Source organism: Phocoena phocoena, chromosome X, assembly GCF_963924675.1.
Source record: "Phocoena phocoena chromosome X, mPhoPho1.1, whole genome shotgun sequence".
NCBI lineage: Eukaryota > Metazoa > Chordata > Mammalia > Artiodactyla > Phocoenidae > Phocoena > Phocoena phocoena.
This window is the reverse complement of record NC_089240.1, coordinates 31,430,767-31,502,855: the sequence shown is the minus strand read 5'-3', so window position 1 is coordinate 31,502,855 and position 72,089 is coordinate 31,430,767. Positions and strand designations below refer to the sequence as shown.

Genomic DNA, 72,089 nt, shown 5'->3' with positions numbered 1-72,089 from the left:
ATGAAGTTGGACCCTTACCTCATACCGTATACAAAAATTAACTCAAGATAGATAAAGGTAATAGCTAAAACTATAAAACTCTTAGAAAAAAATAGGAGTTAATATTCAAGACAATGGATGTGACAATGGATTCTTAGATATGACACTAAAAGCACAAGTGACTAAAGAAAACTAGGTAAAAATGGATCTGATTTAATCAAAATCATACATTTTTGTACATTAAGGGATACTACTATCAAGAGAGTGAAAAAACAATCCATGGAATATGAGAAAATATTTGCAAATCATATATTTGATAATGATCTAGTATCCAGAATATATTAAATATTCTTCCAATTCAACAACAAAAGCCAGTCACAGAAAGACAAATATTGCTTGGTTCCACTTATATGAGGTACATAAAATTGTCAAATTCATAAAAGCAGAGATTAGAACCATGATTACCAGGAACGGGGGGATAAGGGGGAAATGGGGAGTTGTTTTTTCAATTTGTATGAAATTTCAGTTATGCAAGATAAATTTTTCTCGAAATCTGCTCTATGGCATAGCGCAGTAGTCAGCAGTACTGTACTGTGCACTTAAAAATTTGTTAAGAGGGTAGATTTCATGTTAACTATTCTTATGATAAAAAAACTTCGAAGGGACACAAGGAAACTTTTGGAGGTGATATATATGTCTATTACCTTGATTGTGGTGATAGTTTCACAGGTGTATGCATACATCCAAACTCATAAAATTGTATACATTAATAAATATGTGCAGTTTTTTGTATATTAGTTATACCTCAATTTTTAAAATGACAAAAATGCCAATTAAATTTTATTTTTAAAAAAAGACAGAGTCACAGATGTAGAAAACAAACTTATGGTTACCAGGGAGAAAGCAGGGGGTGGGGGGAGGGACAAATTGGGAGACTGGAATTGACACATACACACTACTATATATAAAAGAGATAACTAATAAGGACCTACTGTATAGCACAGAGAACTTTTCTCAATACCCTGTAATGACCTATATGGGAAAAGAATCTAAAAAGGAGTGGATATGTGTATATGTATAACTGATTCACTTTGCTGTACAGCAGAAACTAACACAACATTGTAAATCAACTATACTCCAATAAAAATTTCAAAAAAAGACAAAAATGCTAATTAAACATGGGCAAAGGACTTAAATAAACATTTCTCCAAAGAAGATACACAAATTGCCCAAAAACACATAAAATGATGCTCAACAATATTTGCCATTGAGGAAAAGCAAGTAATCAAAACCACAATGAGATCCTACTCCACACCCATTAGGGTGGCTACAATAATTAAAAACATAAAATGAAAATAACAGGTGCTGGTGAGGATGTAGAGAAATTGGAACACTAATGCATTGCTGCTGGTGGGAATGTAAAATGGTGAAGTGCTCTGCAAATTTTGGAATTCCCTCAAAAGGTTAACCAGAGAATTACCATATGACTCAGAAACTCTACTTCTAGGTATATACCCCAAAACAGGAGCTCAAACAAAAATGTTCATAGCAGCATTATGAATAATAACCAAAAAGTAGAAACAACTCAACTGATAAATGAATAAACAAAATGTGGTATATTCCCACAGTGGAATATTATCCAACCATAACAAGGAATGAAGTACTGATACATGCTACAACATGGATCAATCTTAGAAATACTGTGCTAAGTGAAAGAATCCAGAAGACCAAAGGACACATAATTTATGATTCTGTTTATATGAAATGTCCATAAGGGGCAAATTCACAGATGTAGAATACAGATTAGTGGTCACAAGTAGCTGAGGGGAGGGGAGGAATAGTGAGTGACTGTTTAATGAGTATGGGTTGTCTTTCTGGGGTGATGAAAATATTCTTGAATTGGATGGTGATGATGGTTACACAACATTTTGAATGTATTAAAAGCCACTGAATTGTGTACTTTAAAATTGTTAAAATAGTGTATTGTAGGTAAGTTTTAGCTCAGTTAAAATAAATTATCAAAAATTTCAAAGAAAAATTTTATATCTCCTGGGTGTCCCTCCTTTAAAAAAATACTATGAGGGCTTCCCTGGTGGCGCAGTGGTTGAGAGTCCGCCTGCCGATGCAGGGGACGCGGGTTCGTGCCCCGGTCCGGGAAGATCCCACATGCCACGGAGCGGCTGGACCCGTGAGCCATGGCCGCTGAGCCTGCGCGTCCGGAGCCTGTGCTCCGCAGCGGGAGAGGCCACAACAGTAAGAGGCCCGCGTACCGCAAAAAAAAAAAAAAAAAAAAAAAATACTATGAGTATAACAAACATTAAACAAGTCAATATTATTTGGCAAGGTATTGCACCAGCACAGTATCTTTGATGAGAAGGTAACGGAGTAAAATTTGACGTGTTAAATTTTACTGTGTGTTTACTGAGTAAAATTTGACGTGTTAGGGCAGACAGGCAAATGTGGAAGGTGGCATTGCCATGGTGAAATTATGGTTTATCTTTGTTGAGAATATCTACAAATGGCAGGAAATAAAGAATAATATTACAAACAAGTTTAGCTGTAAAAAAAAAAGTTGACAGTTAAAATGTGGATTTATATATAAAGGGGTTAACAGATATAAAATTAGGATAATTATTATCTTTACTCAAGCCATTGATAGCATTCTTGTGAACTTAAAATGTGACTGTCCTCACAAAAATTCATTCATCACAGATTTTGCAGAAAAATAAGTACATGTAATAAAAGATAAATCTGTAATTTCCCATCTGGAGATCAAGATCAAATAACTCTGTGACCTTTTCTTTAAAGTCAGAACAAATCTCAGTCAATCTCTCTCTTTCTTCTCTCTTTTTTCCTCTCCCTTGTCAAATACTTTATTTTGACATAGGCCATGTAGTATATATTAGGTAAAATTTGTTCACAGCCAGAACTGTTGCAGTTATATTTTATAATAACAGTTTCAATAGACATGTCATTAAAATATATTTAACCATGTACTGATTAAAGAGCCTGGGTGTGTTGGCTAGATGCCAGTGGAGGTACCATGGACTGCATTACAAAATAAAATGATTAGGTAGCTCAGAATTCTTGTTCAGCGGACATTTTAAAATGTTATGGAATGATATTAAAATCGGTTCTTTCTGAACATTTTTCCATGGCCAAAAACCAAATATAGTTCCAATGACATAAAGTAAAAAGCCCCAAATCAGGTCTGTGGCCAACACTAGCTGTACCTCTTGCTCATTTTAGAGCAAAATTACTGAAAGTGATTTAGAGCACACAAATGGAGAGATTTTTAATAAATTCATCAGAATATTCAGTGGAGTCCAGGTTAAAAAATTAAACCTATGATATATCTTCATGTAAATGGAATGGTTTCTGTTATTGAACTATGCCTCTAGGACTTAGGAGGTGCTGATGTGGGAATTAGTGCAAGGCCAGAACCTAAAATAATTTTAACTCAAAATATGCACCACAGACTTCAGGCACAGAATCACTTGAGAATGCTTGTTAAAATGCAATTCTGAGGCTTTACCCAGGACGGTCTAAATTAGACATTCTGGGTTTATCACCTGGTAATCTCCTTTTTAACAAATTTACCATTGTGTTACTAATGTACATTAAACCCTGAGAACCATTTTCCCCCCAGATGTGACAGTATTCTCATTCATTCTCATTCTTTCTTTCTCTCTCTCATGTGCTCTCTCTCTACCCCTCCCCCATTCTCTCTCTCTCTCCCTCTCTCTCTCTCTCAGCACCCCTTCCTTATCTTCAGTCAGTCACTAATGTTACCACTGGTTTCACTGCTGATAATCTCCCTTAACCTGTGGTCACGTTCCAGATTTCATGGCAGAACAGGAAATTATTGTCTTTTCTTTTACAATAATTGTAGGAGAAAGGGTTTTGATGTTTTTTTTAAAATAAGGTATACAGTGGTACTCTTATTAAATGAACTGAGACCACACAGTACTGGAGAAGAAAAGTAGGTGCATATTCAATGTCAAATAACCTCAAAACATCAGGGGCTTTCAAAATCTTTCATCTCAGCCTCTCACTGTAGAAAATTAATTTTTAGAAAAGAATCTATGAACAGGCTAAGTCTGACTGGTGAAGAGAAGGAACAAATCACTGTGATTTTTTTTTGTTTAGGACTAGAATATATTTTTGCTTAGAAACAGCCAGGATTAAAACTGTGTGCCAGGGCTTCCCTGGTGGTGCAGTGGTTGAGAGTCCGCCTGCCGATGCAGGGGACACGGGTTCGTGCCCCGGTCCGGGAAGATCCCACATGCCGCGGAGCAGCTGGGCCCGTGAGCCACGGCTGCGGAGCCTATGCTCCACAACAGGAGAGGCCACAACAGTGAGTGGTCCATGTACAGCAAAAACAAAAACAAAAAAAAAAAACTGTGTACCAAGATATGATTGCTTAGAAGGACAGATTTTAATGATTGAAAACTCAGGAACTCTTGATCACAAGTGCATTCTAAAGAACAAAGCACGATCTACATTTAACAAACCTACTTTTGCTACATGATTCTCTCACCATCTCTCACTTGCCTTAAACATGCAATGGTATAATTGCTTTAGATGAGCTTTTGGTTTGGCAGGCCAAGTGACACACTTTATGGCCCTATGCCTTCTAATTTTTGCCTCTAACTCTTCCTTCTGACAAAAAGCCTTTCATTTTCCTTTTGAAGTACAGGGTATTCATCATCCGTTCTCCTAGTATACTTTTAGTATCTTCAATTTCAATATAATAAAATCTTCCATATGTGAGGAACTATATGCAAGGTCCTCCAGAGTCTAGAAAAATGAGTAAGTTTGTCTCTGTCCCCAAATACCCCTATCAGAAAAATAAAAACCCAGGATAAAGTATTTACCTGGGAAATATACAGAAAACACAATGACTGCTGAAAGTGTAGAAACAAGGAACTCTAGGATTAAAGGAGAGATGCCTGGATGTGGAAATATCTGGAAGGAGCCTCAATGGCATCTTGACATGTGGGGATTACATGGAAATCATTTGAGGTAGAAAAATAAGTATAAGCAAAGAGCAGGTGGTAAATGAAGTTGCATCAATTGGCAGCTTAGAATACAGATTGATTCAATCATTTCACAAATATGGGAAGTAGTGAGAGAGATTTTAAAGATCAGTTAAGACTACATTATGGAGACTGCTAAAGAGATTTTTTTCACTAACTCATTAGGAAGGTACAGGATCAGAGTCATATTATAGGTTAACTACTCCACTGGCAGTAAGAAGGAGCATTTGGATGGGGCTTGTAGCAATCAGCTCAACAACTATTACATAAGTGAGCATATTGATAGAGGGCTCATGGTGGAACTAGAGACAGGAAAGAGAAAACAAATATGGACCTGGTTGTAAGTCCAGATCTATGGAACATCACCACTGTTGGGAGGCAGAATATGAAGGAAAGTCAAAGATGTGCTTGAGCTATCTGGAGTAAGTCACTGGAAGGAGTGAAAGGAAGGAACTGACTTGGGGCTGAAGATGATGAGCTCCATTTGGATTATGTTGAATTGGAGCTAGAGCCATGCAGCAACAGTTTGAAAGGTGGGACTGAGGTTGAAGTTATTGGGATGGGTTTGGGAGTCATTTGATAAACGCCAAGGAAAGATTCTAGGATGAATATAGAGTGAGAATGGAAAAGCTGGAGAGGATAATTCCATGAAGGAGCAAGAAAGAAAAGACAGAGTGGTAGAAGGAGGAAGGGAAGGGAAGAGTAGTCTCATAGGACACAAGAGATAATGTGTCAAAAAAGAAGAGTACAGGCTGAGGAAGGTGACTACTAAAAACAAAAACAGCTGCATCAAAAATCCTGATCTTAGATTTATTTTGAATAACACTTCAAATTGTAGAGATAGATTAAAAAAATAATAATATATGGTCTCCACTGTTTGCAATTCAATCAGGGACTTAACTGTACACAGGAAACAGATAAGTGGTCTGTTTGGACCACTAGTTTGGATATAGATAGTTTGGATAAGATAGTTTGGAATATCAAAGAATAACTCATAGACCTACAGCTATTTTAAACAAACTGTTTACTTCTAAATAAAGAAAACCAACTGTTAAAATATCAGCATTGAAAAGTCATGGGAGATGAATGAGCTGGAGACTGTGATAGAACCAGTGTTCAGCTGGCAGCTGAACTGAGAACCAATTGAAATATCTTAGTCCTGAGCCTTCCGTGGACTTGCCCAAGAGCACAAGGTACCAGGCAGTCAAATCCATTTTGGAGAAATTTCCTTTCCTAACTACAGATGGTTGCTGGGAACCATGTTAAGAAACAAATAAATAAGAAAAAAAACACTAAAAACCTAGTCTATGTTTCAAAATTCATAACATGTGGTGATTTGTTTTAACTGTGGCAAAAGTCAAAACATACGTTCTATTTAATAAAGAGACCACTGCTAATGTGAGTAAGGGGCCTTTGTTTTTTTGTTGTTGCTGTTAGTTTCTACTTTATAACAAAGTGAATCAGCCATACATATACATATATCCCCATATCTACTCACTCTTGCATAAATTTCTGGTTATTTTTGCCACCAAATGTATGGTACTTGTCTTGGCAGTCCTAGAAGCTAATACACCTAGGGAGGAAGTTACACGGAGTCTTAGGATGAGGCCTTCCAGCCCTGCCTGAGGTACACTGGGGTGAGAGCAGGGGCTGGCATTCAGGGCCCCTCTGTTCTAGAGTGAGTCACTCTTAGTTCACATTCAAGATCATCATATTAACTATTAACTAGGCTTGTGTCCCCTCCTCTCTGCTGCTGTGAAGTTGACACTTCAAACCAAAGCACTTAACTTCCATGGGGCCCCAGGAAAAGAAAGTGAGGGGTGTGTCAGCCACCACCCCTACCATGGGATACCTAGTACTGACTATTCTGTTGTTCCCTCTTTGTCCTTGTCCTGGGATACTTGGTTCCTAATTATTGAAGAAGCATCCTCACCTTGGCTCCTGGGACTACTCCATTTGGTGACCAATGGCTACACCATCATCCCCTTAGACCTGATATAAAGAAGTGAATAGGACGCTTAGCCTGACAGTCTGGCCCAGGGTCTTCAAGGGCTGACCACAGAAATTATAAAGGCACAACAATCCTAATATGTAGGCCCTCAAAGAAGAGCTTAAAAAACTACAACAAAAACTGAGGGGGCTTCCCTGGTGGCGCAGTGGTTGAGAGTCCGCATGCTGATGCAGGGGACGCAGGTTCGTGCCCTGGTCTGGGAAGATCCCACATGCCGCGGAGCGGCTGGGCCCGTGAGCCATGGCCGCTGGGCCTGCACGCCCAGAGCCTGTGCTCCGCAACAGGAGAGGCCGAGACAGTGAGAGGCCCGCGTACCGCAAAAAAAAAAAAAAAAAAAAAAAAAAAAAAAAATCTGAGGGAACTGAACGGACGGACTTGTAGACAAATCCACACTTAGAGTCAGGGATTTAAACACCTTTCCCTAAGGGATCAACAGTAACAGTAGAAAAGAACTCATCAAGGATTTAGAGGATATAAATATAGTATAAAGGATATAGAACTGAACAGCATCATAATCTAACAGGATACAATTAGTGTTTATAGAACACGACTCAACACAACAGAACACACATTGTTTTCAAGCACACATAGAATATTCACAAGCTAGACCCTGTGTAATAAAAAAACCTTAACAAAGGTAAAAGAATGAAATCACACAGAGTGTGATTGGACTCTGAATGTAATGAACTGAAACTAGAAATCAATAACAAAAACTCAACAGGGAACTCTTCAGATTATCGAAAATTAACTAACATAACCCTAAAGAATAAATGGGTCAAAGAGGATTTCTCAAGGTAAATTTAAAAAATATGTTCAAATGAATCAATGAAAATTAAAATGCAATATATCAAAATCTATGGGATGCAAGTAAGGCAGTGATTAGAAGAATTTATAGCACTAATTGCTTATACTAGCATATTAGTTTTCCTTTCCTGCTTTATCAAATACCACTGATTTAGCAGTTTAAAACAACACAAATTATTATTTTATGGTTCTGTAGTTCCAAAGTCTGACATAAGTATTGTGAGGCAAAAATCAATGTGTTGACAGGACTACATTACTTTCTGCAAGTTTTAGGGTCAATCTACCAAAAAGATACTGCAGTGTTCCTTGTAGATTCACTAAACTATAGAGCTGAAAAATATGTGAAACAAAACCGGATACAACTGGAAAGAAAAATAGATAAATCTATAATTATGTTTAGAGTTATTAAAGATTAGCTAAGCTATTCCATGGTATTATTGCCTTGGCATCCATTTTGTTTGGCCAAGCAGCCTGCAGAGACCTTAAACTGACAATAGCCCCTCATGCACGTGCATGCTCTAGATAGCATCCCACAGAGTCACAAGCAAATTAAGTTCCTGATATGACTTCTGCAATAGACCTTGTGATCAATAGTCTCCTCTGCCTCCCAGGGCCACCCCCTTATATGTCCCTTAGATGAGATCCCATGTAACTTACCAAAACTCTACTCCTTTGTTTTGAATTGACCAATCCGGCCTTGAATTGACCAATCCGGCCTTAGCCTGGGAATCCCAAAGCACTCCACCCACAGACCCTAATAAAGGCATGTGTCCCAGGTTCTGCCTCTGTCTGCACTCTGCCTTGATCTCCCCCATGTGGCCCCTGAAGGTTTGGATGTACTTCCCCCAGGACCTGTGAGTAACGAATTTCTCTATTTCAATTTCTCCTGTGGTCTGTTGTTGGACCACTGCTCACCATTCAGCACCCTTAACTTGTGTTCCTTTTAACATATGTTAATTTAACAAAGACATACGAGGAGTGTTGAACACTCTTCTCTCTCAACAAATGATAAAACAACCAGGTACAAAATCAGCAAGGATATAGAAGAACCAACAACCAACAGAATCTAATAAACATTTATAGAACATTCTACACAAAAAAAGGAGAATGCATATTCTTTTCAAGACATCATGCAACATACACCAAGACAGACCATATCCTAGTTAATGAAACAAACCGTAACAAATTGAAAATAATTACAATCATATAGAGTGCACTCTCTAATGATCATGGAGCCAATACTGAAATCAATAACAGAAGGACAACAGGAAAACTCTAAATATTTGGAAACCAAAAAGCACTTTTAAATCATCCGTGGGTCAGAGAAGTCTCAAAAGAAATTTTAAAATATGCTGAACTGAATTAAAATGAAAATACAATATTTCAAAATTTGTGGGGCACAGCTAAAGCAGTGCTGAGACTGAACTTCATAGCACTAACATAGTAAATTAAATAAGCAGAAAAGTCTCAGTTTAGTAATTTAAACTCACACCACAAGAACCTAGATAAAGAAGAGCAAAATAAACCAAAAGCAAGAGAAGAAAGAAAATGATAAAGAGCAGAACTTAACGAAACTATAAACAAAAAAAACAAAAAAAAATGGAGATAATCAATGAAAGTAAAAGCTTGTGTTTTTTTTATGTGGGTTTTTTTTTTTTTTGGAAGGACCAATAAAATTGACACACCTCTAGTAAGACTGACAGAGAAAAAAAGAGAGAAGACAGAAGTTACCAAAGTCCTAAATGAACAGCAGAATGTCATACAGACAGAAAATAATGATGATGATAATTATTATTACTGACAAAATTCAACACCTATGTATAACAAAATAACTCTTAGGATATAATAGAGGCAAATTCCCTCAACTTGATAATGAACATCTAAAAATACCTGAATTTGACATTATACTTAATGGTGAAAGACTGAATGACTTTTCCATAAGATCAGGAACAAGGCAAGAATGTTCACTCTCACCACTGCTATTTAACATAGTACTAGAATGTCTAGCCAGCACAATAAGGTAATAAAAGAAATAAAAGTCTTAAGAATCATATATGAATAGATAATACTCTCCCTCTTTGAAGAAGTCATGACTGTGTATATTTAAAAACCCAAGAAATCTACAAAACAACTCCTAGATCTAGTAAGTGAACACAGCAAGGTTGCAGACTTTAAGATCAATATGCAAAAATCAGTTGTATTTCTATATAGTAGTAATGAACACATGGAAACTATAAATGCAATATCACTGACACTCAAAAAACAACACAACTCTGAAATACCTAAGTATAAATCTAAAAAAATATGTACAGGCATTGTATGCAGAAAAGTACAAAACACTAATGAATGATATCTAAATAAATGGAGAGATATAATATGTTCATGGATTAAAAGACTCAATATAGTAATAATCTCAATTTTTGTCAAATTGATAAAACAGGTTTAACATAATACCTATAAAAATTTCAGCAAGATTTTTTTCCATGTCTAGTTAATCTCATCTAAAAATTTATATGGAAAGGCAAAGGAACTAGAATGGCTAAAACAATGTTTTAAAAAGAAGAGTAAAAATGGGAGGAATCTCTTTATCAGATTTCAAGACATTGATTAGCTGTAGTAATCGAGACTGTGATATTGGTGGTTGGGTGGACATACAGACGAATAGATCAGAAAAGAGACCACAGAAATACCCCCATGTAAGTATGGAAATTATTTTCAACAAAGTTGCAAAAGCAGTTAAATGGAGGAAGGAAAGACTTTACAAAAACTGGTGCTGGAGCAATTGAACATCCACTGGGAAAAAATGCATTTTGACCTAAATCTCAGATCTTATACAAAAATAAATTCAATGTTACAGAAGAGTTAAATATAAAATGTTAAGCTATAAAACTTTTAGAAGAAAATGTAGGAGCAAGCTTTGGGGATCTACTGAAGATTTCAGACATTATATCAAGAACACCATCCATTAAAGAAAAGATTGATAAATTAGACTTCATCAAAATAAAAAGAAATTATTCATGAAAAATCTTTTCAAGAGTATGAAAATACAAGCCAAAGAAAATATTTGCCAAACCAAATATGTACAAAGCATTCATATGTAGAATATCTAAAGACATCTGAAAAAATTTTAAAAAGGAAACAATTAGAAAATGGACAAAAGACATTATGAAGTAATAAATAAATTATATATATATATATATATATATATATATATATATATATATATATATATGTATATATTGGTCTCTGCCCCCAGTTCCTGGCACAGAGTTCCTAAAACCCTTATAATTTCCTAAGTGGTAAGAACACCAGGAACGTCTCCTGTTCTAATACTTGTCTTTGACTCCATCCCTGACCCAGGACTCCTAAAACTCTTGTGAATTCCTAAGTAATAAGAGCACTAGAAGCATCGTTTGTGCTACTGAGGTGAGTCTGGGGGGCTGCTGGATGGAGGCTGGTCACCAGAAAGACCAAGCCATGATTAGAAGCTTGGAAGTTTCAGTCCCATCCCTCATCCTCCAGAGAGGGGAGAGGGACTGTAAATGGAGTTAATAATTGATCCTGCTTACATGAGGAAGACTTCATAAAATCCTAGTAGTAGAGGGTTTGGGGAGCTTCCAGGCTGGAGAACACATCTGCACTGGGAGGGTGATGCACCCCAACTCCATGGGGACAGAAGTGCCTATGCTCAGGACCCTCCCAGGCCTTGCCCTATGTACTGATATTTTTTCATCTGGCTGTTCATCTAGATCTTGTATCAAATCCTTTAATACACCAGTAAGTGTAAGTAAGTGGTTCCTTGAGTTCTGCGAGTCATTCTAGCAAATTAATCAAATCCAAGGAAGGGGTCTTTGGAACCTCTGATCTATAGCCGGTTAGTCAGAAGCACAAGTGATAGCCTGGGCTTGCAACTGGCATCTGGAGTTGCGGGGATGGGCACGCTTGTGGGACTGAGCCCTTAACCTGTGGGATCTGATGCTCTCTCCAGGTAGATAGTGTCCTAGTTAAACTGTAGGATACCTAGCTGGTGTCATCACAGAGAATTGCTTTTTGAGGGGGAAAAAACTTCCAAACATTTGGTGACCAGAAATGTCAGAAGTATGAGTGTTCTATGTGAGTAGTAAAGGAGATACATAGGAAAGAAACACACAGTAGGGACAAACAGGTTTTTTCCTCACACAAGAAGGTGGAAAACTGAGTTTTTTCTTATAGAGACATGAAGAAAGATTTCACTGAAAAGACATAGAGATAGCAAATAAGCACATTAAAAGAAGTTCAACTTCACTAGATTTCAGGGAAATGTGAATTAAGGATGACGATGAGATATCACTACATACTTATCAGAACAGCTTAAAAAAAAAAAGTAAAGCATCAAATGTTGGCAATGATGCAGAGAAACTGGATCATTCATACATTGCTGGTGGAAATAGATGGAAGACATTTTCACATGTTGAGGTATGAAGTTGTTCAGATTTATACATGGTTTAACTTAAACTTATGATAATTAGAACAGCCTGCTTTGTGGCCTATCAAACATACAATGTACATCCTTTTTAACCACTAAAGAAAAGAATGCATCTAAAAATCAAAATGGAGCAACTGTGGTTCGGGTATCCAAAATGGAGCTGAGTGGCCACTGTGGATGTGGTTTCAGACACGTTCCTTCATCACTGAGAACTTGAATTTTCTGGACTGTATCAGACTCAAGGACACCACCAGCCATTCTCAAAACTATATCTGCTGGCAGCTTCCAGCTGCAACTTTGTGGTCTCAGGGCCTCCCCGTGTAACTATGCAACCATTTCAGACCCCAATCCTTGCTTAACAAGCACCGTTACTTCTTGCCAGCTCCAATTATAATTCATGACAAACAACTTATGTAATTTTGTGAGTTTTTGCCTTTATAAGCCTCCCCCATTTGTAGTCCAGTGGAACACAATTTAAGTGCTTCTTGAATCATGTCTCCTGGGCTATAGGCCTCAGTTTGGCTCAAATAAAACTCTTTTCCATTCCTACTATATATTGGTTTATTGATTATTTCTGTCAACACAATGTAAAACGGCACAGTGACTCTAAAAAACAGTTGGAAAGTTAAAAAAAAAAAAACTAAACATACACTCACCATATGAACTAGAAATTGCACAACTGGATGTTTATCCTAGAAAATGAAATCTTATGTCCACAAAGAAACCTGCACACAATTGTTCATAGCAGCTTTGTTTGTAATAGCTGAAAACGCGAAACAACCAAAATGTCCTGTAGTAGGTAAACATTTAAAAAAAACTGGGACATTTATGCAATGGAATGAAAAAGGGAAAAAAACCCTATTGATACATGCAACAATTTGGATGGATCTAAAGGCCATACTTGCTCAGTGAAAGAAAAAAATCAGTCTCAAAAGGTCACATACTATATGATCCATTTTCATAGCATTCCCCAAATGATAAAATGATAGCAATGGAGAACAAATTAGTTGCTGCTATGTATTAGGCATGGTTGGGCGAAGGGGGTTGGCACCACTATTAAGGGGTAACACTAGGTAACTGTACTGAATTTTGACTGCACTGATAGTCACATAAATGTACATGCATGATAAAAGGACATAGGTCTAAACCAATACATTATACTGAAGTACTATAGTTACGTAAGATAACACCATTGGGGGAAACTGGGTAAAATTTTCCTGAGAACTCTGTACAATCTTTGCAATTTCTTTTGCAATAATATGTAATTATGTCAAAATAAGTGGTTACATTCAGTATGATTCTATTTATATAACATGCTTGAGATGACAAAATACAGAGATGGGTAACAGATCAGTTGTTGCCATGAGTTAGTAAAGTAGGAAGGAGTGAGTGACTATAAAGTGATAATATGAGGGAGCTTCTTTGTACCAGTGGATCAGCTCTGTATTTCGAATGTGGTGGGAGTTATATGAATTAACACATATATAGATATACATACGAACCTAGACATACATTGTAGAATTATACAAAAAGACATCCCCAAAACAAGAGTTGCAAGCAAAAACTGGCAAACTGTGTGCATCATTTCTAGTGTAGTTAATTTCATTATACTAATATCAATTTCCTGGTTTGGATAAATGTACTATAGTTACATAAGATGTCACTACTGGGGAAACTGGGTGATTGTATACTACTGAGAGAAGCTGAAAGATGGATTAAGCTTAGTGATTGAAATACTCTGTACTGTTTTTGCAACATCTCTTGAGTCTATTTTTTAATGAATTTTTAAAAAAAGCTATGAATAATGTGAAGTCATAGTCCAAGAAAAACTATTTTTAATGAATATAACTAAAAATGGCTTGATGTCCAAAGTATACAAAGATCTAAAAATCAATTCAGAAAAAGACAAACAATCCCATAGCAAAAGATAGGCTAAAGACATGAACAGTCAGTTACCAAAGAAGAAACCCCAATGGCAAGTCTGATGATAATAGGTATTGGTAAAGGATATTGTTGATGGTGAGTAAACTGATACAAACATTTGCCAATAACATGTTCATTTGAATATGCAAATTCCTATGACATATTAAATTCACTTTGTGGTATGTATACCAATTATGGCATATGTGCACATAGAGAATGTATCAGAATGTTCCTAGCAGCACTCTTTGTGATACTAAAAAACTTGGAAACAAAGTAAGTATCCTTTATATGGAGAATGTGCTACAATTATATAATGGGATATTAAATACAGAGAAAATTAATTAATTGGAGCACCCATAGTCAACATGGATGATGGCTGTAACATAATATCAATGGAGAAGTCAAACGCCAGAAAAATAGAGTATAGAAACGTTCAAATACTATGTATAATTTATGGACATTTTCACATATAGTAAAAGTATAAAAATACAATGGGAATATTTAACACAAAATCCAAGAAAATACTTTCCTTTGACAAGGTGGCCAGGGGACAGGGTATTACTGGGGAGAGGTACAGTGGGTGCTTAAATAATATTGGCAATGTTTTATTTCTTAATTTTAGTGTTGGTTACACAGGTGCTTATTAAATTATTCTGTATATGTATTTGTGTCTTAAATATTTCATAAGTTGCAACAAAAGAGCAAATTCATAAAAATGCAAAATGTATACAATTAAACTAATAAAAATCAAATAAATTAAAAAATAAAGTATGCATAAGAATCCCCTAGAATAGTCATATTTACATAAATATGAGCAAAATATATATTCCTTCCAGGATCAATAAATCCCAAATGATGTACCAATGGATGTTAAACATGACAAATACTCTTCTTAAATAATACAAGCAGTGTCAGTACCAGAAGAGTTGACAAATTTCATAAGCACTTATGATCTTTAACCAGTTGTAACTTTTAGAATTTTTTGCATCCAATTATTTTTACCAGTTCAAAACGACAGAATGGGGAAAAAAAAGTACTTTTCCTAGTTGTCTCTTTGGTCTTTATATATTAGGCTCTATTTATTCCTAAACTGTAATCTTTATTACTTATAGTAGATCAAATGCAGAAATTATTGGATTGGGTCAAGCTTATTTAAATTATATTTGAAATACCCAGGATCCAATTGAAATGATCTTCTTGGTTTGTGTCTTTAAACTGTGGTTGTTTTCTTCAGTAAATGCTCCCTGCTAAAGGGTATATATATGATCAAATCTGAATATTCATGGTTGGAAGTATATCCATTCTGAGTTAAATATGAGGGGAAAAAAATGTTCACCTGCTTCCTTATTATCAATCAATTCTGAAGAAAACTCCTTGCAAAAAAGAACATCAATTTCCCAGGTACTTTAGTAGTTCTGCTTCCTTATGTGTTGATTGATAAAACATAACTTTTTTTTTTTTTGGCCACACCATGTGGCATGCTGGATCTTGGTTCCCCGACCAGGGATCAAACCCATGACCCCTGCAGTGGAAGAGGGGAGTCTTAACCACTGGACCGCCAGGGAAGTCCCCAAACATACCTTTTGTAATAGAAGTTAACTTGTTTGTAACCACAGAACTATTTGTCATGCTGTCAAGGCTTTGAAAACCTGAGATGTACTCTTCCTCCTTCAATTAGGATTAAAAAGGAGAAGAGTGTTAAGGTTTCCAAAAAGCAAAACTCCATAAACCTAGTAGTCTATTCCAGTATTTAAAAGATCTCGTTATGAAGAAATTATTCTTGATAACCACACCAGCTCTCTGATGTGTCAGACCATTCTTTTCCAAGTGAATAAATATTGATCATTTTTCTCTGATTATAAATGTGATACATGCACACTGTTGAAAATTTGAAATTTGCAGCAAAGTATAAAAAAGAATGAAAACTCCCATCAGATAAACATAGTTGTACTAACATTGGTTAATTTCTTTCTGGTCCTTTTATATGTACATTTGTGTTTATTACACATACGTATATGCATATATACACATGACAACATGTTATATATACACATTAATATCTATTATTTAACATTTACTGCATACTGAACATTAAGAATATGCACTTTATGTACATTTGCATATTTAACCCTCATTATAAGCATATTTGCATCCACATGTTTAAAAGAAAACTGAAGCACAGAAACATTTAAAAAATTGCCTGGTATCACATAGCTCTTAAGTTACTAAGTGCTGGAGTAGAGGTTCCGACTGGCACTCTTATTAGCCTGCTTGCCATACAGTAGACACATAACTACAATATAAATACATTTACAGACACACACGCGAATGTATCACAAAAGCCTTGGCATTAATTAACAAACTGTTGATTTGACTATCTGTAGGAAGTCCTAAAGGTCCATGGTCCCTGACAAGTAATTTATGGAAACAAAACTTACTCATATTCTTTGCAGAGCTGTTTTCTGAGAATAGATCGCTTACGTGAACCTAACAGACTGAATCCCACCAAATGTGTCATGGATGTACAGGGAAAGTTATTCAGAGCTGAGAATGGGGACATGCAATGGGGCTTGTAATAAAGGGAAGCCATAGACATAACAAACATTAGCCATGTTGAGATATATGATAAATACCATCCAAGTGCAAAACATCTATATGAACTTTTAAATTATACAAGGAATGGATTATATTTTGTATTTATAATTACAAAATAAATCATAAAATATCGGCATCTTTTGGTTAACCTAATTGATTTTTTTTGCATACTTCCAGTTTCCAAAGACCTTGATGATTTAAATATTCCAAGTCATCCATCAGCTGATAAACATGACCAGTTAACTCAGGTACTTTATAAAAACATTTTTCTTTCTTAATGATCATTGGGATGGATATGGGGACAGTCTAATCATTGAAAGCTACTCATTTAAACTCAATCTTGGTATTTTAATAATCTTCAGGATATTGAGTGCTTGTCAACATTACTTATTACAGAATTAGCCCTGATATTCAAAACGTGTTATTCCTGACCTTTGCTGTCATAACCTCTGGATGCAATTGCATCACACAGTGTCTATTTGCTTTTTTATGTTTGACAGCTATTTTTTTTGTTTTTAGTCAACTAAATTTATTTGCCCTTGCTTTATCTTTACTTCAGATTTCTTAAGGAAGCTATAATGTATGAGAACTTTATACTTCATGAAATAAAATGATTTGGTTAGAAAAATGTAATTAATATGATGGATCACGGAAACAGAGACTTATCACAACAGATAAAATCAGTCATTTCTTTTCTAGGGCCTCCTCTTTTAACAACCCAATTCTAATTCTATTCTACGGCTTTATTGACTTCTAACTGTTGGGAGCCAAGAAGTTTTCGCCATTAGAAGATGGCCGACATCCTGCTTCTCTTCCTGCTTAATGAGATAAAAGCCCGCGCCTAAAACGAAAGCCCGCGCACGCAGCACCAATGATAATTTGCCAAATACTTCCCTTATTCTGGATCCCGCCCCCCTTTCTCTGTACTGTATAAATACAGCTACTGCAGCAATAAAAGTTTGAGGCTTGATCAGGATTTTGTCTTACCTCCATTCTTTCGCGTCTCCTGCCCCTTCTTCTCTTTTCAACCCCTACAGGTTCCTCCTCGGACTCACAAGGATTTGTCCTGCTGGTCGGGACTCCCGGGGACGCCCGGGGCCGAGCACAATTGGCGCCCAACGTGGGGCTCGAGGAACGGATCCTAACGGAGGTAGCACGCTTACGAACGCCTGGCCAGGCACCCACTGAGCCGCCGCGAGAGTGAACTCGAAAGTGCGGCTCGATTAGGTCCCCGGAGGACTAGCCGCCCTTCGGCAGTTGTGACCGGTAGAGAGTAAGGTAAGTGGAGCTTAAAAATGGGACAGGAATTGAGTTCCCACGAACTCTTTCTTCAGGGGATCGAGGATTCCCTCAAGATGCGAAAGATTAAGGCTAGAAAAAAAGATTTGCGTGATTTTTTTATATTTTTGTCTGATGTTTGCCCATGGTTCCCACAAGAAGGGACGATAGATAAAAAATGTTGGAATCGTGTAGGAGATTGTTTAAATTATTATTATAAGACTTTTGGGCCTTCTAAAGTATCTGTGACTGCATTTTCATATTGGAATTTAATTAGAGAGATTCTTATGGGTCATTTTTTTTTGACCCCGATATCCAAAAGGTTGTTGAGACCGGAGAAACAATTCTTAAAGCAGCCCCTATGATTCCAATGAGGCTCAGGCTGCTTTTCCCCCTGGTCTGTTGGCTCAAATACAAAATGCTGGCCTTAAGGCCTGGCGCTGCCTTCCGCCTAAGGGTTCGGCCACAACTTCCTTGGCGAAAATTCGCCAGGGACCAGAAGAGCCTTATTGTGAGTTTATTAGCCGCCTCACGGACACCACCGAACGTCTGGTGGGCGACAGTGAAACTGATAACGCCTTTGTTAAACATTTAGCTTATGAAAATGCTAATCCGGCCTGCCAGGCTGCCCTTCGGGCTCATCGTGGTGGTAGCCTTGCTGATTATATTAAATTGTGTTCCGGAATTGGTCCCTCCCATTTTGTTGGTCTTGCAATAGGAGCCGCCCTAAAAGATTTTATTAAAGACACATCCGCCCTAGACAAACAACAAAAAACTTGCTATAATTGCAAACAACCTGGACACTTTGCCCGGGATTGTCCACTATATAGACAAGGACAGTCATCAAAGGCTAACCCACAACAACCCCAACATCAATCCCGAGCTCCTCCCATCACCGTTTGTCCTCGCTGTAAAAGAGGCAAACATTGGTCTTCGGAATGTTATTCAAAAACGGACATAAATGGCCAACTACTCCCCAAAAAAAAAACAGGGAAACTTTTCACGGGGCCAGCCCCTGGCCCCTTCCTTGGAACCGAACCAAGGGGCGATTCGGTTTGTTCCTCAAAAATCTGGACAAGTTCCCCTCACCCAGACGTTGGCTGCCCGAGCGTCTTATTAAACCTATAAATTCTATGAAATAATGAAAATTATCCAGGGCCCTTTTCCCTGAGATTGTATTTCTTTTCCTTTTCAGAAAAAGATGGACATCCTCTTGGCATTGAAAAGACGACAAAGACAACAAGGACTATCCGTTGTGACCCTGATCCTGTCATCTTTGCTGGTTGTCAGCCAGGCTGAACCCCCTCCACACTTGCCTCAAAATTTAACCTGAAGCAGAACCAAAAGATGATTCTGGCTGCCCCTCCACTGGAGCGGCATGAGACAGAGACATGCCTACCCCCCTCTTTGATGGGAGGGTATGGGTACCGAGTTGAGTGTGACAGCAAAGCATGCACAAGGGAAAACCTTTATACATAAGGTAATCTCTGTTATTCCCTGTGAGTATACCTGAATTATGAAAGAGGTTGGTATCTAAACATTGTTTTTGGCTTCAGTATCTAAGATTATTCTTGGCTCTGCCTCTCCTCCCCAAAAGATACCAAGAGCCAGCAATGGTGGACACACATACATTGTCCACGGGAGGATTCAGGTCACTACTCCCTCACTCGGTTAATGCCCACCTCCTTAAAAGAAATAAAAAGGGAGGAGATGTTGGGAGCCAAGAAGTTTTCGCCATTAGAAGATGGCCGACATCCTGCTTCTCTTCCTGCTTAATGAGATAAAAGCCCGCGCCTAAAACGAAAGCCCGCGCACGCAGCACCAATGATAATTTGCCAAATACTTCCCTTATTCTGGATCCCGCCCCCCTTTCTCTGTACTGTATAAATACAGCTACTGCAGCAATAAAAGTTTGAGGCTTGATCAGGATTTTGTCTTGCTTCCATTCTTTCGCGTCTCCTGCCCCTTCTTCTCTTTTCAACCCCTACAGGTTCCTCCTCGGACTCACAAGGATTTGTCCTGCTGGTCGGGACGCCCGGGGACGCCCGGGGCCGAGCACATCTAACAGTAGGACCCTGTGAGGCTCTTCTGGGTACAAAAGCCTTTCCGTGACCCCATTTGTTGTTTGTAGAAAAAGACTTTAGTCTCCTAGACTTTCCCTGAGTTCCAAACAGCAGATTCAAGCAGTTACTAATTAGGGAAGTGAGGGAATGCAGAAACAAAGGAAAAGCAATCGAGAAACAATAGTTCAGTGATAAAAACAGTCTTAGTTCCTTCTCAAAGGATATACATAACAATCTGATGTATATCTTTGAGTTCTGCAGGAACTAAGGCCCCCACCCAGGTGGAGAATGTTAACTACATGCTGAGACCCCAGAACCAGAAGATTGAGATTCCTGGAACCCACCCTGTTACCTCACCATCAACCAATCAGACGAAAGTCATAACACCCTGCAGCAGTCACCCTGTAACAGCAGGACCCTATAAGGCCTTCCCTGGACAGACCTCTCCCCATATCTTCTGCTGTAAGTTCCTCTCTGAAGTACCCAGATGATAGCATCTTCTGCATATTTCCTGAGTTTTTCAGATGCTAAAAATCACCATCAAATCGAAGAAATTAACTACTTGATGATCATGAGCACATAGCCCCCAGACCTTCTGATACCTAAGGATTGATAATGTTAACCCTTGTGACACAGTCCTGTTACCTCACCATCAACCAATCAGAGAATTGTCCATGAACTGATCACATACCCTGGGATGCCCCTCTCTCATCTTGCCTTTAAAAATGCTTTGCTGAGGGCTTCCCTGGTGGCGCAGTGGTTGAGAGTCCACCTGCCAATGCAGGGGACATGGGTTTGTGCTCCGGTCCGGGAAGATCCCACATGCCGCAGAACGGCTAGGCCCGTGAGCCATGGCCGCTGAGCCTGCGCGTCCGGAGCCTGTGCTCCGCAGTGGGAGAGGCCACGACAGTGACAGGCCCGCGTACTGCAAAAAAACAAAAAAAACGCTTTGCTGAAACCCTTGGGGGTGTTTGGGGCTTGCGGGGGACATGAGCCACCCGTTCTCCTTGCATGGCCCTGCAATGAACCTTTCTCTGCTCCAAACTCTGAGGTTTTGGTTTGTTTGGCTTCACTGTGCATCAGGCACACAAACTTGCATTTGGTAACAACTCTAAATGTTGACTTTAAAAACTCTTCCCTGAAAACCATCAGGGAATTTGGGTCTTTTGAGAACAAGCTGCCCATTCTCCTTACTTGGCCCATGCAATAAACCTTTTCCTGCTCCAAACTCAGATATTGATACTGAGCAGGGCCCTGTGGGTCTCCTGGGCACAAAGCCTTCCTGTATTCCCCATTCCTTTGCAGGAAATAGGCTTCATTCAGTCTCCATGACCTTCCCCGAGTTCCAACAGGCAGGTTCAAGCAGATATTAATTAGGGAAGGGAGGGGATACAAGACAAGGGAGAAACAAACAGTCAAGAGAAACAATAGTGCAGCCTTGGGGCAAGATTCTGGTTCCCCATCAAAGGATACACACAACAATATCTTTGAGCTGTTTTGCAGATGATGAAACCCCCTCCAGGGGTAAGAAATTAACGTGCTGCCCAGAAGCACACAGACACCAGACCAGTTGGAACCAGAAGGTTGATGATGTTGACTCCTACTTACCTCACCACCAACCCATCAGAAGAATGTCCAGGAACTGATTACACCCCTCTTTGAACCATTACTATAAAACTTCTGACTATCCTCTCCAAGTTGGGACACATAGTTTTTCGAGGCAGGAGCCCACTGTGTCCCCCTTTGCTTGGCAAAGTAATAAAGCTATCCTTTTTACTTCACTCAGAACTCTGTCTCTGAGATTTGATTTGGCACTGGTGTACAGAGAAGCTGAGCTTTTGGCATCAACATTTAGGTCTATTTGACCTCACTGTGTGTCTGGCACGGGGACCTGGACTCGAAAACAATTATTGATTCACCATTGTCCTCCAATATCTTCCAATCAGTCCACTGAATTTTACAGTAATTGGTCTATAAACTAATTTACATTAAGACATAAAATACATTAGCCAGATTGAAACAATTCACTGACATTTTAGTAATTTCATTGCCCTCCTCCAATTAACTGATGGTTGCTTCCCCTGCCATTATCTTGTCCTTAATTTTAAGCCAGATTTTATTCCAGTCCTCATACTCATTGGATGATAAAAAATTATTTGCTGAATGAATTATTTGCTGAATAATTTTCCCCCTACCCTTCTGAATTCTTGGCTAAGATTCCCTGTAATAAAGATGGATTAACAAGAGAAAAACAAACAGTTTATTAACATGTATACCTCCTGCATACATAGGAGATACCCAGGAAAAGAGTACCTCAAATTGCCCAAGTCACCACCTTAAATTCCATCTTCAGCTAAAGACAAAAGAAATATGTTGTTGGGGGTTGGGGAGAGGCAATTCATGCAAACGTGAAAGGAGAAAATGTGTGGTAAACAAAGGTTGCCCTGCCCTGCGGGTAAGTCTCTCAGGTGAAAAATTTTTCTCTGATAATAACTCTTTCCAGTAATTCCCCCCTTTTAATGCAAATTTCCTTTATAAATGTAGATTCCCCTTACAAAAGAGTAAATTCTACTCTGTTTTCAGAGCTTCTCCTGTGTCTACAATTTCTCAAAACAATCAGCTCAAAATAATCCTTATGCCAAAGAGGCATATTTTGTGGTGGCATATTCTGATACCCTTCAGAAACATCATTCAATTTTCAAATATTTACAATGTTGTTGCTGCCATGATGAAAAATTTCAAATTCTGTTTACATTGCTCCTCTAGAACTTTCCTTTGATTCCTATCATTCCTCTTTTTCCTTATATAAGAACAATCTTTTTTCAGTTGTGGATTATGCCATCCACTGGTTTACTAATTTTGTAACTGAGCAGATAAACAATCTATTTATTGAACTATTTCACTGAATGACTTTCCAACTGGATGCCTTGTGATAGATGTGTAATCAACGGACTAAGAAACTTCTTTTGTGTGACAGTTAGTGAATGTGTATGTGTGTACAGATGTATGCAAGTATTCACATTTGCATGTACATGCACATATGATTGGCATATGTGGGAAAGAAAAGAGGAAGTCAGTACACATTCTGCAGAAGGAAAGTGATGTAAACTTACTTTATCAATTTTAAAACTAAATTAATCTCACCAACTTCCTACCATTACGTAAAGTCACCCATCACAGAACCAAAAAAAAAAATCTTAGCTCAAATATAAGTTCTCAGGGATATTCAACCTATACATCTGCTTCATATAACTAAATTCTTATTTCTTTCATGGTCCTACATATGCTATTTCTTCCTTACAAAGTGCATTATCCATTTATCTTTTTTTTTTTAAAGGATGTACTCTATTTTATATTTTTTTAAAGATTTAATTTTATTTATTTTTGGCTGCGTTGGGCCTTCGTTGCTGTGCACGGGCTTTCTCTAGTCAAGCGGGGGCTTCTCGTTGCGGAGCACGGGCTCTAGGTGTGTGGGCTCAGTAGTTGTGGCATGCAGGCTCTAGAGCGCAGGCTCGGTAGTTGTGGCGCACGGTCCTAGTTTCCCCGCAGTATGTGGGATCTTCCCGGACCAGGGATCGAACCTGTGTCCCCTACATTGGGAGGCGGATTCTTATCCACTGCGCCACCAGGGAAGTCCCTATCCATTTATCTTTAACATTTAAAATTCTTCAAAATTTTGTGCAAAATCCACAAACTCAATTTTTTTTAAAACCCTTTAGCCAAACCATTCATTCTATTCTCTGCATCCTAAGCACATACATCAAACTTCCTTGTTGTGTTAATTTGCATTTGTATACCGTGACAGGGAGAATTCTAAAGATGGTCCCCCAAGATTCCAGTCCGCTGGTTGTTCAGTCAAACACTAATTTATGTCCTCCTGGTGAAGATTTTACAGAAGTAATTAAAGTCTCAAGTCAGTTTATCTTAAGATATGGAGATTATCTGGGTGGGCCCAACTCAATCAGGTGAGAAGCTAAGCAGAAGACTTTCTCTGGATGTGCAGAAGTCAGAGAGAGATGTGCTCCTGCTGGCTTAAAGGAAGAAGAAATAAAGTACCATGTTGTGGGATAACTTGTGAGTATGAGACCTTTAAGAGAGGAGAGCCACCTCTACCTGAGAGCCAGCAAGAAAATGGGGCCTCAGTCCTACAAACACAAGAAAACAAATTCTAGCAACAGCCACTGTGTTTAGTAAAGGACCTACCCAAGCCTCAGATAAGCATTGTAGTTTTAGTTAATCCCTTGATTTCAGCTTGTGGGACCTGAGCAGAGAACACAGCCATGCTCTATTGGACTTTTGACATATAGAACTGTGAGATGGTAAGTGGGCATTGTTTTAAACCATTGAGTTTATGCTTATTTGGTATGGTAGCAATAGGAAACTAACAAATATATGTAATTATTTCATGTATTGTTCTCTTTACAAATAAAGCTTAAAGTTCCTTGACATCAGGAATTACTACTTTTGCTTACTGTATATTTATGCTAAACATAATGATTAAACATTCTACTACCGGAGCATGTTTTTAACCATAATTATCTAGATCAAATAAAATATTTTATTCATGGCATCATCATCATTGCTATCATGGAATCAAAAAATTTTGTTTTACCAATTTCAGGAAAAAAAAGAACACTCTAGTAAATGCTATCAATATTCAGCCCAGATCACCTGTGATATGCTCCTATCCTCCAGCTTCCACAAGCTTAGCCCTATAAAATAAAATTTATATTTTATTTTATATCACAGAAGAAGAAATAAAATTTAAACATAAAAAATTTTCTCTGCTCTTTGGCCTCCTCTTTCCCCTCTACTGTGCACTATCTGCATCGACCAAACCTCCCCCATCAGCAGGAATACCTGCTCAACCATAAACAAACAACATTCCTTCTGAATCTTGAAAGGGGCCATGATGACGCATGACCCACCACTCCCTAGATTGTGTAAACTGTCAATAGTAAGTCATTTAATGTACAGCCCTCTGTCTCAAACACTTATATAAATGTGCTTTGACCTTTAAATGGTGGAACAGTTCTCGGAGCTTTCTGAGAGGCTGCTCTTGGGTTATAATCCTAATATGGCTTGAATAAAATTTTCATTTCTTTCTTAGATTGACTGATTAATTTTTTGTCGACAGTCCTAAGTGGGTACCTCTAACCTTCTTCAGAGAACTTCCCTTGGGCTACTGTAGCTGTTCAAAGCCTGAAATGCCTGAAAGTTTATGTGCCCTGTAGCAAGTCCAAGCCAATGCCCATGTAGTACGGGAGTTTAAAAGTCCAGCTCCATTGCCTCAAATAGTCCAAAAACTCAGTGGTGCAATTTCAGTTCTTGAGAACCCCAAGTATGAGGGTGAGGCTTGAGCTTTGACTGAAATGTCACTTTTATTTAGGGTGACTGATTCTCTGTCCTGTTTCCCCTACTCCATTACTTCTTTTTTCCCCTGGGATCATTTCCTTAACAAACCACATACCCATGAATCCTCCAACACTTAGGAACAATTCACAAGCAGCTACCCATGACAATTGTCAAATGAATGAATGGAAGAAGCACTATTGAATGGATGTAAAATGGTAAAGGACTAAACGAAAAAAGTTGAAAATTTTATTGTGAGAATAAAATTTCACAAAATCGGTTTATTAATTAAGATAGCATTTGATTTCAGATGCTCCTCAGAGTAAGAATAACTGATGCCAAAAACTCAGCCTCTGTGCACTGGTGCCAAATTGAATCTTGGAGACAGAGTTTTGGGTGAAGTAAAAAAGAATAGTTTTATTGCTCTGCCAGGCAAAGGGTGGCACAGAGGGCTTGTGCCCTGAAAAACTGTGTGTCCCAACCTGGAGGGATTTGGTGAGGAGTTTAATAGTAATGGTTCAAGGGCGGGGCTGCTGGTAAGGATCAGGGTGTGTGCAGAACCTGCACGCCTTTAATCTGGCCTCAGGTGGTCTCCTCCCTGTCTCTGCCTCCCTCCCTTCCCTGATTAGCAATTGCTCGAATCTGCCTTTTGGAATTCAGGGAAGGTCATGGAGGCTGGCTGGAAATGGGGGACACGGAAAGGCTTCCGTGCCCAGGAGCTCCACAGGCTCCTGCTCAGTTTCATAACCAACACATACATAATTGACTTGACCACATTTTTCCATGAAGCACATGATACAGAAATTTAACAAGTTATACTGCATGGCTACATGGGCACTTTATACATCGGTATCATTATTAAAAATATGTTAGAAAAGTGACATGCAGATGGTAATACTAATACTGTATGTTTTAATATTATATTTTAATTTTAAATGACTTATAATTTAATTTATATTAAATAAAAATAAATTTATATTTATTTTACATATTATGCCATAATAATATATCATTATAAATTATAATAAATATTGTTAAATTTAAAAACTTAAATATTTTATTTTAGTAAAAATATTTCCTGGAATATAGGATAATTTATGGTACCTTATCAGGAAACAATGGTAACATTTATGGATTTCCCATGCCAATCTGTACAGAAAGGAACAATTAGTGGTAAGGAATTTATTCCAAAAATACTCAATATTAGAGTGACAGTAAAATGAAAAGGCACATGACACCATGGTTTTCAACTCCATTCTGGGATTTAAATAACACACTTCTGGCATAAATGATTTAGAGTGTTTCTACTCGGCATAAATCAGGATGGACATTCCTGATGACAACAAGGAGGATGATCTGGCGTGGATGTAGATAAAAGTGGTGGTAATGCACTTGTACTATTTGTGTCAGATACTGTTTTGAATACATAATGTGCACTATCTCATTTCTATAAATCCTCTTAACAGTCTCAGAGAGCAGATGGTAATATCTTCCTCGGACTTTTTTTATGATAACAAGGCCCTGAAAGGTCATTAATTGTTTAAAGTCCCACAAGTAGAAAATTGTGGGGCTAGGTTCAAGTTCAACCTGCCTGAAACAAAGCTATGTTCTTAGTCACTGCATGAAAATGGTTAGTTTCCAGACCTGTGGCTGCACAGATGCTTAAATTTAGGAGGTCTGAATAAAACCATATAGACAATGATGAATGTCAACACTTATAACCTTTTTGCACTAACTTATTTTCTCAACTTTATCATTAACTAACATGCATTTTAATAATTTCTAGCTGTTCTAAAAATATGCAACTGTATATGCTCATAGTAAAAAGTAGTTTAAACAGTAGCATTTTTTGGAAGCTATAAATATTCTCCTGGTTCCCAGGAAGAAAACACATTTGATTTAAATGCTCCCCAGAGGAAAGAATAACCAATACTTACAAAACTGACTTGACCAAATACTTCTATGGAGCACATGATAAATTCTTACAAAGATAGAAAGTTCGAAGAAAAAAAGGTACTCTAGTTCTTGAAGTACTAAGAAATGCTATAAAATGCAACTATGAGAAGATATTCTGGCCAATTTCTGTCTAATGCTGATTCACATATGATTCTCACGTACAAACTCTTGATAGTTCAGTGTAATAAATCAAATGATAAATACCAAAATCCATAGGAAGACATATCCAGAATGCACTATTTAGTTTTTATGCTTTTCATGTTCAGACCCATCCAATACTTATTAATGATTTCTTCTTCCTACCCCAACCTTGTACTTTAAAATATTCCAAATTTCCATAAGAGTTGAAGACTAGAACAGGAAACACATATAATCCTCCATTAGTTCACCAGTTGACATTTTGCCATATCTACTTTCTCCCTTACTCTCTCTTGTCTTCTTTCATTTGTGATTTATTTTCTTAAGGTATTTTCATGTGTGCATGTGCACATGTGCACACATACACAGGCACATACACCCCTAAATATTCAGCATGCATCTTCTAAGAAAAAAAAGTCTCCTATATAACAGCAATTCCATCATTACAACCAACACATTTAACAATTACATAACAACATTATCTAAATTACAGTCCATGTTCAAGAGTCCCAATAATGTCAGGATTACCCATTGGATTTAGGCTCCTTTAATCCAGGACAGTCCCCCAAACTTGTTTGGGTCCTTCATGGCACTGACATTTTTTAAGAGTTGAGGCCAGTTATCTGAAATCTCTGGTTGTCCCTTCATGACTAGAGGAGTTTAAACTTTTCTGCAAGAAAACTGTATATGTACTGTGGTATAGTTCTCAGTGTGTCCCAGAAGCACAGCAGGTCAGAGTGCCAAGTTATTTGGGATGCTAAGTTTGGTCATCTGGTTATGGTGGTGTCCACCAGATGTCTTCATGTTAAAGCTAGCTTTCTCCCTCAGTAGTTAATAATTAACCTCTACGTGAAACTTTGAGACTGTGTGAACATTCATTTCCTTATCAGCCTTTCCCTTAATAGTCTGCATATAAAGTATACACTCTGTGTTTGGGTTGTATAAAACCCTTTGGAAGGGCTCCTCCAAGCAGCTAGGTCAGTGGTTCTCAGGGCTAAACACTACTGAGCCAGATCCCCAAACTGAAAAGTGCAGCGCAGGACAGCAGCATCAGAAGACGGAAAAGAAAACAGGTGCTTTTTATAGCAGTATGAAGAAGTGAGTGTGTAAACTGGCTCTATGTCCTATAAATACAAATTTACAGAATCAGTATATCTGCTTTCAAGTAACAGTCAGAAATTATTGCCTTTTTCTACCTACTCCAGGCCATGCACATAGTCCTCTGGTGGAGAACTATAGGAAATCACCTCCTTTACACTCCTCCAAGGGATTAAGAATAGCAGTCTTTCAGAACCACATGAAACTAAGAATTATGAAGATAACTCATCTTGTTCACTACAAATCAATTATTCTTATGTTAATATTTTTAATATGCACCCTTTTTATATAACTTCATTTCTAAAAACATTTTGTATTAATCTTTTGTCAGTTCCCATTTTATAGGATTTAAGTTAGTTATCCAACAAAATCATGTGGCTACTTCTGCTAAAGATTCTATGACAAAAATCACAGTATAAATCAGTACTCAATAGATGTCATTGATTTACAGTTGGGATGATTGTTCTAATATCATGATTCTAAAAATATATACGTCTAATGATTACATTTTCAGAGCATGGATGCCTTCAATCTCCTATTAAACACAGAAAATTAGGATTATGAGACACTGCCTTTATAATTCCCATGCCTTAGAGTGTTTTGTTGTTTCTTTTATATAAATAAAGGAAGTCATTAAAGAATAATTCAGATCTGTTTCAGATTAGAATACTTTATTAGCACAGTTTCTGAATGAAATTTAAGAGCTATATAAATTAGTTAATCATTTAAAAATACTACTATGAAAGTGAAAATGTATTTACTTCAATTTTATTTGTAAAGATTTCAGTTATTTAATATATTGTTCTAATGTCTGTGTAATTGTTAACCAAAACTAATATATAGAGATACTAATATTTTCTTTCAATCAGTTTATCAGTTTAATCCTAAGTATTAATAGTTTTTGATTGTTGCAATATTCAAATACATCTCAAAATCTTGATGGTACCACAATTCATTTTTTTAGTCAGTAATAAAGTATCAGAGTTTTTGAAGTATGTATTTATTTTTATTGAATTGAAGCAGACTCAGAAGTTTCCTGATAATAGTGCAACTCTCATTCACTTGTATTTTAATACCCTCATGATATTATTTTCGGCTTCTATTTCCTCTTATTAAAAAATGATACTTCTGGATACTACAATTATGAACTATCCCTGAAGCTGCAGTGGTACTTATTACATCAGTGCTAAGGCTGTTTGCATCAAATGAATATTTAAATACTGGGTTGAACCATATGAAATTGCCAACTGTGTAAACGGCAATTTAATGTGATTCATCTAATACATTTGTCTCCCCAACATACTGCACACACACACAGACTTGATGCACACATAAATACCACATCCCTCTCCCCAGGCCCAGGCACACAATACTGTCTTAATTCTATTTTCCATTTCTCCTCATTGCCAGATTGTAGGAAAGAAGTCACTATCTTTCCTATGAGGGGAAAGTAAACAAACAAAACCATCATTTAAAGGTAAAAACAAACATCAATCACTCAAAAAATTTTAACTTACAGTAGAGAATAACCGATACAATGCAAATGATGATTTTAAGCACCATGATTTTGAAGTTGAATGACATGACGAGTATATGTAACACGTTAGAGAAGGTATGTAAAGTCTCACCATTTATCATTCAGTCATTAACTGGGTAACAATAACACTCAAATTTTGTATCTGTCTTTCCCCATCATTAGTGAAGATAATGACCCTTATCCTTGTCTTTCCAAATTATGTTAGGATTAGGGTTGAAATTTTGAAGCTTTATAGTAAATATTTGTGATAAAGGGCTTAGTAACTGCAGTATTTTATTGCTTTCCAATAGCATATAAAGTACTGTGATGGCCTACTGAAAATATGTATCATAACATTGTGATATTCTTTATATCTTTCTGCTCTTAACTACAGTTCTGTTCCTATACGAATTAATGAAAGACAGATCTTGTGTTCAAAAAGAAGTTCAACTGAACACGGCTTTAATTCATAAAAATAGGGTCAGAGCAAGAGGAAGGGGCAAGGCTCCGGGATGTGGTTTCTAGGAGCAAACCTCTAGTCTTAATATGATTGTGTGTCTAAACTTTCTCCACAAGGCAACTCAACCAAATATTAAGGGTGACAAAACCAGCAGTGGCAATGAATGGTTAATGGAGAGTTCACTGCTAACACTGCTTCACTGATACACCACAAGTTTTTCTATAGGGCTAAATAAACTCATAAATAGGAGAAGGAAAAGAAAAAATTCTGGGTCAACCCTTTGAAAATGCTTTATATTATGAAATTTACTACCACCAACATCACCATCCAAAACAAATGCTTATTACTATCCATCTACTATTTAAGTAAAAATGTAAAATTAATGGAATGATTTTGAATGACTGTCTTTGCTTCAGAGAAAGTTATTACAGAAAACAAATTTTGTTCAGGAAGCTTTCTAAAGCAGACTGTACTACTCACATTTAAGATATTTCTCACTTTAATAACTAGCAGCAAATATGCACATGCAAAATTACTTTCACACAGAAGTGTTAATTAATGTTTATTTAAATATGTAATGCTTACTATAGATAGTATATTTAAGTTAGGTCAATTGATGAGACAAGTAAATTTTAATTTGGGTGCAGTAATGTATATTTATAATGATAGAATTCATCCATGATGTAAAACATTAGAATGTCTCTATCACAATTCATTTTGTTAATGAGGAATGAAGTCCCAGAGTTTTAATTCCTTTCATTTATTTTCAAGAATCAAAGCAGGCTCAAATATTCCTGATGATAATGTGACTCTCACTTATTTATCTTTCAATATCCCTTCTTTAGTGGGAGGAAAAAACAGAGTAGAGTTATAGCTACTCTTCTAGGTACTGCAATAACTCAGAATATATGTTACCTGCAGGCCATAAAGTCACTGTTATTTATGAAAATTACTAATTCTAGCTAATATACATTAACTAATTTAGTGCCTCAATATAGATTTTTGGTTTAATCTAAAACTTCCTAAATCCACTGAAGTATGTTGCATATGTGAAAGTCTTCCATTGATTTGTATCACAGCAAAATAAGGGCAGAGAATTGTTTTTTTAGATCACATAAGAGATCTGTAGATATTCATCAAGTATAGAAATATATATCCATTTAGCAATAACTTAAATTTATATGCTATTTTCACATGAATCATCTCAGTTGCTGGATACCCAATAATCTGGTAAAATAAGCATAAACTGCAATTTCTATAAAACATTTGAGAAACCTGGGTATCTTAGAGCCTATTTTAAGTATTTTAAAACATTACCTTTGATTAATATCTACCAATATATATTTTCTTTTCAAGAAAGTGTTCCTGGAGAAAAATACTATAATCTATTGTTAACAAAGTTCAAAATGTGGTTTCTAGGAATGAAATGTGACAAAAAGGAGAAATTGCCAATCCCTAAACATATTTATGTTTGGGCGAAACCCCATATGTGTGTGTATGTATTTTATGTAGGTGTATGTGTACACTCTAAATTTACAAATTTTTTCTTTGTCTGTAAATAACTATCATTACAGAGAGATACAAAGGCAAAATCTAAACTTTAAGTATTTGGAAAGCTATATAGAATACTTTCAGACAGTACTAAATAGTACTGCCTTCATGCCCAAAGAGTAGAAATGTGATCTACGGTAGACTGCTCTGGTAACATGATCAGACTTATGACACCTAATAAAGCTGACTCTGAAAATTATTTGTAAACTGTATGATCCAATAGCTTTTCTTCTGTTTGCAACCTTACATCTTTAATGGTTAATCCCAAAGAATTCTGAGCACAGGCAAAAGCCAGTAAATATATTATGTGAATCAATATCAGTATCCTGCTGGTAACCTAAAACTAAGGCTCCCTCTGTGCTGACATAAACTCGTATGAACACAGTAAGCTCATTTTCATTGAACTATTCCTTCATATGTATAATGCATTTTATTTTAAGGCAGGTATGATCTAGCTAAAACACAGGCTAGGTAATATTTATAGAATATCCCCCTTTTATCTCTTAGAAGATTTTTGGATTTTTTTTTTTAATGAACATAACAAAAAGAAGTCATAGTTACACCTGAAATACCTGGAATCAAGCTATTCTGTTGAAGAAGCTTTTAGGAACAAACAGTAGCACAGGCTAAGGTCAGAGCAGGCCTTACAAGTTATTAAAGCAAGTCATCACTGACTTCTGTGTCATAATAGAGCTCCCCCTGATAGAAACCCCTATTAAAATACATTTCCCAACCATTCAGTCAATTGTCTCTGAAATCCCACCATGTGTGTGTTCTCACTGATTAGAGCAATGCTAAAGATGTATTGATTATAAATTTGTAGCTTGAAGGTTAAATGCTGATGCCTAAGCAAGGGAATGAGATCAGTTAGGCTGTAACAAATGACTCCAGCAGCTTGGGCAGCTTGAGAAGCCAGAAGATGGTCTGGCATCAGTTTCAGAGGGACTACAATTGCAGATGGTGGGATTACCCAGGGACTCCTGACCATATAGAAGTGGCTTAGAAGGGAGATTAAAAAATAAAATTAACTGGGAACTACGATGTGCCAAGTATAGCATAAGGCAGCCTTATCTCACTTAATTTTTAAAAGATAAATGATCTTTTCCAGACTATTCCCATTGGATGTAAGGCCAATGATAGGAAAACAGACAAACTATGTTTGTATTGCATTGTTTTGTTGCTTTCCAATAAGAGGTCAGTGACATGTATCCAAAATATCTCTGCTCAATGTCAATTATAGACTTGCAATGGTAAAATTATCAGCAAATTTCCATCATCTTTGAAAACAGTTCCTGATCCCTGGGCTGTGGATACCTGAGGGGCAGTGGAAACACAGCAAACAGTTTTGGTTCTGTATTGCCTTATGAACATCAAACAGTCTGACAAACAATTTGCTTAAAACTTTTTTTTTTTAATAAATTTATTTATTTATTTTTGGCTGTGTTGGGTCTTCGTTGCTGCACACGGACTTTTCTCTAGTCGTGGCGAGTGGAGGCTACACTTCGTTGCAGTGCACAGGCTTCTCATTGCAGTGGCTTCTCTTGTTGTGGAGCACAGGCTCTAGGCATGCAGGCTTCAGTAGCTGTGGCACATGGGCTCAGTAGTTGTGGCTCACGGGCTCTAGAGCACAGGCTCAGTAGTTGTGGTGCACGGGTTTAGTTGCTCCGCGGCATGTGGGATCTTCCCCGACCAGGGCTCAAACCCGTGTCCCTTGCCTTGGCAGGCAGATTTTTAACCACTGCGCCACCAGGGAAGTTCCCCTAACATGTGTTTTTAAACATGATCTTACAGATGTCAATGTATGCTCTAATAGTTAATAAAATGAAATTTTTACTTTAAAGAGTTGCTGAATTTAAAGTAACTTTTGGTCATATGTTTTCTCATGTAGAGGATCTGGTAAATGGTTTGAGGTTAAAAGAGTCTGCAGTACTTGAAAACTATGAAACCACTGCTCTTCAGTTGGAATGAAGGCTAGGATAGAGCACAGGAGGATCCCATTAGTTTATGTAAGACTGAGATAAGGATCATTTAAAGTGCATGGAAGATCACTGTACCTTCAAGCCCAAAATTAGAATTCTTAACTACATTTTGCATTTCAACAGGGGTGAAATGAGTTTAACTTCCGGCGATTGATGCTTTTTTTTGGTAGACCTTTCTGATATTTATAAGAAAGCACTAAGTCTAGCAAGTCACTGAAAAAGGTCAGATGTGAAAGTTTACAAACACCCGAGTGATCAATGGTTACAAAATCCAGTTGACTCTCATGGCTACAGGGAATAGGTTATTAAAATCATGGAGCTAAGATTTACTGCTGAACTGAGAAATTGGAAAATAATCACTTAAACACTGAAGTTAACAGTTATCAAGAGAATAACAGAGAGTACAGGTGGGAGAAAGAGAGGCATCAAAAAGAATATAAAACCAAATCAGAGCTTCCCTGGTGGCGCAGTGGTTGAGAGTCCGCCTGCTGATGCAGGGGACACGGGTTCGTGCCCTGGTCCGGGAAGATCCCACATGCCGCGGAGTGGCTGGGCCCATAAGCCATGGGCCTGCGCATCCAGAGCCTGTGCTGCGCAACGGGAGAGGCCACAACAGTGAGAGACCCGCGTACCGCAAAAAAAAAAAAAAAAAAATCAATTTGTACACCCATTTCAAACAACTGAAAGATAAGGTCTGAAGTTTTACTACTCACTACAAGGGTTTTATTTAGGCATTTAGTAAGATATATGGTATGTTATTAACAAAAAATATATAAGAAATACTCATTAATCACAACAAACAAACAAGAAAAAAGTCCTACCATTTTTGAAACCATGTACTGATTAGAAACAGAACGTGACTTGTGTTATCAAGACTTGAAGGTCTTTTTTTTAAATACTAAATTTTTCAGATGTTTAAAGCCAGCTACAGAGATTGGTCTATGAATGCATAGGGCCCTACTCACATGCATATATGATGCTTTTTTAGTTCTTTCAAAGGATTTTAGATGTCCTACATTGCCATCAATCCTATTATTTATTCTATCAAAAATGACTCGGGCTTCCCTGGTGGCACAGTGGTTGAGTCTGCCTGCCAGTGCAGGGGACACGGGTTCGAGCCCTGGTCTGGGAAGATCCCACATAGCATGGAGCGGCTAGGCCCGTGCGCCACAGCTACTGAGCCTGCGTGTCTGGAGCTTGTGCTCCACAATGAGAGGCCACGACAGTGAGAGGCCCGTGCACGGCGACGAAGAGTGGCTCCCACTCGCCGCAACTAGAGAAAGCCCACGCACAGAAACGAAGACCCAACACAGCCAAAAATAAATAAATAAATTTTAAAAAGACTCTTTTTTTCCATCCATCGCATTTTTATTCATTCTAACTCCCACTCCTGTAGATCCTGTACCTCTTCACAGCATCAATCTGGTAGAGTTTATTTACTGCTCTGACTTCTGCATTTTCTCCCTTCATAGTCACTTTGTTCTTCAAAATCTTATCATTTCCATCTGGTTAGAAATTCCTTGAAGGCAGAGACCAGCACACAGCACATAAAAGTTACTTGGAAATTTTGAATGCAATATGGAATTAGATATATGGATGGATGGATGGAAGGATGCATGGAAGGATGGACAGACAGATTAAGAGAGCGTGACACCCTCATTTAAGAAAAATTTGAAATACCAGAAAAGATTGTTTGTAGTCATCAGCAAGGACCCCCCAAAGTGTAACCTTCAGCCTCACAGGAGGCTGCATGAGTAGGACGTAACTTCAGGCTAGGTGGCTGAGACAGACTTTGTAGGAGGTGAAAAATAGAGGCAGTCAGCTGACAACACTCCACATAGTTGGACAACATGTCCTACCTTGAAGAGGCACTGGGAGGTGCAGCTCATGTCTTCTACACTAATCAACTTTTTTTTAATTGTGAAAGGAAACACATAACACTGATTTACCCTCAACAATTTTCAAGCATACAATATAGTATTGTTAACTCTGTGCACAGTATTGTACAACAGATCTCTAGAACTTTTTCATCTTGCATGACCCAAACTCTATACCCATTGAACAACTGTTTCCCTTTCCCCCATACCCTAGCAATCAGCATTCTACTTTGTTTCAATGAGTTTATTTTAGATATCTTAAAGAAGTGCAATCATGCATTATTTGTCTTTCTGTGATTGATTTTTTTTTACTTAGTATAATGTTTGCAAGTTTCGTCCATCATGTAGCATATGCCAGGAATTATTTTTTTCAGGCTGAATAACATTCTATTGTATTTATATACCACATTTTCTTTATACATTCATCCATCAATGCACTTTTGGGTTGCTTCCACATCTTATCTGTTATGGATAATGCTGCATGAATATGGGTGTACAAATATCCCTTCAGAATTCTGTTTTTAATCCTTTTGGATATATACCGAGAAGTGGGATCATAGGGTAGTTTTATTTTTTGAGGAAACTCCATACTCTTTTCCATAGTGGCTACACCATTTTACAATCCCTCCAACAGTGCACAATTCCAATTTCTCCACGTCCTCAATGAAACTTCTTTTTTTAAACCAGTGGCAATACTGATGGGTGTAAGGTGATATCTCATTGTGGTTTTGATTTGCATTTCCCTAGTGATTAGTGATGTTCAACATTTTTTCATATTTTTTTGGCCATTTGTTTATCCTTTTTGGAGAAACATCTATTAAAATTTTTTGGCAATTTTTAAATCAGATTATTTGGTTTTCTGTTGTTGATTTGCAGAAGTTTTGAAAATATATTCTGGATATTAACACCTTATCTGGTAGATGGTCTGTGAATACTTTCTCCCATTTTTTAGGCTGACTTTTCACTCTGTTGATTACTTCATTTGCTGTGCAAAAATTATGAATTTTGATGTAGTCCCGTTTGTCTATTTTTGCTTTTGTTGTCTGTACTTTTTGGAGTAATATCTCAGAAACCATTGCACACTCCAATGTCATGAAGGTTTTCTCCTATTTTTCTTCAAGGAGTTTTATAGTTTCAATTCTTACATTCAATTTTTACGGTCTTCAGTTGATTTAGAGTTCATTTTTTTATACAGTGTAAGATAAAAGCCCTTCATTTTTTTTTGCATGTTTACCCAGTTTTCCCAACACCATTTGTTGAAAAGACTATCCTTTCCCAATTGTTTAGTCAATGGCAGCATTTTCAAAGTTCGCTTGATATAAGGGTTGCTTTCTGAGCTGTCTCTTCTGTTCCTTTGGTCTATTTATCTATCTATATGCCAGTATTATACTGGTTTGATTACTGTAGCTTTGTACAATATGTTTTGGAATCAGGAAGTAGGAGGCCTCCAGCTTTGTTCTTTCTCAAGATTCTTTTGGCTATTTGGGATCCTTTGAGATTTCATATAAATTTTAGGATTTTTTTTCTATTTCTGCACAAAATGCCAATGAACTTTGTTTTTATTGACAATTTTTTTAGAGCAGTTTTAGCTTCACAGCAAAATTAAGAGGATGATACAGAGGTTTCCCATATATCCCCTGCCTCCAAACATGTATACCCTCCCCTATTATCAAAATCTCTTACCAAAGGATACATTTGTTATAATTGATAGACCTATGATGATACACCACAATCACCCAAAGTCCATAGTTTATCTTATTTACTTGGTGTTATACATTCTGTGAGCTTGGACAAATATATGACACGTATCCATCAAATCCTGACTAATACATTACCTCTCTAATGTGAAATGCCCCAAATTATAGAAAAAATAATTATAGATAATCAATGACTATAGAATTTAAAGCATGTTTGATGGGGAAGCGATATACAGTAGAGATATGGGGTGCCAGTAATGTTCTATTTCCTGACAAGAGTTGTGGATACGGGAGGGTTTATTTGACAATATGATTTGTTAAAATGTTTTGAGTCATTTTCTCTATGTTGTTTCAAGGAAAAAAACTTTTAAAAATAAGCAAAAAAAATTCAACGGACGGACAGTAAACCAAGATGTCCTTAATTCATACTCCTCTGTAGTAGAAAATTAAAATTAGTATGGTTTCCACTAAGTATAAATTTGGAAGTGATTGGAAATTTCTTTGCCAATGTGAAATTATTTCTGGGAGTTTAGAATTGGGGATTTTAGCATAAATATATCCCTACATTATTCCTAAACCAAGATTATAATCAAAAGCCATAGACAAAACACATAGACATTAGGTTTATAGCTAATCTCAGTGGTCAATGGAGGAAGACCCCAATAGGCCCTACCTGATGTATCTGAACAAAGCTGTCTCTTTTTTACTAATAATGGATCAACAAAACCAAGTAACACATCTGGAGGAATTTGAAATGCAGAATGAACAAACCTAGAAGCCAGGATATGTTTAAAAGCAAATATAAATATTCAATACATTCTGGGTTTGCACTATGAATGAATGGAGTTTCCAAAAGATGAAAACATCCCAGAGTATTGCTCTTCTTAATCCTTAAGCCAGCTCTGAATAACTCAAAAGTTGCTTATAGCTATGGGGTAGTGTTCCTTAGATGTACTTAACTCACTTTACATATTTTAAAAATGTATTTTTAATCCACATATCGTAGAATGGCACATAAGAACCAGGTATGGCTTTGTTTACTTTCTGTCTTCTAATATTTTAAGCATTGAAATATAGTTGATTTCCAATACTGTGTTAGTTTTAGGTGTACAACAGTGATTCAGTTATACATATATACTTTTTTTTCAGATTCTTTTCCATTATAGGTTATTACAAGATATTGAATATAGTTCCCTGTGCTATACAGTAAATCCTTTTGCTTATCTATTTTAGATATAGTAGTATGTATCTGTTGATCCCGAACTCCTTATTTATATATCCCCCTCCCCATTCCCCTTTGGTAACCATAAGATTGTTTCCTATGTCTGTGAGTCTGTTTATGATTTGTAAACAAGTTCATTTGTATTTATTTTTTAGATTCCACATGTAAGTGATATCATATTTGTCTTCCTCTGAATTATTTCTCTCTTTATGATAACCTCTAGGTTCATCCATATTGCTGCAAATGGCAATATTTCATTCTTTTTTATGGCTGAGTAATATTCCACTACAGACACAGACACAGACACACAGACAGACAGACACACACACACACACACACACACACACACACACGTATATGCCACATTTTCTTTACCCATTCATCTGTTGATAGATACTTAGGTTGCTTCCATATCTTGGCTATTGTAAACAGTGCTGCTATGAACATTGGGGTGCATATATCTTTTTGAATTAGAGTTTTCATCTTTTCTGGATATATGCCCAGGAGTGGGATTGCTGGATCATATGGTAACTCTACTTTTAGCTTTTTAAGGAACATTCATACTGGTTTCCATAATGGCTGTACCAATTTACATTCCCACTAACAGTGTAGGAGGGTTCCCTTTTCTCCACACTTTCCCCAGCATTTATTATTTGTAGACTTTTTGATGATAGCCATTCTGACCCGTGTGAGGTGACACCTCACTATAGTTTTGATTTGCATTTCTCTAATAAGACATCCAATTCTCTAAGACATCCAATTTGGATGTCTTTTATTTCTTTTTCTTGTCTGACTTCTGTGGCTAGGACATGTCATACTATGTTGAATAGAAGTGTTGAAAGTGAGCATCCTTGTCTCTTCCAGAATTTGGTCAGAAGACTTTCAGCTTTTCAACTTTGAGTATTATATTAGCTGTGAGTTTGTCATAAATGGCTTATATTCTGTTGAGATATACTCCTTATATACCCACTTTGGTAAGTTTTTATCATGAATTGATGTTGATTTTTATCAAATAGTTTGTCTGCATCTAATGAGATGATCATGTGGTTTCTGTCTCTTCTTTTGTTGATGTGGTGTATCACATTGATTGATTTGCATATGTTGAACCATCCTTGTGACTCTGGGATGAAGTCAACTTGATCATGCTTTATGATCCTTTTTATGTGTTATTGGATTTGGTTTGCTAATATTTTGTTGAGGATTTCTGCATCTATATTTATCAAAGATATTGGCCTGTAATTTCCTTTTCTTGTAATGTCTTTGTCTGGTTTGGTATTAGGGCGACGGTGGCTTTATAGAATGATTATGGGAATGTTCCCTCCTCTTCAATCTTTTGAAATAGTTTGAGAAGGACAGGTATAAGTTTTTCTTTGTATGTTTGGTAGAATTCCCCAGTGCAGCCATAGACTCCTGGACTTTTGTTTGTAGGGAGTTTTTTAAATTACAGATTCTATTTTCACTTCTAGTGATCAGTCTGTTCAAATTATTTGTTTCTTCTTGACTCAGTTTTGGCAGACTTTATGTTTCTAGAAACTTGTGCATTTCTTCTAGGTTGTTCATTTTGTCCATTTATTGGATTTCTGTGGTGTCAGTTATTATTTCTCCTTTTTAATTTCTTATTTTGTTTATTTGGTTCCTCTTTCCTTCTTGGTGAGCTTGGGTAGAGGTCTGTCAATTTTATTTATCCCTTAAAAAAACCAACTCGGATTTATTGATTTTTCTATTGTTTTTATCTCTTATTTATTTCTTCTCTGATCTTTGTTATTTCCTTCCTTCTGCTGAATTTGGGTTTTGTTTGTTCTTATTTTTCTAATTATTTTAGGTGGCAGGTTAGGTTATTTATTTGAAATTTTTCTTGTTTTTTGAAGGCCTGTATTGCTATGGACTTCCCTCTTAGAACTGGTTTTGCTAGATTTTGTGAGGTTGTGTTTTGAATGTCATTTGTCTCCAGATATTTTCTGATTTCCTCATTGACCCATTTATTTTATAGTAGCATGTTGTTTAGTCTCCCATAATCTTTTTCTCGTTTTTCTTTCTGTGGTTGATTTCTAGTTTCATACCATTGTGGTCAGAAAAAATGCCTGAAATAATTTCTATCCTCTTAAATTTGTTAAGGCTTGTTTTATGTCCTACTATGTGGTCTGTCCTAAAGAATATTCCATGCATGTTTGAAAAGAAGGTGTATTCTGGAGTTTTTGGAATATAGTGTCCTGTAGATATCAATTAAGACCAACTGTGTATTGTATCATTTAGGATCTCTGTTGCTTTATTGATCTGTCTGCAAAATCTGTCCATTGATGTCAGTGGGGTGTTAAAGTCTCCTACTATTATTTTCTTCCTGCCAATTTCTCTCTTTGTGTCTGTTAGCATTTGCTTTATGTGTTTAGTTGCTCCTATATTGGGTGCATATATGTTAACAAGTATAATATTATCTTCTTGTATTGATCCCTTTATCATTATATACTATCCTTCTTTGTCTTTCTTTATGGATCTCTTCCTTTGTGGACTTTGTTTTAAAGTCTATTTTGTCTGATATGAGTATTGCTGCCCCTGCTTTCTTGTCATTTCCATTTGCATGAAATATCTTTTTCTATCCACTCACTTTCGATCTGTGTGTCACTTCTGCCCTACAGTGGGTCTCTTGTAGACAGCATATTGTAGGTTCTTATTTTTTATCCAATCTGCAACTCTCTGTCTTTTTATCAGAACATTTAGTCCATTGACATTTAAAGTAATTATTGATAAGTATGTAATTACTGCCACTTTAAATTTTGTTTTCCAGGTGATTTTGTAGTTTGTTCCTTTCTTCTTTTGTTTTTTCTTTTGTGGTTTGATGGTTTTCTTTTCTATCAATATTATGCTTGCATTCCTTTCTTTTTGGTTTTTGTGAATCTATTTTATGTTTTTGATTTGTGATTACCCTGATTTTCAAGTATGTTAACCCATAACTATATCTACTTGCTTTAAACTGGTAATCATATAAGTTCCAACACATTCTAAAACATCTACATTTTTTACACTCCCCCCTGACATTTTGTGATTTTGCTGTCCTATTTCACGTCGTTATGTTTATCCTTTTGCTGTTCATTGTAGTTATAATTCCTTTTACAAAAATTTTTTGATTTTGTTTTTAAATCCACACACTGGCTTATTAAAGTGATCTTCATTTTTTAATATATTTGCCTTTAGTATTGTGTCTTTCCCTTTCCTATAGATTTCTGCTTCCTTACTATTTAGAGAAGACCTTTCAATATTTCTTTTAGGATAGGTTTAGCATTTCTGCATCCTTTTAGTTTTTGCTTATCTGAGAAATTCGTATTCTCTCTTACTACTCTTAATGATCATATTTCTTGGTAGAGTATCCTACGTGGCAGTTTCTTCTCTTTCAGGACTCTGAATATATCATGCCACTCCTTTCTGGCCTACAAAATTTCTGTAGAGAAACCAGCTGATAGCCTTATGGGGGTTCCCTTGTAACTGACTCTTCTCTTGCCATCTTCAGAATCCTCTCTTTATCTTTAACTTTTGCCATTTTAATTTTGATATGTCTTGGTGTGGGTGTGTTTGAGTTCATTTTGTTTGGGACCCTCTGTGCTTTCTGTACCTGGATATCTGTTTCCTTCCTTAGGTTTAGGAAGGCTTCTGCCATAATTTCTTCAAGTACATTTTCAATCCCCCTTTCTCTTTTTTGTTCTTCTGGGATCCCTATTATGCATAGGTTGGCACGCTTAATACTATCCCATAGATCTCATATGTTGCTTTCATTTTTAAAAATTCTGTCTTTCTGTCTGTTCTGATTGGGTGATTTCCATTATTCTATCTTCCAGATGAGTTATTCATTCTTCTTCATTATTTAATTTCCTATTCATTGCCTTTAGCTTGGTTTTTAATCTCTGCAATTGACTTGACTAATTTTGATTGGTTCCTCTTTATAGTTTCTAGTTCCTTGTTCCAGTGATCTGCATTTTTCTTTTTTTTTTTTTTTGCCATGCTGCATGGCTTGTGGGATCTTAGTTCCCCGACCAGGGATTTAACATGGGCCCCGGCAGTGAGAGCGCTGAATACAAGTCCCAACCACTGGACCGCCAGGGAATTCCCTGATCTGCATTGCTATCAAGAGTTTTTCTTAATCCCTTTAGCATTTTTATTACCTCCTTTTTGAACTCAGAGTATGGTATACTGGAGAGGTCTGTTTCATTGTTTGTTCTTTCAGGGTACTTCTCTTGTTCTTTTAATTGGGAGTAGTTCCTCTGCTTTTTCATTTTATTGAACTTTCCCTGACTCTATGAATTGAGGAGAAACAATTATCTACTATGGTCTTGAAGGGCTGTTTTTATGTGGGAGCATCCCTGTGTAGACTGTATGAGTCCAATATTTTTGGTGAGAGGGTTGTTTTTGGTATGGATGCCTGCCATGTCTTTCCTCAGAGTGTGCTGGCCGTTGTTCCCTTGATAGAGGGTGTGTTTGGCTTTTGTGGTATCTGCACTGGATGTTGGGCAGGGCATCCTCTTTGGTCTGTGGCTGTCAGCGTCTTATTGGGGGCAGGGTCTGCTCCCCAGTTTTTGAAGTAGAAGCCCCCAGATCCACTTCTAAGCTGTGGTGTGAGGTAGGCAGGACCACAGTGCTCCTGTTGGGAAAGGAGCCACTGTGTATTCCTTCCCAGGAGCTGTCCACTGGGGACATGTGATTCTGTGATACCATCCACCACCTAGTGTGTGTGTCCACAAGGTCTGCTGCTGCTGGCACCGCCCCTGGACCTGCCCACACTGTGGGAGCCCTGATAACTGGCTTAGCTGTCAGTTCCACTTCCAGTGTATATGGGCACCCAAAGCCCACCACTGCCACAGCTGCACCTCATTGGGAGCATGCTGAGAATGGCACTTCTGTGGCAGACCCGCACTCTATCTGGTGTGCACCAGCAATGGTGGCCCAGACCACACACTAGGCCGTTCAGGTTGTCTCCATGCAGCCAAACCGAGTCCTCTCCACAGATCTGTCCTCTGAAGGCTGAGGTTCAGCACCCAGCTGCTGTGTGCACCAGCAGGCACATGTCTTGGCCTGGGAAGAGTGACAACGATGTGGCAGCCATCAGTGCTGATCCCTCTCTATCCCACCTGCCAGCAAGCTAGCAGCTGCACATTCCTCTCGAGCAAAGCCCAGGCCACTCCATTTCCCTATCTGTTCCAGCAGACCTCCTAGCCAGCAAAGGGGGTCCCAGGGTGATGGAACCTTTCCTCTTTTGGAGCTCCCTCCAGGGGCACAGGTCCCATCCTGATACCTTTTTTTTCTTCTTTTTCCTTTTGTCCTACCCAGTTATGTGGGCATCTTTCTTGTAGCTTTGGTTGTATAAGAGATCTTCTGCCAGCTTTCAGTTGGTATTCTGTGAGAATTGTTCTACATGTAGATATATTTCTGATGTGTTTGTGGGGGGAGATGAGCTCCACCTCCTTATACTCTGCCATCTTGACCTCCTCCCCAGGAACGAGATATTACTTTACCTACATTACAGTTACTATGCTGTTGCCCACCTGAGTGCATTCCAAGTGGTTTAAATCTGGGTCTGATTCATTTTCTGCTGGTCTGCTCTATGTGATGCAGGCTCCTCCTCTTTCAAAAACAGTAAAGTATCTAGAAGAGGAATGCTTAAAATACTTTAATAAATACTAGAATCCAACCCAATATACCCATATGCACCCTGCACAAATACCATGGTATGCACTGACATTTTTTTTAATAGCATAATTTCCATTTGAGTGGCAATGCCTTATCATATTAATGAGACAAGCATAAGAAGGTTTATTATGCATCCAGAAGTTTTATGATTCTATAACAAGGATGACAAAATGTCTGCCATATAAGAAAACAGTAAATATAATTAAGAGCTTTACATTCTCAGTTTTAACGTCAGATTTACATATTTTAAAATATACTTCTCATAAACATAATATTCTACACTTTTATGATAAAGACTTTTAAGCACTGCTTTAACTTTAAAAACAGAACAGAATACTTAATTATCATATCAACAAATGAAGTCTAAATTATAATTTAATTATTTATCATTTAAACTCCCTATTAACATATTAAAATATATGTGCAAAGTTCCATTTACCTGTGTTTTAAAGTCAGAAAAAATTTATATAATCCAGTACCTTAACACCAGCAACTCCAAAATGAACAAGATTGTGTCATATATTTTTTTAAGAAAAAGTCCAAGAATTCTGCTAAAATATATCTCACCCATGAATAGGGAAAGCACTAATGACATTAGTTTAGAGTGGGTAATTAAATTAGGCACAACCCAAGAGTTGTGTGGCAAGAAATTCATAGAGGAGACATTTCAGTGACAGCTTTGCCGTTAATGACACTGAAGCTACTGCACACCAGCCAACTGCGAATGTGCAGGGCCACTGCTCCTGATGGCATTAGAAATATAACTACTATGTCTTTGGAAACATGATCATGTATCATATGGAAAAGGGTCATATTCAGAATAGTTAGCTTCTAATGCTAATAAATCCTCCAATGTAAAAGGGAACTATAGAAAAATAGATAAATAGCATAGGACCCCAAAGAATCCTGACTATGCCAGGTATTAAGCCTTTGGTTACTAGGTCTTGAGTAAGTATGAAGTCCAGAGGGAGTGGGTAGACAGCCCAGGCGTAAGGTGTGGGCACTACGGACAGAGGCTAGTTACCGACTAACAAAGAAGTATGCCAAGATTTTATCCACTGGCAAATATATACCATTTTGTGTCAGTTGAAAACCGTCCCTGAGTTTAGTTCACTGTCATCTACCAAACATTGCCTATATGATTCTTACTGTGCATCTCTAATTGGTCCCTCATTTGGAACATAATCCACTAAAACACTGAAGCCTTACTATATAAGTAATGGATTTTCACAACTCAAAAATAATTTTATACAAGTTTCTTAGTAAACTGGTCATGTAAAAGCAGTAAAAAATCTGGTTTGATAAAGTTGGTTCTCATAGTGGTGCAGGTTACCAACACTGAAAGTACTATACACATAAACCAAATTTAACAATTAAATAAACAGATGGAAAATGATGGATACAGGTCTCTCATTGTTGGACTGGGAGGTTACAGAAAAGCAATGGGGAAAGGTTAGAATGACTCGTGGTACTGGATTATAATTGAAGATACCAGAAAGAACTCATGTTTTAGCTTAATACAGATATGGATGGATACATACACAAGTATTTATAGGGATGTATATGTGTAGGGGTTCGTATACACACATATATTTCCTTGCTCCGTCAGCTGAGAGGGCCTAGAAGCATTGACACACCAGTTGCAATAAGCACACCTGGCACCCATTCTCCAAAAAATAAAAACATTCTCAAACAAAAGGAACCAGGACTCCTTGGAGAAATGGCCAACTTTAGGCTTGGGACAAGAAATATACACAGTGACTGTGGACCATATTGCAGTGATAGAAATTATAGAAATTCTCAGAAACAAACACGAAGATAAGGATGTGTCAAAGGGACAAAAGAATCCAAAAAATAAAGAGTTCTCAATAGACAAAGCTGGAACAATTTGAGCAAGAAAATACAGAAAGCAGTATAAAATTATAATCCAATGTATAAAATAAATATCCAAGAGTCCACAGTCAACGGACTATGGTCAGATAAATAAAGAAAGATCATAGTCAATGGTCAAATAAATAAGTAAACTAAAGAAAATAGACAAATCTCCTTTGCAGAACAATTTCAAATAATTTATGTGAATACTCAGGGCTCTCAAAGAGGTAGCACTTAAATCCCACTCCTTAACTGGAGGCAGAGTGTAATGACTTCATTCCAAAGAGTACAGTATAGAAAGTGAGGAAAAGTAACTCTGGTGGAGAAACCTGATAAACAATATCTCAGGTAAGTGATCAATGTTAACACTGAGTCCTGCTGATAGCATGTTCCCTTGATATGATGGGATGATAATGGTATTTTACCTCAGTGGTCTTCTACAACAAAATCTATAACTCAAGTTTAATCGTGAGAAACGCATTAGACAAAACCAAATTGAGGAATACTGTACAAAAGAGCTGACAAGTACTCCTCAAAACTGTCAAGGTCATCTCATCTAAAACAAGGTAAATCTGAGAAACTGTCATAACCAAGTGGAGTCTAAAGAGACATGATAACTAAATGTAATGTGGGATCCCAGTGAGGATCCTCAAAGAGTAAAATAACATTAGGGAAAAATCTGAGGAAATCCCGAAAAAGTAGAAACTTTAGTTAGCAATAATGTATCCATATACATTTATCAGTCATGACAAATGTGCCATACTAATGTAATATGCTAACAATAGAGGAAACTAGGTGTGAGGGGTATAGGAACTCTCTGTACTATTTCTAAAACTTTGCTGCACATCTAAAGCTATTATAAAATTTTATTAAGATAAAAAAGTTAGAAGGAGGCAAAATGTTGTACTAGATATAATAACGTGATTTCAAATCTAGCTTCGCTCATCTAAGAGCTGGTTGAAAGTATAAGAGGTAAATAGTCTAATAATGTTTCTGTTTTCTCTGTAATTTGGGGACTATATGCTTTACAACGTGGAGTTATTTGAAGGGTAAAGTTAAGTAATACCTGCTTTTGTATTTCATTAGTTTATATACAAAGACAGAATTATGAGTAGCAGAAACAAAATCTACTCTAATGTTATAAAGATATGTATCAAGCCTAAAGAGTCCCAGAGCAACATCATTTCTAGTATTAATGTCGTTTTCTGCCAAAATGTTTAATCTAATCCCTCCTGATGGCATTTTCCCTTATCCAGTCTTTCTAGGTCCCCAAGCTTCACTAACTTTACTGAGAACCTGAATCACCCAGGGATATTTTTTAAATACAGATGCTGTTGATTCCTTAGATCTGGAGTAGGACCTGAAATTCTCTTTCAAACAAGCTCAAAGTCTCTCCTCAAACTAGCGACCTCAGCAGGCAAATTTACAGGTCCCACCAAAGACTTGCTAAACCAGGAGTTCAGGAGGTGGGACTCAGAAGCTGTTTTAACAAGCCCTCCAGGTAAGTCATATGCATGATAAAGTTTGAGAACCAGTGTTCTAGAGCAAGGGTTCTCAACTTTGGCTTTCCATCAGAAAAATCTGGGAAGTAGTTAAAACTTTCAGCACTCTCGGTCACCCTTCAGATCATTAATATCAGCATTTTGGGGTAGCAAGAAGACATTTGTAGTTTTTTTTTTTTTTTTTTTTTTTTGCAGTACGTGGGCCTCTCACTGTTGCAGCCTCTCCCATTGCAGAGCACAGGCTCCGGACACGCAGGCTCAGCGGCCATGGCTCATGGGCCCAGCCGCTCCGCGGCATGTGGGATCTTCCCAGACTGGGGCACGAACCCACGTCCCCTGCATTGGCAGGCGGACTCTTAACCACTGCGCCACCAGGGAAGCCCGACATTTGTAGTTTTAAAATTCCCCAGGTGATTCCAATGTCCAGCCAAGCCAAAGTTGAGACCATTTCTCTAGAATGGGAAAACAGTTATTATCTGAACAACCATCCCATATATATGTTTTATATTATCTAGTCAAATAATCTAGAATTCTATCATTTACTTTAAATTTTATTTTCCAATAACTCATTTAGTTCTCTTAAAAACACCTCAAATTTTTCTTTTGGTCTACATTTACTCACTCGAAACCTGGGTACTAAAATGTAGGGATTATATAAGCTGTTTTCAATATAATGAATATATCTTAAAAGTCCGTGGGATGAAGAATATAATGAGTTGTAAACCTTCGTGTTCTTACCTCCCCTCTGCTAATTATGAACACTTGACTTGTGCTTGCATTTTAACATGGAAGCACTCCTAATTCAGGTTACCCTCATGGTACCTGAAACACACAGCTGAAATCAACTCTCGGCTTTTCAAAATTGTGAAAACACCCTAGGTTTGGGGTTAATTATCAGAAAATATTATGCTTTCTTTGGAATTTTTAGAATTCTGCTAAAAATAATCACCCAGAGATATTACCTGAGTCCTTAGTAAGGTCTAACCAAAGTACCAGTCAGGCAGTGAACTTATTATAAAATAGGAGGAGGCAGAAAGACTTCATTCTGATTATTACATGCTCCTTCAGGATACAATGTTTCCTTCCCTTGTCTTTAGTGGAAACCACAGTGCAAAATCGGGGATTTCAACACTCTGGCATCTGTTAAACCATGTGATCTTGGTGCATTCCCAAATCAGATACATTTTTCCAACATAAAAACAAACAAATTCTGAAACACAATGTAAATGATTTGGAGGTTATCCAAAGCACTCCTCACTCCCCATGAATTGCATTCCTGCCTCTGCCCCTTCTTCCCTTCCTGCCCCTGCCCCTTCTTCCCTTCCTGCCCAAACTCTCTGTCCCTATGACAGTGTCTCTTATAATCCAGGGTGGACCCAATAATACTCTCAATAGTAAAAAGCCCATATCTCTATAGTAGCCATTGAGATCATTCTGGAAAGCTGAAATCCTAATTCTGTTACTAATGACAATATTAGAACATTGACTCAGTTATTACAACTAGCCAGGGACTGTTAATAGCACTTTGAAAGGAATTCTCATTAAATTTCACAATAGCCAATTGCTTAAATATATCCGCAGGATGCCTCATCTGTCTGCCACACAGAGCTATCCCTTACTCTCTTTCTCCTTGAACTCACTTATTTTCCTTTTTAGACTGTTATATCATATTATTTACCTATTTATTTGTTGTTGTTTTCTCTGTTATAGCCACTGGAACAGAAGCTCCATGAGGGCAGGGGCTCCTCTCTCGTTTACTGCCCTGACTTCAGTGCCAAAAAAACCAGCCAGGTCTATAGCAGTCAAGAATTAAAGATAGAAGGATGAAAGATGAGTATGAAAACTAGACCAAGAGAAACTGGAACTAAATAGGAAGTTACAAGAATGCACAGACTCTACATTGTTCACTTCATGCCATAGAAATTCAAACCAAGAAAAAGGAAATTAAAAAATTAAATGAATAAAGTATATATTTAAAGGATAAGTAGATGATTCAACTAGGCTCAAGCAACAACTTGAGAATATAGTAACACTTTGCCAAGAACATGAAGATCCACACCTAGACTGAAAGGCCTAGAAAACCAGTACCACATCATGAGGCAGGAAAAATAAGATTTTTTAGAAGCAATTGGTTGAACCTTCAGACAGTCCAAAATCCCAAGCCAAAAAACCACAAAGATACCCATCAGCAATAAAAGCTGACCCTGCAGGAATTCTCAGAGATAGAAGCATGCATGGCTTACAGAAGCAGAAGATTTCCTGAAAGCTTAATGACAAAGAGGAAGAGATGGAAGTGGCCATGTCGAAAAGTAACTCCATGGAACAGGAAATCTCTGAAACCAAGACGTTCAGGAAAGACCTGGAAGCTCAGCTTGAGGATACTTTTGTTGAGGCTTCACAGGAACACAAGCCTCATGAAAGCAGAGAGAACCTCTCTAAACAAACAGAAAGTGAGCTTGAGGTCCCCCTAACAAGCCAAGGAGGTTAAATTCCAGGTTCCACTTCAGAATACCAGCAAGAGATTTCTGAAATAAAATCTGAACTTGAGGAGAAAGTCTTGTTTTATATAAAGGAATGTGTTGGACATGAAATGTTCTATGTCTTAGAAGCCAAAAAAAAAAAAAACCCCACAAAAACCAAACAAGCAAAAAACGCAGAAAAACAAGGTGTGTGATTCAGAGAGCCATCAGCTTATCCTGCAGAAAAAAAAAAAAAAAATTAAAAGAGAAATAACAAGAGTAAAAACAAGAAAGTCATAATGAAATGGAAGAGGCAGAAGACACGGTGAAAGATGTATTTTTGAAAAAGAAAGTGCAATGAGGTGCGAAGAAAACAAGAAATTACTGGTGAAAATGAAAGGCTTTGACCTGTTGTGGATAACCTAAGAGCTCAAAATACACAATATGAAGTTGAGGTTATGGATTTGGCAGCTACGAGTAGGCGGCCTGCTGAGAAGCTTAGATTGCAGAAACCATGAATTGGATCAGCAATGAAAAAGATGTCCAGCAGTATTTTGAAGCTCTTGTTTCTAAAATGACCAAAGAGTTTGAAACCGAAAAGGTCTAGTCTGGCATCATGAATGCTGGATCCACTTTGGAAAGGCCATCATAGTAAGAAGCTGAGCATGTCTGCAGGGCTTTCAGTCTGCTTTTGAGGTAAGCAACCAGGCCAAGGAACTTGTTCAAAATTAACTGAGAAACTTTTAAATACAAACCTCTCTTCTGGAAGCAAACTAAAGGATTCTGAAGCAACAAGATGATATGGAAATTTTGAATAAAACGAGATAAATTTAGAATAAATACAGAACTCAAAACTCTAGATTCTTGTGATTCTATTTTTAACTATTTCAACACTGCATCTCCTGCACTGATTTGAAACTTAGAACTAGCTGAGCTAGTAAGAAACACAAACTCCAAACCCGGAAGTGTCCCCATCAATTTTCATGCCCATAAGCCCAGAACAGCAAGAAGACATGTCTCGGCTGCAGCAAAGGCCAGCTGCTGTGCCACTGTCACCACATAGGCCGTCTTATTGGTTGAACCAAAGCCAAAAGGTCATTGATTTAGCATCAAGTTTTTTTCCAGTCTTACTTGCTGTAGCCATTGCACCTCACTCATGGTTGGACTAATTTAACAAGGCTATCGCTTGGAGGTGTGTATCCCACAAAGACAGTGCTCCCAAGGTCTGTACAACCTCTAGGCAGTCCCAGGGGCCTGTTAAAGTGGATGTGCAGAAAGGCCTAGGAACACCCTACAAAGTTTACCTTAAGGTGCAAAACATACCAGTGTGGAGAAAGGATGACAAAGATTTATGTATTGGTATATAACTGTCTACTCTTTGTATGATTTGCCCGAAGGAAAACCCACCCAGCCTGGAGTTATTGTGAGCCAATCTTGTATCTTAGAGGTGAGGATTTTTTGATGAGCTTTATCCTCGCTTTAGCTGTTATACGTGATCCGAGCTGATATTCCTTGTATATTCAGGGTGACAGCTTCTCTCTTAAGTACAACTTAAAGACTAGTTCTTTACTAATTCTAACAGAAAATGAGAAAGAAAAGAGGAAATTGGCTAGGTTTCTAGAAGGACTCCAATCTATCCTGCATAAAAACAGACTGAAAAATCATGTTGTGCATATTCCACTAGAAGCCTATGACAGGATACTGTCTCTTATTAAAGCAATTCTGACACCTGTTATGGAAAATCATCTAAGATTGCAGTTGGTTTAAAGCTAAGTGTGTACATAATAGAGATTACCTGTGATGTGATCATTCAAGCTACTGTTTGTAAGAAAGTGTACCATACTGGACTTTCTCTCCCCCAAAAGAAAACTACAACGCTTTTCTGTTATTGGAATAGCTTTGTTGCTAGGACTGTTGACTTTTAAAAAATGCACAACGTGAGAGCTGTGAGTTAAGTTTTATTTGGGGCAAAATGAGGGCTGCAGCCCAGGAGGCGAGGGGAGGGGCCAGGATATATAGGAGTTTTGCAATAAAGAGCACGTAATTGGGAAGGTCAAACGATTACTGTTAAATAAAGAAAACCAGATACCTCAAGTTAAGGAATTCAGCGCTTTTCTATGTATGGGAAGATGCAAGGGCCTGGACTCACTGAAATCATTTCTCTGATATGCACCTTAGCTATCTAGGGCCTGTATTTTCACACCCTGAGTTTCCTCAGGGCTCACCGCAGGGAGCGGCTGCAGTCTGATGGTTGCTAGATGGCAGGTATTCTTTTCAACCCTGAGTTTCCTCAGGGCTCACCAGCTCACGTTGGAGGATTGCAATCATTGGTGACTGTGACATCCTTTGTTTATTGATATGGCAGGAAATATTCCATTTATAAATATTCCATTTATAGGACCATGCTCCATTTTATCCATACTCTTCCTTTGAGGCAGTGGAAGGGAGCTTTGACATCAAGCTTCCAGAAATAAAGGGCTGCCTAGACATCCTAAGTTCAACACGTAGGAAGAGTTCTTCAACCTGTCTGCTTGTAGCAGTGAAATGCCTGATCTTTTGCTACGAAATCCATAGAACTAAACCTTCTCACAGACAGTTCAATGAAACTGTGGCTCCAGGAACTGTACAGTGCATGACAATGTTCAAGGAAAAGCTCTGTGTTGGCTACTCTCCTGGGTTCTCTCTGTTGAGTATCCATGAAGATGGGCAATGTCTAAGCCTGGTAAATTCCAGCAGTCCCTCACTTATGTTCCTCTCACTGTAATCTTTTGATGACATTTGCTCTGTGCAGCTCAATAATGAGGAATACCTGTTTTGCTTTAGCCATATGGGATTGCACGTAGACTCACATCAAAGGTCAAGCATGCAGGAGCTAATATGGCCCTCAAACTATAGTTACTTATAGTTACTGCTCTCTCCACGTCACAGTATACAGTGAGTGTGATATCAATACACCTTAATGATGATGCTAAGACTATGGAATGGGTCCAAATAACTGGTCTGAGAAGGATAAGACCACTAAACTCTTAATGTACCATCAAACCTCCTCAACTGTGAGCTTCCATGCTTAATCTACTTTAACAACAAGTCCTCTGGAGATGTTAAGGGTGTCAGATACTTGCAAAAGTTCCAGAGCAAGAGAGATGACAATGTGGGTGAGCAATGCCTAGAGACCCAGAATGTGGCCTCTCTGGATAATGCCTCAGACAATATAATTTTTCCTATTTTCTGAAGCTATTTTCCTGAAGTCTTAGGAGAATAAGAAAGTGTTTACTGTTCTCATGAACACCAGAATTTTGAAGACAGAGCAAAATAGAGGTTAGTTTGTGGTATTTTTATTCACTTAGCTATTGCATATTAAGCTGCAGAAGTCTTTCTAACAATTCTTTAGTCATGGGTAGAGGCCCACCAACAGTGGGCTTTATAGTCATCCCTACCTCCTAGCCCACTCTTCCGGGTCCCTTGCGTGTATTTGTCCATCCTTCATCACAATCAGGAAGTTTCACTACTCCTTGCTATTGGGAAGTCTGGCTGCATTCTCTGCTTCTCAGTCACTCCCACAGCTTCTGATTTCTGTCATAAAAATACCCATTCTTAGCCAATGAATATCCCAGGGGTCTTAGAGGACTCCTGGGGCTAGAAGGTGGCCAGAGCCCAAGGGAGCCATGAAGCAGATGATGGGACATTTCACTACCCACACTGCTCCCTGGTCCCTGGCTGTGAATGAAGATGCCATGATTGGTAACCCAGCACTGACCATGTGGTATCATCTAACATACTCCTCTATATTGCCCCACAGCCCTTGGTCAGCAGTGATATTCTGCACATGTATTAATATCATCCCTCCATGTATTACATGTTTAGTAATCAGATTTTTTACCATATCTCATTAAAAGTTGGTAATTTACTGTGGCCAGCAGACACAGCTTGTTACCTGTGGCCTCAGGACCTCTGAGCAAGTGTGAGGACAGTGGGGTGTCATTTTCTTAAACTTGTATTTTCTTAAGATTTTTTCTGCTCTCCAACTGGTTGACATATTCTTGGCAACACTGTATATAGCATGTGCACTTACCATGACTAGGCACTGAGTGATGCAGGTGCCATCAATTCTGTGCCTGAGAGTGTTCCACACCTGGCACCTGCCTGCCCTACCCTGATCTACTGGACCTTCTGTGGGTCTGGCATGTGTTTAGGATTCTGGTTTTTACTTTTTAAATGTAAATTGTGTTTTTGTAATTATTGAATCATGCAATCATTTTTAAACAACTTACCCCTCAATAAATCAGCAGACAACAGTTTAAGTTAAAGCAGTTAATTTTTTTTAAGTAATCACTTATACAGATATAGATATAGATGATATAGATATAAATTGGTGGCCGCCTCATTCTTTCTCAAGCTCAGAACCATGCAATAGCTCCTCATTTCATTCATGGTAAAAAAATCCTTAAGAGAGCCAGCCTCAAAGTCCCTACAGGGTCCAATGCTCAGTTATCTTTCTAACCTTTTCTCCTACTTTCCTCTCTCTTTGCTCATTCCACTTATGCCACACTGGCCTCCTTATAACATCCCCCTTGATGATCTCATAACAACTGTTCCCTCTTTCTGGAAGACACTTCCACCAGATATCTAACTAACTTACTCCTTTTCTTCACATCCCTCAGTTCCCATCCTCTTAAGGGATCCTGCCTTACCACTCTACATCATACTGCCAACTACACCCACTCCCTGGCACTCCCCATTACCTTACACTGCTCCTTTTCTTTTTTCTTCTGGTGTTTATCACTTCCCACATACAAGAAAATTTATCTTTTATTATGTGTACTGTTTATTGTCTGTAACCCCTTTGCTAGACTCTAAGCTCTACAGGGCAGGGATTTTTGTTTTGGTCTCTGATGTAATCTGAGTGCTTAAAACACAGTCTGGCACACAATACACGATAAATATTTGTTGAATGAATAAATGACTCAAATATTTATCCACAATTTCAGATTAATAACTGAGAATAGTGTTACAGTAAAGAGATTTGGGTGACTGAATTGGAAACTTGCATTCAATGTTTAAAGCTGCTCTTGACTTCAGGCTGTGCTGAATGGAACACCTGGACATTCTTATTATTCAGCTCCAGTTTAAATGTTCATCACTTATCCAAAGCACCTGTCATTACAGACATAATGTAATTTCCCAAACTATACCTTTTCCCTAGTTATTTTATATTGATGACTTCATTTTTAAGGAGGCACTGAAGGCCACCTGGAGACATTCAACATGTTCACACCAATGTTATCTACAATTAGAATAAATTATTTACTAGGACACTTTCCACAAATCTTATCTCTGTATCTAGGAATCCCTGTTATCCTAGTCAAGTAGATATTTCTGGATGCATTCCCTAATTCTTGAGTCTAGTCTATTTGAGGCCTGTAGCAGAAGTCAGACAAAGTCTGGTAGGACAACTGCAGTTTTACATTTTTCAAGTTTAAAAACAAAAATAAAACCAAACCAAACAAACAAAAACCAACTGATGAGGGATACCAAACTGGCAGCTGGTGAGCTAAATATGATCCCATCATTGTTTGGCTGGCCCAAGCATTTAGTTTTTCTTTTAATTTGAACATTCAGTCAGGGCATCTACTTTCCAATCTGCCATTTGCCCTAGGCTACATCACCCCTATTGCTTATACTAGACCTAATATTAACATCTTTGTTATCTACCTGGCCACTTAGCATTTGAATATAGGATCTCACTTCTCTGGGAAGTTCAAGTGAACAGAATACCCTGTAACTTATAATCTGTAGCCTTCACTCTTTCAGACTTAGAAACTATACTACATTTAACATAACTCATCCTAGAATAACAAATGAAAATTTAACAAGACCAAATGTAGCGAAAACATAGCTTAGAATCCATAACACTATATATACTGTACAGTCCAGGAGCAGCCCAAGAGAATAAATTATGTTTCTGTTATTATGCAGCAGTCTGGAAGGAAGTGTACGAAAAAAGAAAGGAATTTTGAATTGTTAAAAATATTTGGCCACATTGTTTATGTATTATCACTTGTATTTAATAATATATCAACATTTATATTAAATCTGGCTTATTCCTTCTAGATTACAAAAAACAGAATAAAGGGGCACCAAGAGACCATAAGTAAGCAATCAATAAATAAAAGCTCTAGTCCAGATCAAAGATAAATTACTCAAAAATAACCCATCATTCTCCTCTGATATACTCTTGCCATCAAAATCCCTCCTATCCTTTAGAGCCAGCCTAAGCCTGAACTCCAGCGCAACTTCTGTAACCAAGTTCCCTGTCAGATCAAGAACTCACTTCTCTTAAAATGTACTCATGGTCTTTATCAGATAACTATTCTCTAAGAAAGACAAATCTTTAAATTTTAATACCAGTATTTAGCACTCAAATTTAGTATGTAATTTAGGTTATTGTGATGTAATGTGTTGCTTATTTATAATGTAAAATATCATTCAGTAATTGGCATTCAGGGCTTCCCTGGTGGCGCAGTGGTTGAGAGTCCGCCTGCCAATGCAGGGGACATGGGTTCCTGCCCCAGTCCAGTAAGATCCCACATGCCGCGGAGCGGCTGGGCCCGTGAGCCATGGCTGCTGAGCCTGCGCGTCCGGAGCCTGTGCTCCACAACGGGAGAGGCCACAACAGTGAGAGGCCCGTGTACCACAAAAAAAAAAAATAATAAATAATTGGCATTCAGGTAGCTGAATCTCTCCTCAATTATATTACGAACTCCTGTTAGTGAAGATAATCTCTCCTTTCTTAGTACTTTGCAGTACCAGGGACAGTACTAGGTACTGCATTATGCATGTTACTAATAACCTGTTTTCTTTGAAGTTTAACTCCTTGGTATTGAGACAAGGCAGCTTGAATTTCCAGAATCTGAGGGATGTAGATTTTCTTGGGGATACTGAAATATCCTAGAAGGCTCAGTTCTATCATGTATAAAATGAGCTTAGGCTTCCTCAACTTTGAGATATTAAAGAGGATAAAGGACTGCAAAAAAACAGTAAAATCAGAATGGAATTCTCTTAACTTTTACTTACAAAACAAAAAAGAGCGTTATGTATTTAGACTTCATATTTGGAGAAAAGATCCATCAAGAGGTTAAACTGGTTAATTTCTTTAGCCAAAATTTTATTTAATTATTGGAAGATAACACCAACACATTTCACAGAACTAATGGAGTCACGCTTTATCAAGAGGTGCTTAATGTTCCTGCTCTAATGTTTTCAGTGTTGAGGAATTCATTGACTTGGGAGGAAACCATTCTACTGATGAATGGTACTGTGAAAGTGCTTTCTTGCTTGAGGTGAAACTTGTGCTCCTTAATATCTACCCAACAGATATATTCTTATTAGCAGTACACAGTGGGTCCCCCTCTTTTACTAATGACAATTTTATAAATATGTAAAAGCAACTAGTTCCCACCCCTCCATAGCTGTTCAAAATTCTTATCTAGGTTAGACATTTTTACTTCTGTCCACCATTCCATCCACCATTTTTATTTCCATCCACATAATGCCCCCATGCATAATGCTTCTTTAGACATAATCTAGTTCAAAAACGTTCCAACACTGCTGATAAATCCAGCCCAAAGAGTATGAGTCAAGTAGGTTAAAAGAGCCATTTTTTGTTCAGGCATATGTTCAATTCAATTAAACAATGACAGAGCACATATCATGCACAAAACATTGAGAGAGAGACAAAAAAATACGTAAGAAAAGCTCTTTAGATTTCTAGGAATTCACAACCTGGTGGGCAGCACAGGTAAATGTAAAAGCAAGTCAACAGAAAACATAATTTGATCAATGCAATGACAGTAATTAACACAATAAGTGTACGGGGTTCCAGGGAGAGAGCCAAAGACAGAGTGAGAAAATTCAGAGTGTAAGTACATTCATCATAGAAAGTTGGTCCTTGTACAAAATTATCTCCATCAACCCTTTTCCATTTCAATAAAATCTCTTGAAAAGAGATAAGAATGAAGAAAATGAATTTAAAAGGAGAGTGAGAAAGCACTCTAAGATAGGCTTAAAGTTTAAAATAGCCACTCATTGAACATTTTTACTGTAATAGTGCACTGAAAGTTGAACATAAACCTTCCCAAATGCACTATTCTATAGTAGAAGTAGGCTTTTACATATAAGCTGAAGAGAGCCATCAGCTTCTTAGAAGCACAGAATGGATGGATCAATCAAGAGGACAACAGAACCTGAGGCCTTGATGCTTTGGGACATTCTTAAAAAGCCATCATTAATAGTTGGTAAACTTGTTTTCCCCCTGTACTGATTCTGGTATTCTCACAAATACAAAAGAAACTATGCCTACAATGCCAAGGGTTTTGTTGTAACCTATGTAGATTAAGGCTAACGTTAAACTAGTAGGAGTTTTAAAATTACTATTTATTTCTTAAGTGAACAAAGATTTAGTGACTACCTTTGGCACAGTGCACACTTTTCTAGGCACTAGTGATATGAGAATTAACTAAACAAATATCTTCTCACAAATTCCCTTGCTGGAGATAAACAGTAAACACATAAATATACTACTCTCAGATGGTAAATGCTAACTATAGAGAAAATTGAAAGAAATTTAGGCTTTGGGGAGTGGCTGGTGGAAGTAGGGATTTTTGAAGAAATGTAAGTTGGTACTGAAATTGAAATGTGATTTAAAAACTCCCAACAAATTCCAGGACCAGATGGCTTCACAGGTGAATTCTGTCAAACATTTAGAGAAGAGCTAACATCTATTCTTCTCAAACTCTTCCAAAATATAGCAGAGGGAGGAACACTCCCAAACTCATTCTACGAGGCCACCATCACCTTGATACCAAAACCAGACAAGGATGTCACAAAGAAAGAAAACTACAGGCCAATATCACTGATGAACATAGATGCAAAAATCCTCCACAAAATACTAGCAAACAGAATCCAACAGCACATTAAAAGGATCACACACCATGATCAAGTGGGGTTTATTCCAGGAATGCAAGGATTCTTCAATATATGCAAATTAATCAATGTGATAAACCATATTAACAAATTGAAGGAGAAAAACCATATGATTATCTCAGCAGATGCAGAGAAAACTTTTCACAAAATTCAACACCCATTTATGATAAAAACCCTCCAGAAAGTAGGCACAGAGGGAACTTTCGTCAACAAAATAAAGGCTATATATGACAAACCCACAGCCAACATTGTCCTCAATGGTGAAAAACTGAAAGCATTTCCACTAAGATCAGGAACAAGACAAGGTTACCCACTCTCACCACTCTCATTCAATGTAGTTTTGGAAGTTTTAGCCACAGCAATCAGAGAAGAAAACGAAATAAAAGGAATGCAAATGGGGAAAGAAGAAGTAAAGCTGTCACTGTTTGCAGATGACATGATACTATACATAGAGAATCCTAAAGATGCTACCAGAAAACTACTAGAGCTAATCAATGAATCTGGTAAAGTAGCAGGATACAAAATTAATGCACAGAAATCTCTGGCATTCCTATACACTAATGATGAAAAATCTGAAAGTGAAATCAAGAAAACACTCCCGTTTACCACTGCAACAAAAAGAATAAAATATCTAGGAATAAACCTACCTAGGGAGACAAAAGACCTGTATGCAGAAAATTATAAGACACTCATGAAAGAAATTAAAGATGATACAAATAGATGGAGAGATATATACCATGTTCTTGGATTGGAAGAATCAACATTGTGAAAATGACTGTACTATCCAAAGCAATCTACAGATTCAATGCAATCCCTATCAAACTACCACTGGCATTTTTCACAGAACTAGAACAAAAAATTTCACAATTTGTATGGAAACTCAAAAGACCCCGAATAGCCAAAGCAATCTTGAGAACAAAAAACGGAGCTGGAGGAATCAGGCTCGCTGACTTCAGACTATACTAGAAAGCTACAGTAATCAAGGCAGTATGGTAGTGGCACAGAAACAGAAAGATCAATGGAACAGGATAGAAAGCCCAGAGAAAAAACCCATGCACATATGGTCACCTTATCTTTGATAAAGGACACAAGAATATACAGTGGAGAAAAGGGAGCCTCTTCAATAAGTGGTGCTGGGAAAACTGGACAGCTACTTGTAAAAAAATGAAATTAGTATACTTCCTAACACCATACACAAAAATAAGCTCAACATGGATTCAAGACCTAAATGTAAGGCCAGACACTATAAAACTCTTAGAGGAAAATATAGGCAGAACACTCTATGACATAAATCACTCAAGATCTTTTTTGACCCACCTCCTAGAGAAATGGAAATAAAAACAAAAATAAAATAAACAAATGGGACCTAATGAAACTTCAAAGCTTTTGCACAGCAAAGGAAACCATAAACAACACGAAAAGACAACCCTCAGAATGGGAGAAAATATTTGCAAATGAAGCAACTGACAAAGGATTAATCTCCAAAATTTACAAGCAGCTCATGCAGCTCAATTACAAAAAAACAAACAACCCAATCCAAAAATGGGCAGAAGACCTAAACAGACATTTCTCCAAAGAAGATATACAGCCTGCCAACAAACACATGAAATAATGCTCAACATCATTAATCGTTAGAGAAATGCAAATCAAAACTACAATGAGATATCACCTCACACCAGTCAGAATGGCCATCATCAAAAAATCTAGAAACAATAAATGCTGGAGAGGGTGTGGAGAAATGGGAACACTCCTGCACTGCTGGTGGGAATGTGAATTGGTACAGCCACTATGGAGAACAGTATGGAAGTCCTTAAAAAACTACAAATAGAACTACCGTATGACCCAGCAATCCCACTACTGGGCATATACCCTGAGAAAACCATAATTCAAAAAGAGTCATGTGCCAAAATGTTCATTGCAGCTCTATTTACAATAGCCCGGAGATGGAAACAACCTAAGTGTCCATCATCAGATGAATGGATAAAGAAGATGTGGCACATATATACAATGGAATATTACTCAGCCATAAAAAGAAACGAAATTGAGCTATTTGTAATGAGGTGGATAGACCTAGAGTCTGTCATACAGAGTGAAGTGAGTCAGAAAGAGAAAGACAAATACTGTATGCTAACACATGTATATGGAATTTAAGGAAAAAAATGTCATGAAGAACCTAGGGGTATGACAGGAATAAAGATACAGACCTACTAGAGAATGGACTTGAGGATATGGGGAGGGGGAAGGGTAAGCTGTGACAAAGCAAGAGAGAGGCATGGACATATATACACTACCAAATGTAAGGTAGATAGCTAATGGGAAGCAGTCACGTAGCTCGGGGAGATCAGCTCGGTGCTTTGTGACTGCCTGGAGGGGTGGGATGGGGAGGGTGGGAGGGAGGGAGACGCAAGAGGGAGGGGATGTGGGAACGTGTGTATGTGTGGGTGATTTGCTTTGTTGTGGGGCAGGGGCTAGCGCACCATTGTGAGGCGGTTATACTCTAACAGAGATGTAAAAAAAAAAAATTAATGATCCAGAAAGCAATCAAAACATACACATACATACACACACACACACACACACACGCACACACAGCCCTTTTTCCTCATTCTGTAACTTATTGTTGGAGGGTAGTGACATCATTTCAGCGTGTGTCTGACTTCCCAGGAAACTAGACTTTAACCTGTGGACTTCTTAAATGGACATGTGTGGATACAAAACAATTTTTAAGAATGAAAAGGCAAGAAGTCATGAGCTACATGAGAGTGAAGAAATAAAACTGGGACAATGTAAGGGCAGTAACATGATGTAGAGAAGAATTAATGGAAGCGGACAGGCCTGGTTTCAATTCTGGCACTGCCATTTACAAGCTACTTAATCTCAGGCAATGTAGTTAATTTGAGTTCCAGTTTTGTCCTCTGTAAATTGGAATAAAAAATGTCTTCCTTTGTAGTAACCCAGAAATTAAATGAGATTTAGGGAGAGTATTTAGATTCTACATGCCCAATTCTAATGTATGGAGGGGGTGTTTTCCCCCATAACACCAAGCAAATACCTGGGACACCAGCTGGGTATTCTAAAATTTAACTCAATTCTGACACTATCTACTGGGAGATAGCATCAGATTCCACAGGTTAAGGGCTCAATCCTACAAGACTGTCCCCACCCCCAAACACAACCATACTGCAGACACCAGTGGAAAGCCCAGTTTGCCACTTGTCCTGGGTAAGCATAGATGCGGGGTTCCAACAACCGCCTCCTAGGGTTTGATTAATTTAGAGTGGCTCACAGAACCCAGAGAAACATTTTACTTACTAGATTACCAGTTTATTATAAAAAGATACAACTCAGGAACAGCCAGATGAAAGAGATGCCTAGGGCAAAGTATAGGGAAATTGCTTGGAGCTTCCATGCTCTCTCTAGGTGCTCCCCTGTCCCCACATCTCCATGTGTTCACCAACCCAGAAGCTCTCCAAACTCTGTCCTTTGGGGGTTTTATGGAGGCTTCATTACATAGGCATGACTAATTAAGTCATGGCCATTAGCAACTGATTCAGCCTGCAGCCTCTCTCCCCACCCAGGAGGTCAGGGGGTGAGACTGAAAGTTTCACCCCTCTATTCATGACTAGTTCTCCTGGGAACCAGCCCCCATCCTTAGGTGCTTTCCAAACCTCATTAACATAAACCTGGCTGTGGTGAAATGGGCTTGTTATTGATCGGGTTCAGGACAGGCCATTCCCAAATACACCACTTTGGCATATTGATTATTTTGAATTAAAGTTACTCAAGAAACAGCCAGTGCAAGAAGGGCACTCTGACCCTCCTTTGTCTCCCTGAAAGCAGGAAATAAATCTCCAATGTGAAAGGTACCCTCCCTGTACCAGGAGGGTAGAAGACATCCATATCAACACAGGCAGGGAATTTAGAGCCAAGAAGACTGTATAAACGAACCTTGTTAATTCTTCGCCATTTACTACCCCTAGTCCAAATGCCTTTGTCAATTCTTCACAAAAAAATTGTTTCTTTCATTAAAAGGTATAAAAGCTGCCTGCTTTAGTCACTCCTTTGAGCTCCTATTTCTATGAGCTCCTGTACATACAAAATTAAACTTGGTTTTTCCTGTTAACCTGTCTTATGTCAATTTAATTATTAGACCAGCCAAAGAACCTTGAAGGGAAAAAAGGAAAAGTTTTCCTCCCCTACATAATGAATAATAAGATAGTCATTTCATCCTTATGACTCTGAAGCATTTTGAGGAACTGAGGACAAGAGACCAAATATTTTAACAAAAGATGTTCCCAATTCATCTTATCATTCAGGAAATTCCAAGGGTTTTGGGAGCTCTGAGCCAGGAACTGTGGATGAAGACCAAATATATGCGAGAAATAGATTTTGATCGTCTGAACGTTAGGCAGGAAGTTAGCCATGAGCGACAAGAGGCGGCCCCGTCGGCTGAACATCCAGTAGCCGCCTAAATCCTGCCAAGCTATTTGCCAACCCAACCCCAAACACACCCCCATCAGTACACCAACATGGTCAGGGGACCAGAAAAATCTCCCAATGGCCGACTGGAGGGACTTCCCCACTCTGGCACATGTGCACACCTCACGCTATCATGTTCATAGATAACCTTTGGTGGCCTTTAGGCTCATTAAATGTTCATAAATATTCTATGAATACATACATCTGATTATAACAGACAATTATGGGAAGGACATGCACAGCAGAGCCTCTTGTTATATAACCTGCAGCTGTCACTGTCAATCAAAGACCTTGCCTTAAAAACTCTACACCCCAGGGCTTCCCTGGTAGCGCAGCGGTTGAGAGTCTGCCTGCCGATGCAGGGGACACGGGTTCGTGCCCCAGTCCGGGAAGATCCCACATGCCGCGGAGCAGCTGGGCCTGTGAGCCATGGCCGCTGAGCCTGCGCGTCCGGAGCCTGTGCTCCGCAACGGGAGAGACCACAACAGTGAGAGGCCCGCGTACCTTAAAAAAACCCCAAAAAACTCTACATCCCAGCCTCCAGGGCCATTGCCTTCCTTGGCCTGGCCCACCTCTCTCTTGAGGTGTTCTCTCCGTTCTCTCCTTATCTTCAATAAACTCTTGCAACCAGTAAGACCTCAGATTCTTCTTTGAGACCTTACCAGGAACAGAGGCCCTGGCAGGAGGGGTCCCCAGACTCTCTTCTGCTAAACATGAATGACAAAATGTATATTTCTTATAAATCACCATATTGCAGAGAGAGACAGAGACAAAGACAAAACATACAATCACAATAGATGAACTTTATTTAGATGCTAATTGAAACAGTTACTTAAAAAGGAGCATCAGCAACAAGACAAACACAATTATGAGACAATTAGGGAGGTATGAACAATGCCTGGATGTTTGAGGATACTAAGGAATAACCTAAGAAATATTTTTAGTAGTAATGGCATCATGGCTGTGTCAAAAACAGAGAGACTGTTTTAGAAACACAGCACTATTTAAGGATAAAATGGTGTGATGGTTAGGATTTGCTTCAAAATAATCATGAAAAATGTGTGGCCATGCAATGGAATCTGGGTAGAGGATACAACAGAGGTTTCTCGTTATTTTATCTCTACAATTATATATATTTTATATTTTCAATAATTAACTTAAAAAATCCTTAAATCTTAAGAAGTAGAATGATAGTAAGGATGTGGTAAGGACTACATGAAGTAACACATATTAGAAACCTAACCCTTTTCCAGGCACGTATGAGGTATTTAGGGATCCATTTAAATAGACTGGAACCATTCTTTGAGAGCAGGGCTTCATAAACTTTCATGAGCACACACATCACTTGGGGATCTTGTGAAATGCAGATTCTGACACACAAGGTCTAGAAGGACCAAGATTAGAAAGGATCAATGAAAATAAAGGCTGGAAAACTTACGTTTGGGCCTACAGTGTAGAATCGTGCAACTACATGGGCTTGTAACAGGCATACAAATAACTATTATAGGAGGGAACCAACAGAGTATCAAATCCAACTCTGAGGAGGGCTTTTAACTCATTTGAAGTGCCCTGAGGCAATCTTAAAACACTATTAACTGCATGCCTGAGAGAGTATTCCATGGATATCTTTAAGTATGCAATCTATTTTTTTTTTTTTTTTTTTTTTTTGTGGTACGCAGGCTTCTCACTGTTGTGGCCTCTCCCACTGCGGAGCACAGGCTCCGGACGCGCAGGCCCAGCGGCCATGGCTCACGGACCCAGCTGCTCCGCGGCATGTGGGATCTTCCCGGACCGGGGCACGAACCCGTGTCCCCTGCATCGGCAGGCGGACTCTCAACCACTGCGCCACCAGGGAAGCCCTGCAATCTATTTTTAAATATTCCACAATAGTATAAATATATTAGATAAGAAGTAAAACACAGGAAACTGAAAATTAAATAGGAAGACAATGTAGAAAATAATTTGTTTGTAAGGTCATATTCCTAGCTTCCTTACCTTCTTCCCAAACTGATACTTGCTGATATTATAATTTATTTAGTGGTCTACTTACATAGGATCAAGTTTCCTAGAATTTCATTAATTAAGATACACAATTTGTCTTCAGTTCAGCTACTCCAGGAAATACAAAGTATTTTTATATAATTTGAATATAGAATATTTCCTAAGCAGCCATGTATTTTGCAGGGTGCAAAAACCATTTTTTTTAAGTACAAATATAGCTGACTGATCAATGCTAATGATGGAAAATTTTCAATAGTAATTAGAATAGAGAAGTATCAGCTCAACAAAGCAGAGGCTTGAGAAAACAAGAAATAGTTCTTTTACTTTTATTTGAATTGTCATGGCATCCCTATTCTAATTTAAAGTTCAGTTGTTTTTCTCCAAAATATACTATTCATAAGCATTTAGACTCAGTGATTAAAATATTATCCTAATTTTCAGTGTTTTTGGGTGTGGCTGAATGAAACCTGAAGTTTGTCTACCTCATGCAAATGAGTATCAAACCATGACTGTCTATATAAAAGGAGTAAACTGTTATTTCCAAAATCTAATACAAATGATAAACTCCTTCCCAGCCATTGATTAGCCAATTTTTATGAAGATATCAATAAATTAGTCTCCAGTCAATTCCATTTCTTACACAGATGGTATATTACCATTTCTCTAAAAATTATTTTACCTAACTTGTTCATCTTGAATAAGTTCTCCTTATTGTATAACAACACTTAAAATAAATGAAAATAATTCTTGTTTTGCTTATGTTAGAGAAGTTATTCAGGCAACTTTAATCTGTAGTCTGACGTAATTATTTTTCTCTACTATTCTTGAAATAAGATCAGACTAAGAAGGGAATGTAAATGTAATAAAGGACAGTTGGAAGTTAGGAGATTAATAAGTTCTGGGGATGTAGGACTTCCCTGGTGGTGCAGTGGTTAAGAATCCACCTGCCAACGCAGGGGACATGGGTTCAAGCCCTGGTCTGGGAAGATCCCACATGCCGCCGATCAACTAAGCCCGCGAGCCACAACTACTGAACCTGTGTGCCACAACTACTGAAGCCCGTGCACCTAGAGCCCGTGCTCTGCAACAAGAGAAGCCACTGCAATGAGAAGCCTGCGCACTGCAATGAAAAGTAGCCCCCGCTCGCCTCAACTAGAGAAAGCCCGTGAGCAGCAGCAAAGACCCAATGCAGCCAAAAATAAAATAAATTAATTAATTGATTAGAAAAAAAGTTCTGGAGATGTAATGTACAGTATAGTGGCTATAGTTTAAAATACTGTATTGTATCAAAAAATGGGCAGAAGCCCAAAACAGACATTTCTCCAAAGAAGACATACAGACGGTCAACAGGCACATGAAAAGATGCTCAACACTGCTAATTATTAGAAGAATGAAAATCAAAACTACAAGATACCATCTCACACCAGTCAGAATGGCCATCATCAAAAAGTCTACAAATAATAAATGCTGGAGAGGGTGTGGAGAAAAGGAAACTCTCCTACACTGTTGGTGTGAAGGTAAATTGGTACAGCTACCATGGAGAACAGTATGGAGGTTCCTTAAAAAACTAACAATAGAGCTACCATATGAGCCAACAATTCCACTCCTGGGCATATATCTGGAAAAAACAAAAACTCTAACTTGAAAAGATACATGCAGCCAATGTTCATAACAGCACTATTCACAACAGTCAAGACATGGCAGCAACCTAAGTATCCATCAACAGATGAATGGATAAAGAAGGTGTGGTATACCATGGAATATTACTCAGCCATAGAAAGAATGAAATAATGCCATTTGCAGCAACATAGATGGACCTAGAGATTATCATACTAAGTGAAGTCAGACAGAGAAAGACAAATATGATATCACTTACATGCAGAATCTAAAAAACTAATACAAATTAATTTATTTACAAAACAGAAACAGACTCACATAGAAAACAAACTTAGGGTTACCAAAGGGGGAAGAGGAGAGGGAGGCATAAATTAGGAGTTTGGGATTAACAGGTATACACCACTGTATATAAAATAACAAAGATTTACTGTATAGCACAGACAACTACATTCAATATTTTGCAATAACTTATAATAGAAAATAATCTGAAGCTGTACACCTGAAACTAATACTGTAAATCAAATATAGTTCAATAAAAATTTTTTTCTAAATACTCTATTGTATATTTGAAAGTTGCTAAGAGTAAATGTTAAAAGTTTTCAATGCACACACACACACTGTAACTATGTGAGGTGATAAATGTGTAAACTAATCTTACTATAACAATTATTTTGCAAGATATAAATTTATCACATCACCACACTGTAAACCTTAAACATACTCAGTGTTGCATGTCAATTATATCTCAGTAATGCTGGGAAAAAACTTCCTTAATTTATAAGTCTAGAGATCATGGCCAGAGAAATGAAATTCTCTTAAATATAGCAGACACTTGCCACTGTGAGCTGTCCTTAGAGTCACCTGTACAAATTCCTTCCTGCTCTTAATTTCATATTTTTATTGTACTTGATTATTGTAATTATATTATCCGGGGAGAAGCTAAGAAACACTCAGAAAATATTTTGTTCATTCTGTGTATCTAGGTAACTGCATTCCTCAAATAGCACAGCTGCATGCAACTTTGCAAGAAGACCAACTATTAATGACCCAGAAAGGAAGGAAACAAAATTTAATGGGCAGAAAAGGTCTAAACCTAGCTCTGTAACTAATTATCTGGGTAATCTTGGACATGTTGTGAATGCCCTCTAGATACAAATAATGTCAATCTTATAAAAAGATACTGTCCTAGACAGATATCCATATTGTCTTACAGATCTTAAATTCTACTTATTCTCTTACCTTGAGCCTAGATCCTGTGGGCAAATTACATGAGTCTGAAGGCTAGATAGGCAAATGAGAGCTAAACTGAAATTATAAAATTTTAAATTGCGTACTCTAGAAAAAGGCCATTAATCATTCAAGATGACTACTTGACTTTAAAAAAATTATACATAACATGACCAGGGCAGAATAATTGCTGTTATTTTGAAAAGAATAATTGTAATTGAATTATTAATAATAATTAACTCAGGGGAATGTGTTGGAAAACTCAGTGCAGGTGAAAGATTCATAAAAAATTTGTAAGCCTGCAGTGAAAAATTCAGTCATTTGAATACAATCTTAACCCAACTTAATTGCATGCGTCAGAGATGATTCCACAGACATTTTGAGAAGGTAATGTATACTTAAATGGAAAAACATACAAATGGGTTTCCTAATAAAAATGTAGTGTGCTGTATGACATTATCTCAGCAAATACCAGGAAACTGTGTCTAGACTGCAGAAGTCATTGTGGTGATAAAATTAATACTTTTCCTCCCCACTGTTGCCATTTCTTGGGGGAAAAAAAAAAGTTTCTATTTTTAAAAATGCCACCAATTTGCTCTGCAAGTAAACTAAAATTTGCTTTCTTTCAACTGTGAATATCAACCAAACCGATATTAAGATTCATCTTTTTAAAAATTAATTTTTATTGGAGTATAGCTGCTTTACAATGCTGTGTTAGTTTCTACTGTACAGCAAGGTGAATCAGCCATACGTATACATATATCCCCCCTTTTTTTTTAACATCTTTATTGGAGTATAATTGTTTTACAATGGTGTGTTAGTTTCTGCTTTATAACAAAGTGAACCAGCTATACATATACACATATCCCCATATCCCCTCCCTCTTGCGTCTCCCTCCCTCTCACCCTCCCTATCCCAGCCCTCTAGGTGGACACAAAGCACCGAGCTGATCTCCCTGTGCTATGCGGCTGCTTCCCACTAGCTATCTATTTTACATTTGGTAGTATATATAAGTCCATGCCACTCTCTCACTTCGTCCCAGCTATCCCCTCCTTTTTGGATTTCGTTCCCATTTAGGTTACCACAGAGCATTGAGTAGAGTTCCCTGTTCTATACAGTTGGTTCTCATTAGTTATCTATTTTATACACAGTATCAATAATGTATATATGTCAATCCCAATCTCCCAATTCATCCCACCCTCCCTTTCCCCCTTGGTATCCATACATTTGTTCCCTGCATCTGTGTCTCTACTTCTGCTTTGCACATAAGATCATCTATGCCATTTTTCTTGATTCCATATACATGCGTTAACATACGATATTTGTTTTTCTCTTTCTGACTTACTTCACTCTGTATGACAGTCTCTAGGTCCAGCTATGTCTCTACAAATGACCCAATTTCATTCCTTTTTATGGCTGAGTAGCATTCCATTGTATATATGTACCACATCTTCTTTATCCATTCGTCTGTCAATGGGTATTTAGGTTGCTTCCATGTCCTGGCTATTGTAAATAGTGCTGCAATGAACACTGGGGTGCATGTGTCTTTATGAATTATGGTTCTCTCTAGGTATATGCCCAGGAGTAGGATTGCTGGGTCTTATGGAATATTAATCTTTATATCCAGATTCATCTTTACAGTTGTCCCTTGTTCCTCTGTCCTTCTTCCTATTCCTTTCTCCAAGTGCAATACTGTCACTGCTTTTTTCACTATTGTTCCTCACATCCTTCTTTGTTTTTACTGCTAGTAATCAAATTGTGGCCCTTGCCAGAATCACAGAAGGAAAACCAAAGGGCAGTACAAACAGAATGCCTGAGCTTCTTAGCCAGTATGCCTGACTCTGATTTCTTTCTCCAAACTTTTAATGTACTCTCAACATGGGATCCAGAGACCCTTTCTAAAACACAGATTTTGCCTATGATCAATACCTTCCACTGAGTTCCTGCTTTCAGTAAAACAAAACCTGTTATTCAATTTAAAATTTACTGGTCTCCTCAATTCCATTTTGTCCTACCCATGCAACCAATTTATTGACACTTCTTGTAAACCATTCTCAAAATTATCCACTCAAGCGTCCATGGAATTTCATGCTTAGCTACTCTTTTTACAGTCTTCTCCCAAGCACATCTGCCCCTTGCCATCTCAGTATTTTATTGGCAAATTTCTACTCATCTTCCTTGATCAAACTCCTCTGTTAATCAACTATCCCCATCTCTACCATCATACAGAAATACATTCTCCTATTCCAGAAATTGTCAGTCTGTCTGGTTGATTGTATTACAGAAATTAGTAACCATGTTCTGGGATGCCATGTACACTAGTAAAGATTATGCCTAACAAGGGACATCTTGTTGAGGGCAAGGTTGTCCCAGCACAAGGCTCCATCCAACGAAACAAGAGATGCATTTTTCTTATTCTTGCAAATTTGATATATGCTCAGCAAGCTGTTCTCATCCACCTGGAGGAGGCACCTACTCCATGGGGAAGCACTATGTAAGTTTGCCCTCTTCACTTGATTGTGACAAACTTAAGCGCAGGGTTCATGCTCTTTCTCATTCATTAACATTCCCTATTTAATTAATTAAATTTTGTTGGGAGGAGTGAACACAATGATAAATTTATTGAGAATTCAACTTGAAATGGCAAACTTAAAAATTTGCAACAGTCTTTCCCCATATTCTATGGTTTGCTTCAAGAGTACATGGGTCCATAAAATTAACATCAGTGTAGGAAAATAGGAACTAATGTTCTTTAATCTAGTATAAGGTATTTGAGGTACTGCCGTTATGGAAAGCAGTACGGAGGTTCCTTAAAAAATTAAAAATAGAACTACCACTGATCCTACAATCCCACTTCTGGGTATATATCTAAAAGAATTGAAATCAAGATCTCAAAGAGATATCTGCACTCCTATGTTTATTGGAGCATTATTCACAATGGCCAAGATGTGAAAACAAGCTTAATGTCCATTGATGGATAAATGGATAAAGAAAATGTTGTATATTCATACAATGGAATATTATTGCTTAAATAAGAAGGAAACCTTAAAAATAAGAATTAAACCTTATAAAAGAAGGAAATGCTAGAATCGGAGACAACATGGAAATGCTGGATATGAAACAACATGGATAAACCTTGAGGGCATTATAAGTGAAAGAAGCCAGTCACAAAAAAACAAATATTGTATGGTTCCACTTATATGAAGTATCTAAAATAGTCAAATTCATGGACACAAAGAACATAATGGAATTGTTTCTGACAACCATTTGTAGA

At 37.7% G+C, this 72,089-nt stretch overlaps 3 pseudogenes; all 3 read left to right on the top strand.

Annotated features, from left to right (window-relative positions):
• Positions 1–14,586: 14,586 nt before the first annotated feature.
• On the top strand, positions 14,587–51,241 carry LOC136142065 (serine/threonine-protein kinase MRCK beta-like; annotated as a pseudogene).
• A 218-nt stretch (positions 51,242–51,459) lies between these two features.
• On the top strand, positions 51,460–52,434 carry LOC136142063 (serine/threonine-protein kinase MRCK beta pseudogene; annotated as a pseudogene).
• A 3-nt stretch (positions 52,435–52,437) lies between these two features.
• LOC136142062 (serine/threonine-protein kinase MRCK beta pseudogene) lies at positions 52,438–63,963 on the top strand (annotated as a pseudogene).
• Positions 63,964–72,089: the final 8,126 nt, after the last annotated feature.